This window comes from Anopheles cruzii, chromosome 3 (assembly GCF_943734635.1).
Source record: "Anopheles cruzii chromosome 3, idAnoCruzAS_RS32_06, whole genome shotgun sequence".
Classification (NCBI taxonomy): Eukaryota; Metazoa; Arthropoda; class Insecta; order Diptera; family Culicidae; genus Anopheles; species Anopheles cruzii.
In genome coordinates this window covers 7,488,830-7,560,520 of record NC_069145.1, presented here as the reverse complement: position 1 = coordinate 7,560,520, position 71,691 = coordinate 7,488,830, and the positions used below count along the sequence as shown (strand labels likewise).

The window sequence follows — 71,691 nt, the reverse complement described above, 5'->3', positions numbered from 1 at the left end:
GAGAAAGGGACAAAGAAGAGACGGCGTACGATCGTCGCACCGACACGGACGTCTATTTATAAGTATTGGGAACAAACGTGTAAGAAGAAAAAAGAAATTAAATACCGCTACCGAACAAAAAAAAAAAGGAACAAACACCGAGGAACGGTAGCAAACTAAACAACTAAACCAGTGAAACAAAGCACAAAAACGACAAGACAAGCGTGTTGTGTGCGCCGCACACAAACACGGCGCGCACCGAAGGCATTGACAATCGCAGCGACGCAACAACGCGCGTTGTTGTGGCGGATTTGGCTGCTGGCAGGCGGGTTGGCGGGTAAGGGGGGGTGACCAAGCAAACCGCGACTTGCTTGGGGTCGCGCGAACCCACCGCGCCCGAACCCCGAGGACAAACACAAATCCAATCCTACGCTCCGCGGTGATTGACTGGTTCGGTTGGCGTGTGGTTTTTTGTTGTACACAGCGTCTGTCCTTCAGCTCCGAGCTCCGAAAATATTCCTCAACACACTCCGGTGTCTGTCCGGTGCCAGGTTTTGTGGAGAAGTCGAGAGAGCGCGCTTTCCGGAACATGTTGAAGTAATTAGGCCTTTCAGTGTTGATATGTCGATTTGAATATTTAGAGCAAAGTGTAACGACTCTAAACGCGCTGGTGGCAGTAGAACTCGCATCCTCAGGTCCATGTCTCCCGTTTTAGAGATTACTCTTGACACGAACAACTAGTGGGAATGGATGGTTGAGAAAAGTACACGTTTTATTAACTTACCTTACGAGCTGATTATTCGTTTTTCGTTGTTGTTTCCGATGGTCAAATGTTCCTGTGAACTTTTTTCCGAATTCGTTTCGCGACTGCGATGCGGCAACAATCATCTCGCGATCGATGTTCGATGACCAGCCACATGGTGCTTTATGGCCGGAATTAATGACGTGCGTATATTTAACGCCGACTAGGCAGGGCAATGGATTCGTAACTAACGCCCTTGAATGCCAACGTTAAACGGCAACGGCATGTTAAACGGAGCCCTTAAAGCCAAGCAGAAGCTGCAGGTCGTTGTGAGATGCGAGACAACATAACCAAAGTGTTTGTTTTTCTATTCTCTAGCTGTTTTTTTAACAACGTAATAACATCTTGCTGTCAATAGTTAGGGATCCTACAATGTTGACAATGAAAAAAATGAAGTCCGCACACACCGCAGGTCTTTGCACGGAATAAATATTCGGGCAGTTTGTTTTTTGCCGATGTCCGGTGTGGGGGGCCAACATGGAAGGTCGTGTGGGCATAACCTTTTACCGAGCGAATCGATCTAACAGCAAAAAAGTCCACTTCCACACGGCTCCGTATGCAGTCTCGTGTCTGGTGTCCACACTCTGCCTGCAGTATGCAGCGTTATCGTGCAAATGATTTTCATTCAAACCATTCCAAAAACATTCTCTAAAAACAGCGTTATGAAACGCTTCAAACATTGTCCTGCTCCGATAGTGAATGAAACACAGCGTACTGCTCCTCAGTGGTCGTAAACGGTTCTTGGCGTTCAACCTTGAAAATCGGTCGGTGATTAATAGCAGCCCGCAGGAGCTGCTGCGTAAACAAGCTGATTGAAACATTTTAATGCTTTCGAAAGAAGTATAACCAGTCACGCACACGCACACGTCGTGCGAACTAGCGTCTATTGTCATCTACGCAACACAGACGCTTATGCGCTGTTCCGACGGACGTTAGTTTAATAAACAAACCAGCCAACAGCGCGTTCCCCACGATAAGTGCGCGCAAATTGCGTTTTCCTCTCTTCATTAGCGCTCCTCGCCGGGCCGTCGTGATTTGTCGCCGGAAATAAATTAGACCAATCTGACCGGTGAGCGGTGAACGGCGTGAAGTGACCCGGTAGCGACTTTACACCCGCGTAGGATGCTTGGACGAAAACGATTAGCGGCATAAACATTTCGTGTTGGTGTGTGTCGCGGTCATTAAATAGATTCCTGTAGCGCTCCGAAACGCCAATCCGTCGCGTTCCTCGCCCAGCGCGACCCGCGATCCCAGGACTTCTCCAAGCTGATAAGAGAGCGCAAGAAAACGGAACGAACGGTTGCTCTCTGGTGCGCTAATGGCTTTCGTGACATTGAAATTCCTATTAGCCCCTGCGGCACGTGGGAAGAATGAGTTGCCGGATGCTACACGCCTCTGCAGGAGCTAGATCGGAGCTAGAAAAGTAGACACATTGGCCGGCCGTGTCAACCCCGTTTCTTGCAATTACTCATATCGATGTTTTGAGCCGAAAGCCGAGCCGATTCCTTTCCCTCCCGACTAATCATTTGATAATTTTAGATAGCCGTCGTTGTGGGCACTTTTCGTACGTCACATCAACTGTCACCCGTTGACTGCTGTCAAGTAGCCGCGCGGCGTTCGGTTTCACCTGCCAACGATCTCGCCGAGGCGCGAAGCCGGGGCCCCACACGAACATCATCATAACGGCGGCCGATAGGAAAACCGCACGCAAAATCGCGAACGACCCAAAAATGATCGTCGCGTCAGACAAATGTGTGCGTTGCGTTGATTGGGATTGGAAGCGCAGCGAGAGACTGCCGCTAAATTGCTCAATTTCGCTCGACGCTATTCGAGCACTCGCTCCAATAAAAAAAAACAAACCGGTCCAACGCCTGAAGGAAGGCGTCTTTTGAAGCCTTTTGCCGTCGCACGCGCTGTCACTGAGCGGAGTGTATCGTGACGTACACGTACTATTGTTTTTTCTGCGGTTTCAAGCGTTTGTTTTCTTCTTCTGGCCGGTAGGTCCTTTTTATTCTACCGAAATCGGTTGGTAAAACAATTGTCGTTGGCTCACGCACACACACTTTTTTGCCTCATGTAGACGCAGCTGGAGTCTGCGGAAGCGCCAACGTTGCAACATATCATGCTCTAACGAAATGATAACACAACATAAAGAGCGAGAGAGAAGAGATCGTCTGGAACTCGCCATTATGATTCTCTCTCTTTGGGTATCATAAAATGTTTCGAATTGTCTCGAGCGAAAGTGTCGCTTCTCTCTGCTCCGCACGGCGGCGGCGGCATCGACGAAGCATCGTCGTGGTATGTGTAACGGTAAAAAGGGTGAATGAGGCCACCAGCGCCGCTATGCGCTTTTCTCGCTTTGCTATCGAAAGTGAGAGCTTCCGCTTCTTGAGTCAACTGTTTCCGCTTGTGAACAGAGTCATCACAAAGCAATCATCGTCACTATTCCGAAGGCAAACATTTTCCGTAATGATCGTTAAATTTCGATCGATTCGCGAGAACCGCCCATCAAAATCGCGTTCACCCGACTCGGGGTGCGTGTGTGTGTGTGTCGGTATGCTGCGGCCGCCGATTTGTTTACACCGACGCCGTCGCGCGATGGCGAAACTTATCAGCACGAGAGAGCGAGAGAGAGTGGAACAATTCGGTTGCCAACAACACAAACGCACACCTTGCACCTCGCTGCTCTGATCATTGGCCCGCTGCATTGGTGGTGTAAGTGGCGTGACCGACAAACTATGTATGGCGGTAACTATAGCAACAGCTGATCGAATCCCCGCACCGGCGACCGGCGACACTCACACAGCGAAGCCGTGTTTTGCCGAACGCTCTCTCGTTCTCTCTCGCTCTCGTGAGTGTCGTGTCGAGAGGGTTGGCGGCCGCCGCTAAAAGTGCGATATGAGCCGTGTATATGTTTACCCTTGTGACACGGCACGGTCGCAGAAATCGGGTTCACACACACACGTAATCGGGTGCGGACTCTCACCGTGCACTCCGAGGCACTCATCGACGCGTTGCGTCCGGTGCGCGCTGGTAAACAGAACGAGTTTCACTTCATTTCAGTTTGTACCGTCGGCGCGTACACGGTCGTCTGTGACTGACGACGACGAGACGAGACGAGACGGCATAGTGGGGCACAGTAGGTGTGGACGCGCGGGACCTTCCCCCCCGGAGCAGTTGCTGCGGTCACTGCGCAGCACTACACACCTGGTTTCCTGGGTTAGTTCTGGCCCTTTCGCCGGGGCGTCATCTGTGTGTGTGTGTGGTTGTTGGTGTGTGCTGTATCAGTGATGCTGATGTGGTGTGTGGTTCGAACAAGAACAATCGATAAACGTGTTCAATGACGACGCGACGCGAAGATCTGGCCCCCAGACACTAAGAACGGTGTGGCTGGAGACGGAGGCGGAGACCAACGGAACGCATCGTGCGAACTGTCAGTCCTTTCCCTCTGTGTGTGTGTGTGTGTGCATGTGGGGTTGTGTGTGTGTTTTTATCCATGTTCCCAATCGCGCTCCAGAAAGTCCCTCTTCACACTTTGTGCGTGCGTTGCCACATTCTGTACACTTTCGATGGACGATTTTTCCATCCAAAGTGTGGGGGCTGTGGCAGGCAGCAGGCAAGAGAAGCAGGAAGAAAAAAAAGCAGACTGCGAGAGAGACAGAGAGAGAGGGCATATAAAGTGCGATAGACGAACGCCCAGAGAGCAACACCGCCGAAAAACTGCGTTCCGTACCGAATAGCGCGTCGCGGAAGGAGATCAAGGTGGATCGAAGGAAGCGAGGAAGCGACAGACAGACAGACAGAGAGAGAAGGAAGGAATGGAACGGAAGCACCAACCACACAGATAGTGGTTTATTCGTCGAGTGAAAAGAAATAAATTGCCACATCACACTGGAGGAGTCATACGAGAGAGGTCCAGACACGGAATGTATGTGCGCAACGGAAGATGTAGATTCCCGCAGTGACAGGAACAGAGTATCGCGCATTCGCGGTCAGTGCGAAAAACTCGCCCCGTTCTCGCCTCTGGTCGTCTGGTGTAAATTTTACAATTGTAAATGAGGCAATAGGATGAGGTGTTGCGCATCGTTTTGTGTGCGAATCTTTGTTTCATTTGTCATCGAATCGACACTAAACCGTGTCCCTCCTCTGTCCCCACCCCGGGAAGCAAGTGGACAAAAGGGAAAAGGGTGCTGCGGCCTGCTTGTGCGCCGTGCTGCAAAACCTTGCAAACTATTAGGACCAAAAGGGAAGCCTCAATACACTCGCTGGATCCGCATTGGATCTCGGTGGAAGTGAGAATCAGAGCAAAGGTGACCGAGCGAGAGAGAGAGAGAGCGAACGGTGTAGGAAGTGACACAACTTTGTTGCAAGTTCCCGCTCTCGCTCTCGCTCTCTTTGGTTATTCGCCTTGACAACCGTTCCGTTCTGTGCCGTTTTTTCCTCCTTTCGCGAAGGTCCACAAGAGAGCTCGCGAAGCAACCCATGAAAAAAGGAGAAATTTTCGAGAGCTCGAGAACATCCTTTCCGTGACGTGGTCGGCGGGTGTTCCCTTAGCAACAGAGCTCGGTTTCGGTGTTCCGGTTCCACGCATTTGGTAATCCTTTTTCTTGGGTGCTTTCTTCTCCTTCTGACCGTCTGGACCAGATCCGTGGCCAGCAGCGCAGTTTCTGCGTAACTTTCGCCCCGGCGATGGGTACGTGGTACCAATCCCCCCACCTCCCCTTCACCCATGTTCCGATTACATAGCGCTACTTGTTCGGTTTGGTTCGGTTCGGTTTGTCTCTATTTGTTTGGGCGCGCACACCTTGCATGTGTGTGTGTGTGTTTGGCCGAAATTGTCGGAATGTGCGTCCGCCGCCGCCCCAAGGGCGTGGAACGTAACGTGTGTGTTTGGTGGGATTTGTTTGGCAAATCACGCAGAGAACGACGTCGGTTTGGTTGACTCGCGCAAATGTGTGCGTTGTTGTTTGCGCGAGCTTCGGCTTTGAGTCCCGAGAGACCGGCTGATGCGAGAGCGAGAGAGAGAGGCGAGGTGTGAGATGCTCGCGCGCGCGCCGCGTTTGCGTTGCGCTGCGGCCGTCGTCGTCGCCACAGTAACTGAAGCACCACAGTAACGCGTGGCCGCACGCGCGCCTTCCGCTGAGACCGGAACTTGAAGAAAATTCAGTGCCGTTGGGCACAGTTAACCAATAATCGTTTCGCTTGTGTTTTCTCTCTCCCGGTTTCTCGATACAGCGCCGGTGTGTGTGTGAAGTTCGTGTGCCAAACGCGGAACGGTTTACCGGAAGTGCCACCACCAATAATAATGCAGTCGGCGGCGGCAGCAGTGCCCAGTGAACAATTTTGAGTGCCCGAGCCGAAAATCCACGATGACGTCGACGGTTCGACGGCGCCTCGACATCGCTTCGGCAACGGTCCTATGTATATTTTCTTGAGCAAATTGTTCTAAACCGTTGTTTAGCCGCCGAAGGGCCCAAGGCGCGCGCCGTCGATATAAATTCTCTCGAGCGTTCTCTCTCCCTCTCTTCTATGTGTCCCCTCTCTTCTTTGTATTCCCCCATTTTCTTTCTCTTCTACCCGACCCCAAATAAAATAGTTCGTGTTTGGTCGGTTTCGAATCGGTATATTTTTTCTCTCTTTTCTTTGGATCACTCTCACTGTCACTTTTCACTATCGGTATGATGCGGTGCGGATGATGCTTGATGACGACGCAGACACTTGTTGTTGCATGTTTTGTGTTGGAATCCCATCAATCCATTTAGTCGGGCATCTGAAACGAGCAGAGTGAAAACTTTTGAACACTATTTGAACATTACTGAACACTGTCCAATAAACTTACCTGGATTATTTCTATCAGGATCACACATGATTGAACGAAAAGCACTGAACGAGAACTTGACACTTAGAAATACCAAGTCAGAAGCTTCGCCCCGACACGAAAATTGAACTAAGTCCTAACCGAACAAAATAGAATACTGACTGTCGTCGGTGGTCCCGAACATAGAATTTCTTCGCTACCCTTCCCTACCTACCTCACCATGCACTCGGACTTGTAAAAATTTCCGAATGCCCGGCGACACAGACCCGGCGACTGCCGGGTCTGTGTGTCGCTCTGTCTCTTTTTTTCTATTCCTTTCCCTTTCCCTCGTCCGTTCGTCTTCCACTTGCTCCGTTCGCTTCGTTTCTCGGCCCTTCCTCCCTTCCCTCTCCGGGTAAATGAAACCCACAAGCTCGCGTTCGGCCCGTCTCGGCTCTTTTGCCCTTCCATCTCCAGGTAATTCAAACCCACAAGCTCGCGCGTGGAACTCCCTCCTCTCATGGTTTCCTCCGCTCTTTTCCGCCGCTGCCTACGAGCGGACCCTCACGAGCCCGCCTGCCCGACTTTTCTCTTCCTCGTCGCAGGCAGAGGGGGTTCGGTTTCAGCCTTCCTCATCCCTTCCTCAGGCCGAGGGGTACCTCGGGCACTCAAAATTGTTCACTGGGTGGCAGACATTTTCGATTGTGTTTGAGGACATTCAATCTCCTCCGGACGCTCCGGACGCATCTTTTGCAGCCGCGCAGCGTAAGACAGATCGCCACGTTTCGATCGGCGAGTGGGTGTTTGTGTGTGTATGTGTGTGTGTTTTATGTACCGAAGAGTGTGCCGGACCGGACAGCGCGCGCCGGGGAGTTCGCAAACACACTCTGTAAATTAGTCAAGAAAACAAACGTGGTGCCTTTTTCCTCCTGATCACAAAACAAAACCTGATCCTTCTTGTCGTCGTCGTAATCGGTTTAATGCAAAATTCCCACAACCACCCAAGTTAGAGTTACACTTCAGTGTTGTGTGCGTGCGTACGTGCGAGTGTCTGTGGTTTTCTGTGTACGTATGCCCCTGCGGAGTCGGCCCCAGGCGTCGTCGTCGGGCGTGCTGCGTACGGATGCCCGGCGCACTATTGTTACCCGTGGTGGTGGTGCTGTGCTGGTGGGGTAACACGCCAACCATCTCGTGATAAATGGTTAGTTAATCCTTCTTTCATTTTCTTTCTTTTAGTCAACCGAATAGTCCGTAGAGTTCCGAATATTCACGGGAGTCCTGTAGACCCTTCTTGATTTCAGCAGCAGTAGGCGCTTCTTATAAACTGCGCCGTAACGGAGACGCACTTTGATGATAACCCACCGCACATTCTATTCGTTAACCCGTCGCGAAAAACGGCTCCAGTGTGGTGGTCATCCCACAGTTGGCGGTGTTAATTCAATATGCGCGCCTCCTGTGTTGTGGTTGTGTGCGTACGCGTCGTACGGTTGGCGATAATCGACGCACACACTTTGCCAGCGAAGGATTCTTTCGCACTACACACGCGTGCTTCGCGTTGCAACGCAATTGTTGCAATACCGGCCTTTGCTCCTCACGAATGTGTAAGCACACATCCGCTGTATGTGTGTGTGTGTTGGTATGTAGGCATCGCATTATGCATAAATCTGGCTGCTCGTCTGGTCACTTAACAACTCGCATAAACGTTGGCTCCTTTTTATTCCGCGATGTCGTCGGTTGGTCCCTGCGTGCACCGCGCGCTCTCCTTTGCCCGACAAGATTGCTACGACGAAAACTGTAGGCGCATCACAAATTTATGGAAAAATGGAGTGCGGCGTGACGTAAGCGCGTCTCGATCGGGGCGCGAGCGTCGTGGCAAACGAGAGCGAGAGCGAGAGAGGAAGAGCAAAAACAAACGCCGCTCACGGGCGCGCGCGTTGGTAAACAAAAATTTGTGTCGCTCCTCCGTCCTTAGCGTGTGTGTGTGTGTGTGCAGGAACCGCGCGCCGTACGGGTCGAATTTGAATTTGGTGTGCACATATAACGCTCCTCCGGGCTTCCGGGGACCCCGTGGCTTTACCGTGCGGGGCGTGAGGTCACTTTTCCGATGATGACGTCTTCTGTCAAAACCCTATCGCGCGGAAATGATGTGGTAGGCGTCGGATAAAGTCGCGTTATGCGTCATTTCTCCATCACGAGAGAGCGAGTCATGTGGCTTTGGGTGTTGCAAAAGCAGTAAACTATGAAAACTATGAATGTCCTGCTACCAATAGTGTGTTGTGTTGTAATCAAGCGATCCATTGACGATTGGAAATTTAGCATTTTTCCAGTCTCGTTTATTAGGGAAATCCAAAATGGACGCCCGCTTCTCCACACCCGTCCGGTAGTTGCGGTCTTGTATATGTTAATTTCTATGTTAATCCCGAACAGACTGCTTCGAGTCTCGACCTTGCGATAGCCAGGAAGCCAGGAGCTGACGACACGCACGCTATTACTGTTCCCATACTGAAACGTACTCTTCCAGTGAAGCAAACCACAATTACGAGCACATGACGTGCTGCGTGTGTGCTAAAGAATCGGGAGTGTCCACTCCCGGGGGCCGCGGGTTCCAGAAACGACTCGAACATAGCGATTGCCGTCGCACCGAGCCGCCATTTCATTACGCGCATTTCTGTTTCGTTGTGTCGGTTGCCTGCCCCCATCTCGACTTCAGCAAAACCCGGCCATATGCGCGGGTTTCTTTTTGCTTTTTGCGAATGTGTAACTAAAACATCCATCATACGGAGGCGATACGCGCGCGCGTTGGTTCCAGAAGATGGATGGTGTGTACCACCAAGCGAAAGATAGCGCCATGCTGTGAACCGCTTCCCCAGCGAGAGAGAGAGGGGAGGGTGCATATCATCATCGTAAATCCCAACACTGATAACGCAGCAAAGCGCGCCGTGGCCGTGTGTGAGTAAGTCGACTGTGGGTTCTTCGGTCTCGGCCTCGCAAACAATGCGTCATATTAGAGAGCAATGGAAGTTTCACTTGGGATAAGCTACCTCAGAACTAGCAAGATGCTCAGCCATGAAGGCTGGGTAAACCCCACACCCGGGACACGCATAAATCTCGACTCCCGGGCCGCGACGCGACGCGACGCTTTCAGCGAAACAATAATATCACATCATGATGCGAACCTCTTGCGCGGCGAATGACTCGACGGGATCGTTTACCGAGGAATTTGGTTTGGTTTTATCGCCACCTCTTTTTTTGCGTCAGTTCGCGCGCGCCCTGCTCCGTTGCTACGTACACCATGACCACACGGTCCACCGGTATGGGTGGTACATCATCGTCATCGTCGGAGAAGGTTGTGCCACAGTGACAGCAGTGTCAGTGTGCGTCTGGTAATGGCGTCGGTCGAATTATCATTATCATCGTTAGCAGCGTCATTATTGATAGTGTCGGCGCGCGTCGGGTGCGTGTGTATGTGCGTGGTGATGGCGCAACAATGTCCTTTGTTGTGTTGTTGCTGACTCCGCCGACCTGAGCCCTGTTTTTCGTCACCTCGTTTGAACTATCGAAATCTAGTTAAAACTGGGCCACACTGGGCATGCAGTGGACCTGTGGATTACAACCTCACTGCCTGTCAGTTACACAGTGACTGCACGCCACGTGAGCATTTCTTGTTGTCCAACAGACAAATTCAGTCCACCTTTATGTCAGTTCTGTTAAGTCACCATCACAGTAGCCCACATCCTTCTGGACTGCTATGGCTACTCCTCAGAAAGATCAATTTGTAACAGAGACCAAGACATATCCCAAGTCCACTCCAAGCATCCTAACCAAGAGCATAAACTGTCTCAACTGAGCGTAAATTTCCTCAGAAGATCCGGATTATACACCCAAATACACGCTACAAAGTCTCTATAATAATACAACAACTTTAATTTTTTCGCAAAAACTGGTCAGAGAGTAAGGAAATGGGCTCTTGTTTACGTTTCTTTGCTAGGTTTATTAACTTTTGTTGATGATGATGATGATGAGTTTGTTGTTTAGGCGAAGTAAGGTGGTATTCAGCGGTTTTATTTGGTCCATGTCTATCGAAGGTACATAATGTGATTCATGGAATCTATTCTGACTTTTCTTTAGTTGCTTTATTAGTTCTTTCCCGTATAAAGTTGGGGCTATAAAGATGTAAAAAGTACCGGCAGTTCCATTGTATACAGGAAGAACGCTTCAAATCTTCGATCTCTGGCAAGCGCTTCCTTGTTGGACTGGAAGGGCACGATAATCTTCTCTCATCCTTGCCGACGAAACAGAACCACACAAAAATGGATGTCGTGTATCCTGAAAGCTCTTTTCAAAAATCTTTTGGTTCCTCTTTCTTTTCCGTCGCCACCACATCCGAGAGTGTAATGTCAGGGAAAGTGTCCAAGAAAAAATAAAATGTGCTCTTTACATACTTTCGAGGCACCACCAGCTCATACATGCGCACTTTCAGTTCTCTCTATCTATCTCTCTCTCTAGCTCGCTCGGTTTTATTCGTTGCTGGGTTCTATTGTTTGCCGTTCTTCAATTATTACACTAGACGAGACGGGTCGGCAGCGTGTTCAACACACTCTTCGTTCCCGAAAGATTTCTTTTCCCTTTACAGTCACGCGCGCACATGTCAAACCAATCACCAAAGGGGGCCCCCAGTTGCCCGCGTGTCCTTGTGGCCATCTTTCCCGGTTCGAAACTCGACGTGCGGTTTGGGTGACCTACATTAATGGAGGAAAAGACCGGACCCCCCGGCAAGGAAGAAGCTTACCTTCGAGCAGCTTGGCCGATCCGAGGACATGCGACGAGCGTTTGCTTGACACGCTAATTTTTGTGTAACCACCGGTTTTGCCGAGTGGCGACAAGTCGGAAGGAGACCTAGTGTCCTAGGAGACACACACCCGGTCCCGGTTCGCACCGCTGTCTGCCAATGTCAAACAAGTCCACGGTGTATTTGTCTACATCTTTTTAGCGGTTGCTTGGTCGAACAGGTTGACACATGTTCTAATGGCGTATATTCGCACACGGTTTCTACATTAACGTAAAACTGGCTACGAGCAACAACTCCACCGCGGGTTGTGAGGGGGCCTCTTTCTTCGATTGGCTGCTGACTAAAGTATAACATGACGACTACGTGGCTTCTATCAAGTAGCGCTCGTTTTGGTTATACGACGGTCCGTTAGTGATGCCGGTCCGAATGGTCTTTTTCGAGGGTCAGCAGAGTAACTGTCGCGTTGATCGCGCCCGCTCGAGTTGTCACTAGTCGGACGGACATTCCATCATCACCATGGAGAAGTTGTGTTTGTTGATCTATTTATTGCAGCCTGCTCCGCGTTCGTCCCTATTGACGTACACGCACATCAGGGAACACGGTTGGTCGCGATGACAGTCGCGAGATACGCACATGCTTCCGTTTCCTGTGCCAAACTGCGGTCTGCCGTGTGTTTCATCGCGCCGCACTGGGTCACGACCTGGTCTGTCGGTTGCGGCCGGGCGAGATGATGTAACCTAGCCCCTTTGCCCCCGAACGTTGCTCTCTTACATGGTCTGTGGTGCTGGGCAAAGTTCTTCCTACGGTTCTCCTGTTCCCAGGGAGTGAGGAAGTGTATCGATAGATTCCGAAACAATACCTCCCCGTCGGCCCGAGGTGCGGATGAAGCCGAACTTCCAGGGTGCGTCAAGAACGCGCCAACATCGGCATCATCATCGCGCGCGCAGCACACTCGCACATTCTATTCGTTAACCCGTCGCGAAAAACGGCTCCGGTGTGGTGGTCATCCCACAGTTGGCGGTGTTAATTCAATATGCGCGCCTCCGTGTTGTGACTGTGTGCGTACGCGTCGTACGGTTGGCGATAGTCGACGCACACACCTTGCCAGCGAAGGATTCTTTCGCACTACACACGCGTGCTTCGCGTTGCAACGCAATTGTTGCAATACCGGCCTTCGCTCCTCACGAATGTGTAAGCACACATCCGCTGTATGTGTGTGTGTGTGTGTGTTGGTATGTAGGCATCGCATTATGCATAAATCTGGCTGCTCGTCTGGTCACTTAACAACTCGCATAAACGTTGGCTCCTTCTTATTCCGCGATGTCGCCGGTTGGTCCCTGCGCTCTCCTTTGCCCGACAAGATTGCTACGACGAAAACTGTAGGCGCATCGCAAATTTATGGAAAAATGGAGTGCGGCGTGACGTAAGCGCGTCTCGAGCGGGGCGCGAGCGTCGTGGCAAACGAGAGCGAGAGCGAGAGAGGAAGAGCAAAAACAAACGCCGCTCACGGGGCGCGCGTTGGTAAACAAAAATTTGTGTCGCTCCTCCGTCCTTAGCGTGTGTGTGTGTGCGTGTGCGGGAACCGCGCGCCGCACGGGTCGAATTTGAATTTGGTGTGCACATATAACGCTCCTCCGGGCTTCCGGGGACCCCGTGGCTTTACCGTGCATGACGTGAGGTCACTTTTCCGATGATGACGTTCTGTCAAAACCCTATCGCGCGGAAATGATGTGGTAGGCGTCGGATAAAGTCGCGTTATGCGTCATTTCTCCATCACGAGAGAGCGAGTCATGTGGCTTTGGGTGTTGCAAAAGCAGTAACCTATGAAAACTATGAATGTCCTGCTACCAATAGAGTGTTGTGTTGCAATCAAGCGACCGATTGGCGATTGGAAGATTTGCATTTTTCCTGCCCCGTTTATTGGGGAAATCCAAAATGGACGCCCGCTTCTCCACACCCGTCCGGTAGTTGCGGTCTTGTATATGTTAATTTCTATGTTAATCCCGAACAGACTGCTTCGAGTCTCGACCTTGCGATAGCCAGGAAGCCAGGAGCTGACGACACGCACGCTATTACTGTTCCCATACTGAAACGTACTCTTCCAGTGAAGCAAACCACAATTACGAGCACATGACGTGCTGCGTGTGTGCTAAAGAATCGGGAGTGTCCACTCCCGGGGGCCGCGGGTTCCAGAAACGACTCGAACATAGCGATTGCCGTCGCACCGAGCCGCCATTTCATTACGCGCATTTCTGTTTCGTTGTGTCGGTTGCCTGCCCCCATCTCGACTTCAGCAAAACCCGGCCATATGCGCGGGTTTCTTTTTGCTTTTTGCGAATGTGTAACTAAAACATCCATCATACGGAGGCGATACGCGCGCGCGTTGGTTCCAGAAGATGGATGGTGTGTACCACCAAGCGAAAGATAGCGCCATGCTGTGAACCGCTTACCCAGCGAGAGAGAGAGGGGAGGGTGCATATCATCATCGTAAATCCCAACACTGATAACGCAGCAAAGCGCGCCGTGGCCGTGTGTGAGTAAGTCGACTGTGGGTTCTTCGGTCTCGGCCTCGCAAACAATGCGTCATATTAGAGAGCAATGGAAGTTTCACTTGGGATAAGCTACCTCAGAACTAGCAAGATGCTCAGCCATGAAGGCTGGGTAAACCCCACACCCGGGACACGCATAAATCTCGACTCCCGGGCCGCGACGCGACGCGACGCTTTCAGCGAAACAATAATATCACATCATGATGCGAACCTCTTGCGCGGCGAATGACTCGACGGGATCGTTTACCGAGGAATTTGGTTTGGTTTTATCGCCACCTCTTTTTTTGCGTCAGTTCGCGCGCGCCCTGCTCCGTTGCTACGTACACCATGACCACACGGTCCACCGGTATGGGTGGTACATCATCGTCATCGTCGGAGAAGGTTGTGCCACAGTGACAGCAGTGTCAGTGTGCGTCTGGTAATGGCGTCGGTCGAACTATCATTATCATCGTTAGCAGCGTCATTATTGATAGTGTCGGCGCTCGTCGGGTGCGTGTGTATGTGCGTGGTGATGGCGCAACAATGTCCTTTGTTGTGTTGTTGCTGACTCCGCCGACCTGAGCCCTGTTTTTCGTCACCTCGTTTGAACTATCGAAATCTAGTTAAAACTGGGCCACCCTCGGCATGCAGTGGAGCTGTTGATTACAACCCCACTACTGTCAGTTACACAGTGACTGCACGCCACGTGACCATTTCTTGTTGTCCAATAGACAAATTCAGTTCACCTTTATGTCAGTTCTGTGAAGTCACCAGTAGCCCACATCCTTCTGGACTGCTATGGCTACTCCTCAGAAAGATCAATTTGTAACAGAGACCAAGACATATCCCAAGTCCACTCCAAGCATCCTAACCAAGAGCATAAACTGTCTCAACTGAGCGTAAATTTCCTCAGAAGATCCGGATTATACACCCAAATACACGCTACAAAGTCTCTATAATAATACAACAACTTTAATTTTTTCGCAAAAACTGGTCAGAGAGTAAGGAAATGGGCTCTTGTTTACGTTTCTTTGCTAGGTTTATTAACTTTTGTTGATGATGATGATAATGAGTTTGTTGTTTAGGCGAAGTAAGGTGGTATTCAGCGGTTTTATTTGGTCCATGTCTATCGAAGGTACATAATGTGATTCATGGAATCTATTCTGACTTTTCTTTAGTTGCTTTATTAGTTCTTTCCCGTATAAAGTTGGGGCTATAAAGATGTAAAAAGTACCGGCAGTTCCATTGTATACAGGAAGAACGCTTCAAATCTTCGATCTCTGGCAAGCGCTTCCTTGTTGGACTGGAAGGGCACGATAATCTTCTCTCATCCTTGCCGACGAAACAGAACCACACAAAAATGGATGTCGTGTATCCTGGAAGCTCTTTTCGAAAATCTTTTGGTTCCTCTTTCTTTTCCGTCGCCACCACATCCGAGAGTGTAATGTCAGGGAAAGTGTCCAAGAAAAAATAAAATGTGCTCTTTGCATATTTTCGAGGCACCACCAGCTCATACATGCGCACTTTCAGTTCTCTCTATCTATCTCTCTCTCTAGCTCGCTCGGTTTTATTCGTTGCTGGGTTCTATTGTTTGCCGTTCTTTAATTATTACACTAGACGAGACGGGTCGGCAGCGTGTTCAACACACTCTTCGTTCCCGAAAGATTTCTTTTCCCTTTACAGTCACGCGCGCACATGTCAAACCAATCACCAAAGGGGGCCCCCAGTTGCCCGTGTGTCCTTGTGGCCATCTTTCCCGGTTCGAAACTCGACGTGCGGTTTGGGTGACCTACATAATTGGAGGAAAAGACCGGACCCCCCGGCAAGGAAGAAGCTTACCTTCGAGCAGCTTGGCCGATCCGAGGACATGCGACGAGCGTTTCTTTGACACGCTAATTTTTGTGTAACCACCGGTCTTACCGAGTGGCGGCGAGCCGGGAAGAGACCTAGTGTCCTAGGAGACACACACCCGGTCCCGGTTCGCACCGCTGTCTGCCAATGTCAAACAAGTCTACGGTGAATTTGTCTACATCTTTTTAGCGGTTGCTTGGTCGAACAGGTTGACACATGTTCTAATGGCGGATATTCGCACACGGTTTCTACATTAACGTAAAACTGGATACGAGCAACAACTCCACCGGGTTGTCAGGGGGGCCCGTTCTTCGATTGGTTGCTGACTAAAGTATAACATGACGACTACGTGGCTTCTATCAAGTAGCGCTCGTTTTGGTTATACGACGGTCCGTTGGTGATGCCGGTCCGAATGGTCTTTTTCGAGGGAGTCAGCAGAGCAACTGTCGCGTTGATCGCGCCCGCTCGAGTTGTCACTAGTCGGACGGACATTCCATCATCACCATGGAGAAGTTGTGTTTGTTGATCTATTTATTGCAGCCTGCTCCGCGTTCGTCCCTATTGACGTACACGCACATCAGGGAACACGGTTGGTCGCGATGACAGTCGCGAGATACGCACATGCTTCCGTTTCCTGTGCCAAACTGCGGTCTGCCGTGTGTTTCATCGCGCCGCACTGGGTCACGACCTGGTCTGTCGGTTGCGGCCGGGCGAGATGATGTAACCTAGCCCCTTTGCCCCCGAACGTTGCTCTCTTACATGGTCTGTGGTGCTGGGCAAAGTTCTTCCTACGGTTCTCCTGTTCCCAGGGAGTGAGGAAGTGTATCGATAGATTCCGAAACAATACCTCCCCGTCGGCCCGAGGTGCGGATGAAGCCGAACTTCCAGGGTGCGTCAAGAACGCGCCAACATCGGCATCATCATCGCGCGCGCAGCACACGGGGTCGATTGCATAATCATCATTCTTCCATTTTGAATTCAAATTCTTGCCGTGTGCCTTGCGTTGGTTTGAGACACAGAGAGAGGAGGTACACACAGTACATACGCCTGGTTCCGAGGGCCGTACCAGTTGGTTGTGTCGTCTCCGCCACCGCCAGCACCGGGTTTTCCCCGGTGTGGCGCATTTTATCGCACGGAATAAAACACGCGGTACAGGAAACTTACGCCCTTCTTTTTCTTGGGGTCACTTATACTTTTACATCGCGCCCCCCGTCGATGGTCCCATTTTCGCATTAGAAAATGAATATTTCATGGCCAGTAAAAAATGCTGAAGCAGAGGTACAGCGCGCAATCCAGAATCTACCCCCTTCTGGTGGTTTGTGCAGTCTATTTTGCGTAACCACGCAACTGACGTGGACGCCACGCGTACACAGAACGCGACATGGAGAGAAGAAGCCCCCGATGGCTTCAAGGAGAGCTCCGGGAGTGGTGTGTTCTTTGAGCTTCTAAACTCCTCTCTCACTCTGTGTCAGAATTTACACAGACCCCCAGACGGTAGGCTTCGCTTCTGTGTGCTGGCTTGGCTGATGCTCTATAATTATTTATTTAAGAGCGCCAATAATCAGCTCGAGAGGAGAGCAACAACAGCAAATTGTAGCACATTGTCAAGTGGGAGTTGGTTGCCGCCGCTGTGCTATTTACAGGTCGCAGATTTTATTGATACACTCCACACCGGAGAATCATCGGGGCACACATTATCGCTACTAATCGCAATGCACACACGCGCGCGGCGGCAGTGGTCTCTGGGCTACTTTGTGGTGCGGCCTTAGGCTCTGAGAGTGCACTCCACGACGACGCCCGCCAGAGGGGAGGAAGACACAGGTGTAAAACACGCGCCACCTTCGTCTTCGTCGTGGTCGATGTAGAAACCCATTTTATTGAATGTGCGCCCAATGCAAACAAAGCGTCCCGGGATCCGCAACTTCTTCGGCCGAGAGATTATCAACACAACAACTCACCGCCCGGGCCGGGCCATCGGCGGTTTCGCAACTCTCGCCTCTGATAGATAACCTAACGGGTGGTGGAAAGGCAGGTGTAGGTTGCTGAGAACCCGCCACCTTCCAGGCGCCCCGTTTCGCAGCTCTTGTTGGCTGCTGTGTGTGTCGGTAGTTTGTTTGTGCCCCCCGAAAGCAGCCAATGACGATGATGGCGTCGTGGACTTTTGAGGCGTCTTCGTCTGTGCGCTCCGTCGTGGGTTGCTGGCGGGGTCTTTAAATCCATCCCCACCCCTTACGGTGGGTGGTGGTGGGGTGATGTATGTAAACAAATGCCAAGCGATAACACGTCCCGTCCGGCTTGTTGTGTGGTGGGAGCAGCAGCAGCAGCAACGGTGTGTGTTTCCCAACCACTACACTACACCACCACAGTGCTACTTATCGCGGTTCGCGCACTACTACCACGAGCGGACTGTTGTTTTATGGACCAACACACACACATCACCGAACGCGGACTACTGTTTTTTGTTTGTAGCGATTGAGCGAAAGAGAGAGCCTCCAACGAAAGTGACGCGAGGCGAGAAGCTTTTTTGAAGGACAGCTTTTAGTCGCTTCTTCTTCATTTGCGTCTGTTTTTTTGCGTGCTTCCGACATGACACGCGTCCTCGTGGTGTCCTTTGGCTACAGGGCAGGGGAGGGAAGTTGTAGAGCGCCGTGGTGTGTGGTGGTAACTAGCAGCAGCAGCATCATCCTTGATGTGTGAAGTGCCTTTCGGAGGGCCCGGGCCAGACCGGGGATGCAAGGCGCGCGCCGCTCGGTCGGTTGGCACCGGTAAGGTTTCTCCACCGTTTTTTTTCCTTCGCCAAGGTATGTTTTATTTTCTTCGCGCCTTTCAGTGCACCCGCCGCTGAAAAGCCAAAACTGCTGAGAAGTGCCAGTTCTCCCTCGTGCTGGTCTGGTGTTGGTCGATGGTGCTTAGCGTCAACGACTTCTTCTGTGTGGTGTCTTCTGTCTTCTCTTTAGTTTTCCTTTTTTTTACTGTAACAAACAGTTATGTAACACACTGCAGTGTAATGGAATGGTGTGTAATCCTTCTTGCTGCATGGTTGTGTGTTGACCACTACTTGACGAAACAAGCTTTTCCGATGTCGCCGCCTGGTGCATCCGTACGTGGGTCACTAGATCGATTCTGCATTGCTGCAAAGAACCAAAAAATAAACAAATAGATGTCAAAAACGAAACCTGTCATGATGATCTGGAATTGTGCATGGTTTTAGATGCTTTGTTTTCATCACCAAACTGCTGCGCCCTTACAAGGTCCAAGTTTTGTTTTCAACTCTATCGTGCCACTGTACACTTTGTGTACCTCTGTGCGCTGTGCATGCATGTGTACCACCCAGAACCTTGTATTCTACCCCACGGCCCGTGTATTTACACCCCCATCCGCCCGTCGTGTGATTGTTTTGCCTTTGCGCGAGAGTGTGTTTGCAAAATGGCCACCGTTAGTGTGTTTGGGGCTGTGTGAACGCCAGTGCGCTTCTGCTAACCCTACCTTGTTATGCATATATGAGGGACGGGTTGTGGGGTGTGTGGCCACTATAAATAGCCGCCAGCAATGCGATGGGGGGGCCTGTGCTCTCCTCGAGGCTCCTTCGCGTGCACTACGCGGCGAAACTACCATCAGCACACTACTGCTGCGGCTGCCAATAGAGAGAGCACAACACTATTCTGTGATTCGTATGGAGAAACACACATCACCAGTAGCACAGTCACACGCACACACTAACAGTTTGACGTGGATTTTTTCCTTCGATTGTGGTGCCTCCAGCATGTTGGTCTCGGGTTTTCCTCGTTTTGTTTGGGGGAAAAAATCGTTTTGAATGTGGTTCCATCGAGAAGTGTGACCTTGGACATAAGTCGCGGAAGGCTCGTTCTTCTCCCCATCAATGGGTGGCCGAGATTAACCGTTGCCAGTTATTCAGCAACAGTATGTGACACGTTTCGTTTTCTACAGCTCCATTCAAACGAGTTTTATCAGTCTCGCAAAGGCGTTAGTTTGGTCGTTTCGTCATGCAGATGACCCAAACGACTTTTTTATGATAGGACGTGTGCGTATCGGAAGTTGTGCTTTATCTTCCTTCGGCCCTTGGCGTGTGCCATCACCACTTTCTGGCATAGTAGAAATATAGATTACATATAAACAAATGTTTATTTCTTTTTTTGTTTTGAACTTTGTACCTAACAAAGTAACAAAGCATAAAATTGCAAAGTGAAGCAAATCGTTTCACTTTATCTTAAACGATCGGGCACGACATTCGAAATCTGGTGTAAACTAAATGCTAGACTCTCGGCTAGCTTACTGACTTGTCGAAAAGCGACGTCTGCGGACGTGCTCCAATGCCAATGTTGTTACTGTCAAAATCACAAGCAATTGTCAACAAACCAGAAACGGCCGGACACGATTTGGTCAAAGCAGAGAATTTTGCCGAGAAAAAAGGTTTTTGATACGAAAAAGCAAGCTTGCCCCGTCACTTGCTTTGATCAAATCCTCGTTTGTAGCACGTCGTTCTCGTGGCATCTTCAAAAAGGAATTCAACATCACCTGGTTGCCACCTGGATAAACTTCGATATTGGCAAGCGCTTCCGCGATGAAATTGAAGAATGAAAAAGAAAACAACGACACAACACTTTTAGTGAAGGCCGCAACAACACTAAACAAGTGTGTAAACAAGAGCAACAACAACAACAACAACATACCGACGTCATGGTGGTGTCGAGGCGCCATTCCAATGCGTGTGTGTGGTGAGGTCGTTTTGAGATAAAGATAAGAACCGGAAGAAACCTTCAGCTGCGAAGGAAGAAGCCACAAGCCAGCCACGCAGAGTGGAGAACCGCGTAGCGTGTGTAAACACACGCGCCTTCATCGCTGGAAGCGTCTGTGTATTGGTGTGCTCTACCTGGCACTGAGTGCGTGCGCGGGCGATTAGTATACACAACACGACGCGCGCTGTCACTGGAGTAAACGCGCTTAGATGTCTTACCCACCGGTTCAACGCACACTCTCCGAGTGGCACCGAGTCTCCCAAGAAGTTGCAACGTAGGATCGCGACGACACTGCGTCAGCGATTTTTTCGCACTTCGGTATCGAATCGCTGATCCGAGTGTGTGTGTGTGTGTGCGAGCGCGCGAGATTTCAAGGTTAGATTGCAAGATACGGGTTTTACCTATTTTTTCTCTCACTTGCACCTAACGCTCGCACGCTCGCGTCGCTAATCGCGCGGGCCTCAATCAAAATGGTTTCGTTTGTGGCCCGAATAATTGGACACCACTTTAGATTGGTAATGTAGTGTAAACGCGTTGAAATTGTGTGGCATACCGGGGTAACATGGCGTTCCGACGCCCGGCGTTGTGACACAGGAGATTAATTTGGAGCCATTAGTCATTGATGGCCGTCTGGCGGTCGGGTGAGTCGGTAGGTAGAGTGGTATGTAACGCACTACATAACCCACATCCGTCTATTTTAAGCATTCGACAAAAGCACTGAGGTCAGAGAGCAACATTAGAGCGCTCACGCAACACTGATGTCTGCTGGTGGTGCTCCTCGTGTTCCTGCACTGGATATCTGCTGCTGCTGCGTGTAACGTCTGGCTAACGAGAGCGCGCACGGTGGTCAACACCTTGCTGATGCTGCTGCTGTTGCCATCGACATCGCTAATCGCGGGCACACACCGGTTGTTTATAGCAAGTAGGTCACGAAAGCAGGCGCGTGTTAGTCGCAGACGGGTGCGCGCTGACGTTACGCGTGACAAATGATGGACGCGCTTTGCTCGCGGACCCCACCACGACGCGGCTCCTACTGTCTGGCAAACGTGGTCCGCCGCTTGTCCGTGCAAAAAACCCCACCACCGGGGCAGCTATATGGAGCAGCAAATCATCATCGGCGTGCGTGCGGTGCGAATTCCGTCACAAGCGCGCGCAGGCCGCGTGAGTGAGGGGAGGAAAACGTGGCTGCGAGCGCGAAAGGCGGCGGGCGCGCCTGTAAGAATAGAAAGTGGGTGAGAAGTTTCACTTTTCTCGAAGAAGCGCACCGCGCGCCTACGGACTTTTGTTCGTGATCAATGTGGTTTTGTTGTCACCCGGTGGTCCCACGGCCCAGCAGCCACGCCACGACAAGTCCGGCTCAAGCTTATCAGTGCCTTGGAGAAGTTGTTGTTCTTTTTGTTCGACGTAACAGGCTACATAACTTTGATAAATTAACCACACCCAGCGTGAGAAAGCCCGGCGGCTCCTGTTGAGGCCCATAACCATCTCCCGGGGCGGCGCTGTACGATCACTGTAGAGCGAGAAGAGAGCACAGAGCATTCGATACGGAGCATAAATCATACCATAACCTCTCCTGCCGCTCGGGGGTTTGTTGTGCTGTGTATGCGCAGGTGGGACCAGCCACTTGCAGCAGTGACTTTGTGCGCTGTGTTCCGGTGTTGCTGGGGGTTTATTTGTTTTTCCGTCTCAGGCTCAGGGATTATCCGCCCTCGGTTGGAGTCTGCAGGCGTTCGTAGACACAATTGTACTGTAGTATCGTAGGAACGTTCCGGTTGTTTGTATTGAATAAAATTTTAACGTTCGAAGAACCAAACATGACTGAGAGATTTATTTTAAAGAAATTATCACTAAAGTTACGATTGCACGTCGTCGTACAGTGTGTATGGCTTTATTGTTCTTGCACACATACGGGGCCAAATATCAATCTGAGCATCTTCCTTGACGACACGGCTAAGAAGGTTTTCGTCAGTTTTGGACTGAGTCCATGTCTCAGATGGTTCAAATCGCTAGTTGCCAACCTTTGATCCTGGACAGAAATAACCTGTCGTTGTAAGTAGGGCTGCCGACGGTGGTGTCACCATGAATTTGGTCTTGTTCTCGTTTTTCTGCAGACCGTTCAGGTATCTCCATAGTCGATAGCTCGCGACCGGCTCGCTCCAGCGCCATGCTCCGATCCACTTAATTTCTGAAGCTGTTGATTGTCGTGTCACGGACCAACCGAATTCTTTGACATTTATATTGCAAATGTTACTTGTTACTCAACACAAATACTACACCAGTGAAAGTTTGTAAATTAAAGGCAGCTATTTAAACAGTGGTACTCGTAAAAGCCGTAAAATGGCTTGACTGTTGTATACTGCAAAGTTTTGGAAGCCCCGCGAGGCGCCGAATTCAGCAGAAAGCAGCAAAAAAGTTTATAAAAAGCGAATGCGAGAGTAAACAACCGGGGTGGTGGAAACCGAAAACTTGCACCAAACGTTCTGCGCTCTAACGCCGGCGCTGATGTTTTAATCGCTCCGTGCTGCGGCGGTTCAACCCGATATGATCACATCAGGAATCGATGCAATGCAATAAAACGGCGTTCCGAACGCGGACGTTAACACAAATATTTATTACCACCACCCGGTAAACATATCGACCCCCCGCCACGGCGCTCACCTGCCCCTTTCTAGGGCCACCGGCATCATCATCACCGGCGGACCGATTATTGACGCGGAGAGACACCGCGTGAAATCAGTTTCGATTCGCGGGTTTAATGGCGCGCGCGTTCGATTAGCCTAGCCGCAGGGCGACTATGTTACGTTTCCCCCCACTAAATATTGGCCTGCCGGTACCGGAAAATCGATCGGGAGCTGCCCCGTGTGCTGCTGTACTCCACTGCCATTTTGTGTTCTCTAATGGGATCCGACCAACAGAGAGCGAAAGAGAAGACTCCGCCAGACGTTGCCAGACATGCCGCACCAGGTGATGCGTTGGTGTGCGTTTCTTTTATTTGTTTGCAATGATCATATGTCGGTGTGTGTGGTGCCACGAACATGGACGAGTTGTTGTTTCGAACACGTCAACAACGATTGCGAATGATCCGCGGCGCGGCGTTGGTGGGCCTAATGTCGCCGATCGACATCGCGCCTGGGAGGATCACGACGGCAGCAACAGCGACGGCTGCCGCAATAATGGCTTAGTTTAGTAGGCCCTAGAGGTGTGTAGGTGGTGAATTATTGCTGATCCCGTTCGCATCATCCGCGCGGGCGGCGACGGCGACGGCGAGGTGGCGCAATCGTGTGCACCGCGCGCACCTGTTGCTCATAAATCTGTATCCAGATCTTCGCACAACTCACGCTACAGGCGTCGGCGTGCCCTCGAGAGGAAAGAAAACTGTGCATTGGGAAATGGGAGGAACACGAACGACGTTCGCCCGAAAATCAAACTGGGCCATAGCACCGCGTTGATGCGTTGGCGGCGGCGAACATGGTGAACGCCGGTTTTGTGAGGGCAGCATCAGCGGAGAACAGTGAACATAATGCTGTGTTGTGTGTGCTTCCCTCCCGCTCAACATCGGCTTGTTGTCGCCAATGGTCTTGACTCACGCTCCTGGAGTACGTCCGATGCATCAGCTCACCGGAAATTTAGTGTTCAATGATCACCTCCGACGTGCGTCTAGCCAAGCGTTCGCTCAAAGTTCAACGCGCCCCCACTTGACTTCTTGACCTTTCTGTGGGAGAGATCAACTTATGGACCAACCAAGAGATCCCTTGTGGACTCGTTCGGTAGGATTTTTTTTGGTTCCAAATTTCTGATTACTTCAAACGAAACAAGGGTTTTTTGGGAGGCTCGGTTCAAAGTACGACATTGTCTCGGTTCGCGACTGATTGATTAGGGAGGTTGAACTTTGGTTGAACCGCTAAGGAAAAAGTGCCTTAAGCCTTTACAGCCTCGGGCCGTGGCTTGCTGGCGATGGCGTCATGGTGCTGGAGGGCGCGCTACATAACGCGGGTTCTACGAAAGCTTTTGTGGCGCAAACCGAAAAAATCCACCCGACAACCAGGCCGATAAGATATAGCCCCATTTTTTTCTTTTCTGCGCGTGATTCGGATGAATTCGTAGCGCCGCTGAGCTGGCGGCGATACTGGTTTTAGCCGATTGCGCGGCGCAGTGCCTCCTGCCTTTTTCTAATGCCCACTAATCGATTGCTGTCCTCCGAAGGGCTTTTACCCACTCACGGAGAACAGGTATTGGTTGGTAATTCCGTCCACGGCTGGCGATATCTGACACATCCCTTCCGTGCGGTGGCATGTTGGATTTTGAGTGTGTGTTTGTGTGCCCTTGCCGTATGAAGCGCGGCACTTTCCGAAACCGGCGATGCGCGCCGCGCCGGAACAGGTTATGGATGCGAATCCAATCGCCACCCCCCCAAGGTGGAGGTTTCTAGGATTGGGAGCGACGAGATTGGCGAGCACACGATGATGTTTAATATCGTTACGTCAAGTGCGATTTTAAATCAACTCATTTGGTATTTCCACGCTTTTTAGCACGAGCACACTGTGCAGATCATGGATTATTCCCACCGTTAAGGAATTGGCAGTGAACACGACTCGGATAGAGTGGCTCGAGTTCGAATCCAGAGGAAATCCAGCTTCTCTACTCCAGCCAACATTTCTAGGAAGCGTACTACGCCATCGACGGTTACGTCCTGCTTCATTTTCGAGGAAATGAAATTAGCATTTCGTACAGTTCTAGCTGACGACTCACCACCTTTGGAAATAAGTTTTAAGAATTTTACAACTGGTACTGGTGATGAAAAGAAGAGCTTTTAACTACAAGAATCCTAAACGCAAAAATGCCTGGATACAGCTTGGTGAACCAGGTCCATCCCAACCAAAACGAAATATTCATTGCGCATAGGTTATGTTGTACATATGGTGGGATACGAAAGGTGTGGTGTACTGTGAGCTTTTAAAAGCGAATGAAATTATTGATGGACAATCCCATCGACAACAAGTAATGCGTTTGAAGCAAGCTTTGGCCAAAAAAAGGACCAGAATAAGATAAAAGACATGATAAGCTGATTTTTCAACATGACAACGATCGACCATGTTTGTCCATGTAATATGTTTTGTCATTGTAGTTAGGCGACAAATGTCGAATAAAAACTGCAATAATTAATTTGCACTACCAATACTAATGTTAGTATCAAACAGTAGGCTGTGAACCAGGTTTGGAACAACCAGTTGTTGAGTGAGTTGAGTTGTGAGTAGTTCCTCTCCAGCTCATCTGAGTCGCAGCACACGCACACGATCTAATAATGGCAATCCATATGCCACTGCCACCTGGAATCGCGGGACCTCATTTCTCCGGATCAACCAACGGAGGGCGGATAATCGTGTTTTCCGATAATCAATGAGTCAGTAGCATCCCCACCACAACCGCCTGACGCTCTGAGGGCATAATATTAATTTGCCGATGCTCTGACAAATCGGGTGGCACATCACTACGGAATAGTCAGGTGGCCATGCTCTGACTGAACACGGGCTGGGGGACTCGTAGAACCATGCTTGAAGGTGACATGGCTCTGGCTCCCAACCTCACGTGTGTAGCGTCGATAACGCACAACACGGAGCCACCCCGTGCTCCAGAGCCCACGTGTTGTGGTCTATTTTTTCAGCCCCGTTTATGCTTCGTCGTGCGTAGATCGGTAGCAGGAGGCACCGTCTTCGCGTGTCTCCGGACATACTTGCTTCCCCCCGTTTTTTCGGTCGTTACCGTTTTTCACGACCGTTTGCTGAATGGCTCCCCGTTTGTTTTCCTTTCGCCGTGCTCGCCTGCAAAATGTGTCCGGGCCGGACCGCGGAGCGTGCAACGGTTTTGTTTTCATTTCTGCCACCCGTTGGCGATCCTGACTCTGGGGTGCTGCTGCACTGTGGCTGGTGGTTCCGAGGGGCAGGTTGTTGTGTTTGCTACTGCGCTGCACGTGTAACGAACCTTCCTGTGGCGCAGCGCCCTATCGCAAACCCTCCTGCCGTTCCGTTCGTAAGACTTCTGTGGACGCGCGCCGCAACATTACACGAATCGCATTTGTGTACTGGTATTGGGTCCTACTTCTAGTGCTAGAGGGCTTAAAGACGAAGAAAAAGAAGCCACACCACAAACGAGAGCAGACCAAAGGCAAGCGCCGTGCCGAGCCGATCGCGCTTCTCCTTATCTCTAGTCCCGGTCCCGGTCTCTGCCGTCGTAAACTCGTCAAGTCACGCTGACGAAGATGCGCATCGTCTCTGTGCGCGCGCGCTGATCACAACATGTAATACTTTTTTGACGCATTTTCGGGCGGGACACGCAATTGTTTGTTTGCTTGGTGCAACTCTTCTGTTTCCTGATAAAACGCCGGCCACAATCTTCTGAGCCAGGAGGGGGGACAAAACATTCGGCTCCTCATAGTTGGAAGCTGTGGCGCAATATGGGAGTCATGTTTTTCTTGTTCCACAGACCTTGACGGTTTTGTTGAACTTCGCGAACCGGTCGCTTTTGTCAGACTAGCGGCTCGCGGGGCAATAGTCGGTGAGAAGGTCAAGATTTGGAAGTCGCTGTCGGCAGACAATTTGAAGTGGCATAACTTCTTGCTTTTTGTTGTTGTGGGACGAGCGTCAGCTTCAGAACGTTACTGTAGAAGTCGGCCTGATAGAAAGAAGCAATCGCTGGGGTGTGTCTTCGTAGCATTATCACCACCGAAAAAAAGGTTGTATGGTTTCGTAATACTATCACGGTCCACAATAATTCTCTGCAAGCAAAAGCCAGCAGAGAATATTCTGTACCTTTCACCGTCAATACAGAGGAACTCTACAGTCTTACAAGCAAGCGAGGCATGTTGGTCTCGGCCCCCGGGGGGACACATCGCCTATCGACTATTTCTGGACCCCGACTCATTAATACGGAATTGATTTACGTCCACTCAAAGCCCACCTTCCCGGCGTATTCCGAAGGGACCACCGACCACCGCCGACGACCCAATGGAAACACAACAGTGTGTAACAATCAATTAATCAGAAGCTAATAGGCTGTGTGTGTGTGCGGCTTGCCCTTTGTTTGGCCCTGTGGGCAATCAGACGTCCACCATGACAACAAAGCACGGTGCGAAAAAATACTTGAAACTGTGAAGATGTGCAGCAGCGTGCAGGTCTTCAAAGGCAGAGAAGTGGGCTGGACCCACCTTTATCCAGGAGGGTTCTCTACTAGACCACCCTCAGGAAACTAATCCTCGTTTGGGTCACCTAACCTTTAATGGCGCGGGAGCACTGCCTTTGATGGTGGAGGACTGCATTCTATCGCGTCGCGTCGGCGTGGACAACACGCTTCGGTGTATCGCAGGACACCGTTGTGTGTCTGTCACAGTGTGCGGTGGTTGCCATCGACAACGACGCAGGAAAAACAGTGTCAAACAAAAGCGGGCCACACCACCAGGCAAACCATCACCATCCTTCACACCACAATCAGGCCATCTTAGAGGCAGGGGGGGGGCGAACCTCCTTGAGTGGTGCGACGGACTCTGCAGTAGCCCCACCAGGAGTCTCTTCGACGACAGAAAGGGCCAACAACAGCAGAAGGTTCCAAATTCCTCCACTATCTCTTTTTCTAGCTCGGCGTTGTACCAATACCAGGACTAAATCCTTAAAGGACGTTGGAGCGCGTGTGTGTGTGTGTGTGGCGTGCTCCATTCGGTCGCTGGGTGGAAACTATGGAAACTGTTGTGGCCCACAGCGCGGCGCCGCGCACCGAAACCGATGGCTCTCGGTTCCATTTGCCCAGCTGTCACTTACCCTGCGACCTTGACCTTTTTTTTTTCTCCCGCCCCCCGCCGTTTCTTACACGCTACGATGTCCTGTGTGCGCTTGTCAACACCTCACAGGACGAAGCACTACTACCAACAGTGGTGGTGGTGGTGGTGGTGGTGGTAGTGCACAGTCTGTGTGTGTGTGGATGCGAATCACACGGCGATAAGGCACGCTGTGTGTGTGGTTGTGCTCGCGGAAAAGCGTTTTCCTTTCCCGTGAGTCTCGTGGGATTTTATCATTTGCTCGAGATGTGTGTGTAACCTACTGCCGCTTCGCGTTGGTGTGGGTGTGCGAAAATGCTGCTCTCTGCACCAAACGCGTCGTCGCGTTGTTTACTACGATGTGGTGTCACACGTTTGACACGCGCGCAAGGACTCGGCCCGACTGTCTCTTTCGTTCGTTCGTTTAGAGGGAGGTTCCCCACCAACACCAGGAAGCGTCGAATTTTGTTTACGTTGGCAACCAAACAACGGACGACGGATCGTGTGTTGGACAGGACGACGGTTTGTTTATGCCCCCACATTCCCACCCCTTCCGAAGTGCACACCAGCAACGGGTAACCTTCTTTTTCCATGAAGGAGTCCGAAAGGAGTCCAATGAAGCGAAGCCGCCCCTCCAACCGTTGCAGTGTATTGGTGGCACGCTGCAAAATGACACTTGAAACGAGCGAATGTCACGTCAGCAGCCACTTTTTGGGGTCAGGATTATTCACTGCACAAAACCTCGTTTCGCCAATAAATCGGAACGGCCTTTCGGTTTCGGTGAGGCGCAAGCGAACGAAAGGTTTTTGGAGCATCCGTTCACCACTACTACTGCAAGCGAGCATATATTATGCATCTTCCTGGTGTTTCGTACTCATATGTCTAGAGCTAATTCTCTTTACCTTTTGGCTGTGTGGGCTCGCGGAGTCAACCTTTTCTTTTTCGGATCGTTTTCGGTGGTTCGATTGCAAATCGAAGTTCGAAATCTCGTTCCATTTGACTTTTTCTCTCTCCTTCTCTCTTCCTTGTGAGAATGGAGCTGTAAACGGCTGAGCTCTGTGCATAAGCAATAAGTGGCCCCAAAAACGTAAAGGTGTCACGTTCGTACATATCCCCCCCGCCTTAACCAATTGGCTGCCACTGGTTTGAGCTGTTTTTTCTTCTCTCCTCTCGATTGGTTTTATTTGTTTGGATGTTTCACCTTTCGCGGTGGCCGGGTGACCACCGGCAAAAGCAGTTGTGTAGCGCACGGCCAAGATCAGAGCCCCCGGGGGGGGCGAGTTGTCAGCAGGTCCTGTTTTGTGTGATTGGCATGTAAAGGAAATCTCTATGTCTCGAAAGTACCTTTCTCTCGGTGATAATGGGCGGCCGGCCCGCGTGTTGGCCTGGAAACAATCAAGTTAATCGGTTCAGGTTTTAGTTTTGTTGCTTATGTGGATGCTTCGCCAACGGTTTCACCTTTCGCGGCCCCCATCCTCGTTCTTACGGCTCTCGGGGGCCGAAAACCAGTTCGCTTCCACTTGCTTGCTGTGTGACTCAATTTATAAACTACATTCCTTATTTGCATCGCGCTTTTCGGGGGCCTCTCTTCAAGCACGGTGCAAAGTACGCGCGGGGGCAACTAGAATACAAACGCAACCTCTGGCGGCGCAACCGGACCAACATGGAATTAGTATTTGTACACAGGGGGGCTAATCGCCGCGGGGTATGATGTTGTGGCGAGAGAAGTGCCTGCCACAACACCCCACCAATCGCAGGCGCCGCTCTAGTGACCCGTGCTCCGTTTCCGGCGAACCCCCCCAAAAGCCTGCTGCTGGAAGTCCGGCGTCGGAACTCTATGGACTCTCGGCCCATCCGTCAATTGTTTGTGCCTACCTGTCGAAGTGTGGTTTCTTTGGCAACTGGAAAACTCCACCCGACGAGTCCCCAGCGCCCGCGTCTGTGTGCGTTTCCCTGTATTTTTTCGCTTCATATTAAGTACACGGAATCCATCCTTCCTGGACTGGACACACACTGTGTGTGTTTGTCCTTCAAAAATCCCCGTCAACAGTGATGACATAACTGGAAAACTGTGTCCCTACCTCCGGCTTCCTCGTGTTGTGCACCCGGGGAGTGGTCGCGTTTGCTTTTCCAGCTTTCGTGGGAATTCGTCGTCGAGGGGAAAATGTAACCGTTTCAAATTAAATAAAACAAGCCTCGTCTCGTCGAAGCGCGGTCGCGTTGACGGTGTGTTACTTGTTGGACTGGCTTTGTGTTTGGTTTAACAAAAACTTACCATTCCTGCCGATTCCGCAAGCATGCGGATTACATGACTTCAGGTCAGGTTCTTTCGCTCCGCCCCTAAGTTGCAACCGCCTGTGCGACGGATGGCATGTTCTCAGAGCTTTGCGGAACAAACTTATTGACAACTCGCATTTTGTGTTCATTCTCAGGACTTGCTCCTGGAGAAGGTGGACAGAGCTTGTCGATCCGTTCAGTGGACGCCCTTTTTCGTTCGTACCCTAAAAAGAATCTCTGCCCAGTGATGGCGACCTATGAACGATAATCGATTCGGATGGCAGAGCGCGTTAATCTACATTTCGACTTCCGCTACTGGAATGGTTGGAACCTTTACTTTTAGAGAGCCTATGCATGAAGCAAAAAAAGCAGATAAATGCAATAAAAACGGGAACACTCCTTTCGGTGAACCCCGTTCCGAACAGCAACTGGGTCAACAACAGATTACTGGGAGAATTCCCCAGAAACCCCGCAGCTAGCAACGGTGATGGAAAAGGATACCCTTTTTTACCTCACCTTTCTCTCACAGATCATACCACTTCTTGGGATTGTAATGGGGTTGTTCGGGTGATAAAAATTAGTTCCTGCCCATTTGGCCCATTGATTTCATTTTCCTACAGACTTTCGCGGCCAAACTTTATTCTGTTGAGGATTTAATTGAAAAGGGTGTAAAAACAATATGAAATGACCTTCAGATCAATGATGTCTGTTCGCCGAACGTCCCTCGAAGGACCTCTGCACTGTGGATCTCTACACACAGATCTTGGACCCTTGGCGTCGACACGGGTCCTTCCTCCGGTGCTGGTTACTATTGTTACACTGCGCCACAAACATCCTCCGATGCGCGACAACAAAACAAGGTGGTGAAAGAGAGCATCGTCCCAGCAGGTAGCTGCTGCTGCTGGTCACGGATTGTGTGGTGCGGGGCGCTGGGTCTCCGAGGACGACGGAACCCAGTAGTTAGTCACCACCAACCCCCGGGGGGAACGGGCGGCGCTCTGCACAATTATAGTTTGCACTCACACACACACACAAACATGCAAACCGGCCACCGTCGTCGCCGTCGCCGCCTTGTCTTAGGCCGGGTCAGACGCACGGGGAGCGTTCTGGTCGGAATTCGGTTGGGGTTTATTAAATCGATTTGGATTTACCCGTCCTAGAAATCCGTGTCCGCTGCTGGAGCGCTCGCGTCCGGACCCGATGATCCGGTTGGAAACAACCGCGCGCCGCCGGACACACGGCCGGGTGTGGTACATTTATATAGGTTTTGTTTTTCTTCGGTCCGCGCGGATAGTTTCTATGGTGCTTTGGGCGGCGAGTTTAGTAAAAGAAACAAACCACCCCGGGCCCCGGGCTGCGGCAACTAGCTTTTCCGCTAGCTTTTCTCGCGGCCTCCGGGTGGGCCAATGGTTTATTCATTCGAAAATGGTGTCCCGTCGCAGGAGAACGTTCCGCTCGGTGCTACGGTCCCGAAAGGTTGGGGACTTTTAGTAAGTTGCTCTCCGTTCGATTAAACCTCTGATAGGATGTAGGAACTCCCTGACTCCGATGTTGATGATTATTTAAAGCAAACGACCCTTTCTAATTCATGCACTTTCTCGTTTGTTTTCGTTTCCTACCGACAGAATGTCCTCGGAAAGAACACTTTCACCTGACGAGGACGAAAGTAGTAGCGACACCGGACACAGTAGTGACCACTTGATCGAGGACGAAACGGCTCTGGGAGAGCAGCTCGGAGCAGTAGGAACCGGCAGTAGTAGTAGCAGCAACAACGGCGTCAGCGCTGAAACAATCATCGGAGGTCACGTCACGGTGGAAACATCCTCGCCCATCGGCAGTCCGGCCCCGGCAGAACTAGAATCAGGGAACCCCGGAAGCCCCATGACCGAGGGCACCGGCCGGGGGACCAAAGTAGCGCCACGACAGCAGCCCCTTCCGACGGTCGCCGGAAGCGGCCTGGCCGGCCATTCGAACCAGGGCGGCAAACCGTACGGCTCCAGCATGGTGCTATCGACGATACCATTGGACACCGTGACCAGCAGCAGCAGCCATCAACTGATTCTGCAGCCCCACACGGGCAGCAACATTTTCCACCAGTCACCCCAGCAGCAGCAGCAGCAGCAACCTTCGCAAACGCTCAACAACAACAACACGAGCTTTAAAAATCACAACAACAGCAGCAACAGCGGCGTCGGCGTCGGGAGCAAAAACATCCTCATCAACACCGGCAACGGCCATCATCATCCGCAGCTCCTTCCTCCGCATCAGCACACGACGTACACCATCAATCTCGCCAACAACACCGTGGTCAGTAGCAGCAGCAGCAGCACCAGTTGCCATCAGCAGCAGCAGCAGCATAGTGCCACCATCACCACCACAACCGCCTCCGGCGCCAGTATGGCAACCATGTCCGGCGGCGCCACCGCCATCCTATCCTCCAGCATAGTGCCATCTCCGGCCTCCCCGGGCACCAGTGGTGGTGGCAGTGGCGGGCTAGTGGTGTTAGAAAGGAGAGCGCTCGGAGCCGGCGGCCCAACAATGACCGGGGCGCCACCGTCGAACGGCACCGCCATTCCACCGCCCGGTTCGAAGCTGGTCCTACTGCACACCGGCGGTGGCCGGGAGGATTATATAAGTAAGTGTGCCGACGGACGGACCGGGGGCACTCTTGGGGCTCTGGGCGCGTGAGTTGCATATGCGAAGGAGACCGAACCGAAGGAGTTGCGCTGCCTTCGGTCTTGTGGTTTTTATTGTGTCGGACCCCAGGACTCGACGCAACGTGTAACGACGATGATGGGTGGCACGGTGGGTTGTTGCGTGTGCATAGTTTAGCGCGTTAGGGAGGAAGTTAGTCCGGGGACCGAAGGGGGGTCAGAATAACTGGTTGAATAATGAAATGTGGCACGTAAATTGACCACCCCAGCGGCGACACTGGACGACGAGCCTCTGTTAGCACTTTTCTTTCCATCCGCACTGTATGTGCCCTAGTTACGGAGCAACAATGGCTTGCAGCAAGGGGCTTATTGATTCCGGTGTGTTCTATTCCGTTGGCCTGACACTGACAATCAATGTGTCAATGACTCATTGAGTAGTTTTCGGTTGGAAAGGAAGAAGGTGCGTGTTGAAGGGTGCGAATAGGGTTCTAAAGCGTGTACTAATTTCTTCCGCCTCCAACATACCTGAAACGGCCAGTCCACTGTTTACCTAGGACTCATGGACTTTGTCTTTCTCTCTTTCTCTCGTACCCACGAGCAGCAGCGACGGCGGATGCGATCGGTGGCGTCGGCAACATTGTGCTGCTGGCGACCGAGCAGATGGATATGGCGGAGCATGACATTATCAACAACAATGTCATCATCAGTGCGAGCGGTGTCGTCGCGAACGGTAGCAGCAGCACCACGCCGCGAACCATCGCCACGGTCAGTTCGCACCAACTGCATCCGACATCGGCAAGCGGCGGCGGCGGCGGCGTTGCTGGCACCACCACCACAGGAGCCCCGGTGGCGGCGGCCGCTGCACACGGCGACGAGGAACTCACATCACTGACCTGGCTGCAGGACGAGAATCTGCTTAAAGGTTAGCATTTTGTGCCCGGTGCTGTCGCCTAGACACTGCACTTCGCTTCGCCGCCGAAGAATGCTTCATCATTCCGACACGCCCGACGCACCGCGGCGCAGTGTGCACAATGCGACAAAGACAATTTTAGTCACCTCGGAACTACTCATGGGCGAGCAGGGACGCAGGGAAAGGGTCGTGTGCGAGAGTGCATCAAAAGTAGTGTGTTACGCCGAATGCCATGCCATGCCGTAAAATGGTGGTCGGGCGCGCGGACCCCCGACGCGCTGAGGTTAGGGATGCGAAACCGTCGTCGGCGTCGTGCACCCATCCGTTACTGAGAGCGAACGCGGCAGTCAACCGGCCAACATTCCGGAATCTAGACCAGGCCAACAACTAGATCGAACTATGCGCTAGATCGCTGCCGGTTTTGTTTTCGGCTACCGAGATTTGAGAGCTCACAGGGGCCGGCTTCGAGAATGACAATGCATCGCTCGTAGATTATTTACGATCGAACCGAAGGCCCTTTGCCCCGGGCCACTATCCGACTCCGACTCGATGTTTTCTAATGTTAAAATCTGCAGTATGGCTGCGCTACTTGAGAGCAATCGAAACAGCTTTCCGAACCGCGCCGCTTGTTATGATGGCGATCGCGAATTTTTGCCATTCCTTCGCTGCGGCGAACAGAGGTCAATGACGTGTATGGACGCACGGAAATGCTTGCCACACGGAGCGGACATGTTTCGTGAAATCCGCCCAAAAGGAGATGGGTGTGTGGTAGCGCAGGCAGCACTACTTGGTGTGGTGTGGCCCCTTTTTCGCGGGGGCATTGACTCGTGGAAAGCGGCGCACTTTTTGCGTCTTTATTTGGCACCAAACAAACGCCTTGGCCTGGGTGGTGATCGCAAAATAAAACGAATCCACCACCGGCCAGGCGTGATGATGCTCGCGCGCGCTGTTCGTCCAATTCTTTGGGCGAACTAGTGTGATCGCCGCGCGATGGTTCGGTTACGTTCTTGCGGCCGGCTATCTAGTGGCGACTCATCCGTGCTTCGGCTTGGGGGTGCGTTCGGGTGAAGCAAAATGGCCGTAGAAATGTGGCTGTGCTTTTTAAGATATCGAATAATCATTGAACATCGTTAACGTAACCATTAAGAATACATGTGAATATTGTTACTTATTCGTGTATTAAATTTCTTTCTATCTCCCTCGTGTATCACCCGCAGGTATCAATCTCTCCAAAGTGCCAGTATCTTCCCCGGACAGCCCGAGACAGGTCGGTGGCGTTGCAACCGGTACCGTTGGTGGTGGTGTCGCCAGCGGGCGTCTCTCCCCGACCAGCGATTTCATCGAAGACTCGTCGAGCATCTCAGAGGACAACACGTCATCGGCGAACTCGTCCTCCGAGCACGGCAATAGCACCGGAACTTACCACTCGGAAACGACCAGCACCACAACCGTGCTGGCAACGCCGGAGCAGCAGCAGCGCACCACCTCCCAGCACACATTTCAGCTCGGAGCGGCGGCCGGGCAGGCGAAGACTATTACGGCCATCAACGGAGAAACCATCATCGAGTATCCGGTGATCGCGCTGAACCATCACCATCCGGTTGGCGCCAGCAATGGCCACGCACCGCAGCAGCAGCAGGTCGTTATCGATGGCAGCAAAACGATGAAAATGACGCTGGTGACAGCCACATCGTCGGGCATCGATGGTGGCACATCGACGACGGTGCCATATACCGTGTCTTCTTCCTCCATGATGGCGAGTGGCGGCAGCGGTGGTGCCATCTCGTACGTGGTCACCTCGCCGGCCAATTCCTCCAGCAGTGCCGTCCCGATCGCTTCCTCAACGCCAGTCAGCAGTAGCGGCAACAGCAACGGCAACAGTAAAAGTAATTCCAGCAGCACCAACGTTACACCGCATCAGCACTTCCACAAGAAGTATCTGCGCGAAGAGCTGGTCAAGCAGCAGCAACAGGAGCAGCAGCAACAACAGCAACAGCAACAGGTTTATCAACCGAAGCACAGCATGGGCGGATCGATAACGACGATCGCGAACGGTGTTGTTGCCGGTGGCGCTGGCAGTGTCAACAACGTTTTCCTTACGCCACTGAAACAGCAGATCAACAGGTAACATCACCGGGAAAATGTTTGATTAAAAACAAGGTTGGCTAACGAATGTTTCGATTATATTTTAGTGCACTGAAATATGAAGACGGCTTTGAGAACGGTGAGGATCGATCGTACCATCATCTACCTCCGGCGGCGCCCATGAAAAATGGGAGCACCAGCTATGGCGGTAGCAGCAGCACCATGAGCTCACCAAATGTGAGCGGCGAAGAGTACGGCGGAACGACGGTCACGACCGTTTACGGTGGCCTGAACCTGGTGAAACAGTCGCCGGCGGTGTCACCTTCTCACAATGGCAGTGCCAGCAATGGCGCGGTGGCGATAATGATGAACGGTGCTGGCAACCAGCACCACCACCACCAGGTTCAGCATCTCCATCCCACTCAGCATCACCATCACCAGCAGCAGCAGCAGCAGCATCATCTCCAGCATCAGCCACAGCTACAGCACGCATCACCGTCCGTTGCCGTTCAGCTTCCGCCGTCCTCGTCGTCCTCTGCCCTGTCGATGCCATCGTCTCCGCAGGGCGGCGGTAGCAGCAATTCCGCGGTCAGCCCCTCGAAGCTTCCGCCGCCGAAAGCGAAGCATCCGACCAACGTGCCATACGATCCGCTGGTCCACGTCAACAACAAGCCTCCGTTCAGCTTCAGGTATGTGGCGCGTTTCCCGCGTTGCCCTAATCCAGTCTGCCTCTAACTGGCTATTTTTATTTCCGTTCAGTTCGCTCATCTTTATGGCCATCGAAAACTCACAACAGAAGGCGCTACCGGTGAAGGAAATTTACGCGTGGATCGTGCACCACTTCCCGTACTTCAAGACGGCGCCGACCGGCTGGAAGAACAGCGTACGCCACAATCTTTCGCTCAACAAGTGTTTCCAAAAGGTGGAAAAAGCAGCGGTAAGTATTGAGGAGATATTGAGTTCTGTTTGACCATCTACTAATTTTGACTTGTTTTTCTCGTGTTCTATTCTAGAACCTCGGCAAAGGTTCGCTGTGGATGGTGGAGCCACAGTTCAGACCAAATCTTATCCAGGCCCTGTCACGCTCTCCGTTCCACGCCGGGTCCGGTATCGATAAGGCCACGTACAAAAGCATGCAGCAGCAGCAGCGTTCGACCAACGCGAGCCCCACGGGCAACAACGGAGCGCAGTATTCGAAGGTGAGTTTCCGGGGGTGGGCGCTGCCAAAAAAGATTGGCTCCATTCATCTGACGATCGACGCTGTCCTTCTCAGCAGGACAACTTTCCACAGCTCGCCAGCCGCTTAGCACCGTCGGATGCACAAAACGGGCTGCATGACGATCCGGATGATTTGAGCCGCTCGTCGACACCGATCGACTACGATGGCGGTGGTAGCGACCTGTCGGCTCCCGTCGGGTCACAGCACCACACAGCCCACTACCCACAGCATCACCACACGCAACAACCGCCACAGCAGCAGTCCGTGCATCATGGGCTTGGCATCATCCCACAGCAACATTCTACGGTGCGCGGTGGACTGCTGGTTACGGAATCGGCGAATGTGTCCGGTGACAGCTATCGTCTTTCGTCTGACGGTACGATATCGGAAGGCGGCATCGTGCAGTGTGCTACGGGATTGGTGTACGTCAACGGTTCCGGCGGTGCTTCCGGTCTGCCCAAGGAGATTGTCGGGCGCGAGTGGAGCGCAGACACGATAGAGGACGTTAACGCGGCCACGGCAATGCTTGCCCTCAAGCACGGACCTAAGATATTCATCGAAAGCACGTTTCGCAATGGGTACGTCCGTAACACCGTTCAAAAGAGATGTTTTTTTTTATTAATTTATTTTGTTTTTGTTTTGTAGCAATCCACCCGTGATTACGACCTCACCGAGTGAGGACCACACGTATTCTGCTGGCGGCGCCAGCGGTGCTACCGGGTTGCCGGAACAGTCGACGGCGGCCCCCTCAACGAACGGTTCACCGTTGTTGGTCGGTAATGGCAGCAGTTGTTGCTCGTCGTCCGACGAGCGGTACGAGCACAGCCGACCCCACCTTCTGCGCCATCCGCCGCTCCTGTCTCACCTTCCACAGCATCACGCGAGTCAACATCACAGTGATAACATCAGCAACGGCACCTCTTCCGATGCTGCCTACGAGAGCAGTGAAGAAAGGTAACAGCCACATCGTCAGCCCAGGCTTCTGATATGGCAGGAATACTAATGATCTTCGTTTTTGCTCATTCTCGACCGATTGGAACACAGCCATCCGCACCATGCGTCCGCCGCAGACATGGAAGAACGGCGCCGCCAGGAGAGTGTGTACGCGCTGCTCAACCTAGCCCAGATGACCTACTCTTCGTCGCCGTCCTCGTCGATGTCGTCCTCAACGTCCACGCTCTCCTCGCCCGCCTCGTCCACTGGTTCGCTGAAGCGTTCCGCGCCGAACGATTCGTACACCTCTGGAACCGGGGTCCATAATAGCTACCACCACCATCAACGGTCGCAGCTTGTAGCCTCACCGGACGACCGGATGCGAATAGGTAACGCTGCTTCACCACTTCATCCCCATCATGGTCACGTCGTTGAGCTGACCGGCGCCGGAGGAGGACCATCAGTGACTACGTACTACGGTGGTGTCCAGCATCTTCACGCTGCCAATGGCAGCAGTGCCAATAAGGTGTCATCGGACGATCTCAGTCAGCGTTACACGTCGCCGCCGCCGGCAAAGAAATCCAAAGCCCGCACCGCGCTCAAGAAGCTGAAGAAGAAATCGTGGGCACGGTAATGTCACCCAGTGCTGGTAAGCGTGAAGTGGTCCGGTAAACGTAAAACCCTCCACCGTCTTCTCTGTTGATATAGAGAGAGAGAGAGATAGGTAGAGAGATAGAGAGAACTATTTTGTGAAACCAAAAACAAAACCCTGTAAACAGTGCTGCTCCAAGGCAAATATCATAATGCAATATGACATGGACAACCTACACACACACACACACACACACATACGAATCATCTACCTTCACGGGGAACACTTGTGACCCCTTCGCTGCACCCGCGGAGCGCAAGTAGCAGCAGCAACACACGGTGTACCTTCGTTAAATTTAGGAAAAAAGAAAACTGGAAAATTGTTACAATTCTGCTCTTAGGGCTATTACACTACTACTATTACTACTAGCGATACTATTACTACTATTACTACTGTTTCACTGCGTACATTTTAAGCAAATCAACCTCCAAGTTTAGAGCAACCAAAATGAATCGTCGACCATTTCGCGTGTGAATGCAACAGAAACACAAAAACCTATTGCCTTATGAAGCCGCAGGGGATGAGAAAGACTAGAGGAAGACGTGAGTGACGAAGATGAGTTGATTTTAAAACATAATTTCGAGCGGAACAAGTGATAAATGCCAACGGTGACCAAGAGCGCCCGTGTATCCCTGTGGCCTGGCTCCCAGTGTCGCAGGCTGCGCACACACACTCACCCACTGAAACATTCATCATCGTACCATAATAGAGTGGCGCTCTTTCTACGGTGACAATCCCAAAGGATACTTTTGACCCCTCCCGATCCCAACATGCGGCGGGGTCACTTTTACGTTGGTCCATGCTGAGGAAATTTCAATGTTAGTTGCTAGATATTAATGTGTTTTTCCTTTTTTAGTTTACGTTCTCGATATCCCAGGTAGCTGATAGGTAGTAAGAAAGCAAAGAGAAACAGAGAAAGAGAGAAAGAGATATTGATGAAAAAGAAGATGAGAGAGAAAAAATCACCGGAAAGAGCAATCAAATGTTTCTGAGAGTGGTGATAGATAAGTGATTGTTTCGCTTGGTGCATCGTTTCATGCTGATTTTTATGATACCGCGAGTTATGGCCCGGCTTGCCTGCCAACAAGCGGTGTCCGTAACAAACGTTGTTCTTTCACGTTTTTTTTCAATTTGTTGTACTTTATTTGGTCCAAGATTCGGTGCACCGGCGAGTGCACTTGACGCACTCGTATTGTTGATGCTGAATACAGTTTCATATGTAGTTAAAATATATGCGCACTTCTATGTTACAAGCAGAGCTTGTTCACCTACGATCGGCTTCGGCAATCAGTCTTAGTACCCCACTTCACACCAACTTATCAGAGTAGGTCTTGTCGATTACCAGTTAGCAGGAGTAGTTGGTGCTATTGTTTCTCCTTCTGCGTATGCGATGTAGCCACTTCGCGCGCGTGCGCAGGCCTCCCTGACATGGCACAAAACAATAGAAAATTTTCCAGTTTACATATTCAACGACGTGCAACTAGTAGCACGTTAATGGTTAATATTATTAGGTATTGTTTCTTGGATGTAAGTTGCTTTAGCTTAAATATTTCGCTAACACTAGTTTAGTAGAGACACGGAAAACCTAGTTTTTTTCCGATCTTGATCGCTTCAACGCTGCAAACCAATCAGAAGAGGAGAGTGAAGTTATACGTTACTGTAGGATAATGTAATAGAGACAAAGAGGTATAGGACACAAAGAGGAAAACGGAAAACTCTAATCGTAGTCAAAATGTCGCCAAAATTGCATTTTTTGTTTTACAATTACATACAGTTGCTTTGTTTCGTTTTAGTTTTGTTTTCGTTTGATTTATCATGTAGATAAGAAAGAGAGAGAGAGAGAGATAGTGCCGAATGTGGTCGAGAGTGGGTAATGGAAAAATATAAAAAATGAATTTATAAAATTAGCGCACTATAGAATATGCTTTAGAGAGACTCGACGGCGAAGGATGGTGGTGTTTTCGCGCAGAAAACCAAGATCAAACTGATAACAATGAACTTATCTACTCGCGCCTTCTACAATTTATTCATGTTTCTTACTATTGTTTCTAGTACCATTGTGTAATTTGCTGCAAGCAAAAAGCCAACTGTTGAAAAATAGCCTCTAAGAAAGATCACGACAGATCACGTGTGCTGCGTGCGAAAAGGTAGTGGGATAAATTCTGAGAGAAAACAGTACTTTTGATCATTAGCGATGGACTGGATTTTACCTGACGGGGCATGGACATGCGTCAACGCTAACGGTATGATAAAATCTTAAAAAATCGAAAAAAACCCAAACATTATGTAAGAACAAATAACATTTTCAACAAACAAACGAAAAAAACAACATTCTCCGAATAGTTTCTATACGCGCTAGCAACAAGGTGGGATTCTATTCAACGTGCTGTACGTTAACAATAATGCTGAAACCGCCATCTCCCTGTTCCTGTAAATGAAGTATAGCAACAACAAGGCGCTATGTGAGTAGGGTGACTCATGTATGTTGCGAATAGTGCGTTCATGATGCCATTGACACACACCACACACGTTTAGGTAACCGATTGACCTTTGAGTTCGTTTGATTCCCACTGGCGCCGCTGGTATAAGAGTGTGTAGCAAACCAAACCTGCACTCGAAAGTTATCGTTGTGGGCGTGTTACTAAAATGTTACTAAAGGATTTCAGTACAGTTACGTTTAAGCGTAAAAGAAAAACGCAAAGAAATCTGCTACGCGCTTTAGATATTTCGTGTTTAAGTTTGCTAACTGTTCTTCTAGTGGTAATTTGACACATTTAGGTGGTATGCCAACGGATAGAGGAAAGAGGGAGGAAAGAAAGTTTCACCATCTTATCGGTAGAGGCGGATCATCGCGAGCCGTGTGGCGAAATTAAAGCAATCATAAGAACCACCACCACGCTCGACGGAGCAGTAGTGCCCAAGCGCCCCGGCCACAGCAGTGGGGACCGCGCGTGCGTTGAAAAAAAAAACATGAAAACTAATCTTACACAGTGAAACACTGAAAAGTAAAAAAAGTATGCAACCTAGCCTTGTAGAAGTGGAACTTAAAACTGTTTACGTAAACTCTTACCTTTACACTCTAGCCTTTATTCACCAGCTGACAACCCGTTAATAGTACGTTTTTAACCATTGTTTCTCGGCTTTGTTCGCTCGCTGAGAGGATTGTGTGCAGCGACACAAAATTAAATCAAAACCATATGAGTAAGACGTTTGTTTAGGATAGTGATTCTATCCAAATTGGCAACCAATTAGTAAGCGACGAAAAAATGTTCTAGGCTCGTTAATCTTTTCGTTCTATTATTCTACTTTAACTTTTGTTTGTGGTGTTTATGAATAAGCAAGTACGCTACTAGTGGTTAGCGGGTGGTGACACAAGTTTGTAAGCTCTATCCTATTATCTTAGGTTCGTTGCCGACAAGGCAAACAGTAATTTGTAATGTGAAACTTATTCTAACGATATTTAATAGCAAAAATTCATTTCTGCAATATGAACATGTTTTGTGTTGTTTTTATTTTCCTTTTTTTCTATTTATTACTTTCTTTACACAATAGTTTTTTTCGGTTTTCTTTCTTTTCGTTTTGTTCTAGATCTTGCATCGTTTACCCAAACAATCACTTTTAAGCCTCATGTAAGTAGCCTGTTGGAAGGTTTGCGAAGACGCTTCTGATTCGACCAAAGTGTAAAGTTAAGTAATAATATTATATGTGTTGCCGCGCCGAAGATTTCCTCTAAATTACCAGTACGACGTGTGTAAACAGCAGTAGACGATTTACGGCCGAGATTCAGTCACATTCGGTTGCCCGATCCCCCTGACGAAAGGCCTACATATGAACGTATATTTTACGCGCTGAACAATCATACCATGTTGAAACAAAATGTGTGACGCTCTTCATTCTAAGCATAAACCACAAAATTAGTTCGAGCACCGTATGGGGAATGGCCGGAATGCTTAGAAACATAATGTGCTAAGGAAGATGTGAACACATAAAGCAGGTGCAGTTGGGCGATCTTTTGAATGTTAAAATCTGTGTTTTTTCAGACCATTACTTTTGTTTTCTCATTCGACCACAGCTCCCACGTTTCACGTATAGATTGGTAATATAGCCTTATATAGGAGTAGATGTTTTGATTATATAGAGCAGAGACCGGATTGCACATGAATCCTTTTGAATGGGCAATGTAAAATTAATGGCAACAATGAAGCATTACCATGGTAAATGTGTGCCAAACCTGAGAAAACAAATTATCGAAAGCGGGACAACAGCGTCATGGAAGTGGAAATGATCAAAGCACATTTAAATGCAAACCTACATGCGTGTATAGCTTGGAGTGTCCTTCGTGCGTATCCTTAATCGTATAGTGTTTGCACTCACTACCGCTATTACTGCTACGATGCGATCGCAATAGCTGCACACGATCACCAGTCTCTTCATGATAAGTATCAAATCCTGCTTGAGGGACTAGCACAGCACGAAAACTATCCGACAGAACGATAGTCATACCAGTAGTTTAGATAGTAGCCCATAGTCACAATGAATTAATAGTTAACGATCGCCTTCTCTATCGTTTTGGAATAAGCTGTTTAAAGTTTGAAGATCTACCTGTTTTTTTGTTTTCTTTCCTACTCTGTTGGCTGTTTACCAATACAGCATAAGCAGTACTATTTGAATAGAAACCGACTACTCAAAGCTAGTAGCGAGTACAAGGCTAGAGGGTATTACAGTAAAAAACAATTAAATAGTACCGTGTAGAAGGTTCCACTGTGGAAGTAAGAAAGTGCACGAGGGTAACGAAGATGTGAGACAAAATCATCTACTAATAGTCTTCCAGATGTATATTTACACCTTTTAAGGGACAGGGGGGGGTTCGGGTGCGGGTTGGATAGCCAATCACGAATCTCTTCAATTCGATCACTATGTTTCATTCTCTATTGCTTTCGTTCCTCACGAATTTAATGTTACCTAACGTGATGTTTAATGATCTACCATGTAAAACATACAATTTCATCATGAAAACAAAATGCCTTCAGTTTATTGAACCCATCAACTCAATCCTATCTAGTCCGGTTATCAAAGATTGCATTGGAGAAAAATCCATTCTTCGAATAATTTCTTTCCGCAACAACATCTTCATATCGTTTTAGCAAGCTTGATGGATCCGATCTATTCGGATGTTAAACTTACCTAAGCCTGGCAATTATTTAGTACGTAGCAACCGATCAAGGCGACACTCAAACAAATCACCCGCACATATTGTACTTATAATATACATTGTTACAAAACTATCGTTTAACAAACGTAATAGACTGCACTCGGAAGTAAACTTACACTCATACAGTTAGCAATTATATAAAAAGAACGGTGAGAAACAATGGTATGCACTGGCATGAAAAAGGAGTAAAAAGAGAGATCCGTGGAGGTGCTTTTAATTAAATCATAAATGGCTGACGAAACAAAACATTAAAACAAACGCTGCAAGTGACTACATTCTAGATGTAAACGTAAACGAAAGGTAAATAACTTAATGATCCTAGAAACAGCAACTACTGCAAAAGCAATAATCATTTTCAATCCCTTACACTTTACACTGTGGCTGAATGAAAAGGATATGTAGGAAAATGAAACCAAAAACAAACGAGGGAGCAAAACCTGAAGGATCTGCAAAAGCAGACATACTGGCACATTGGACGGTAGGACGTAAACTGTAATGCAAAAGAAAATCGATGGAACTAACAAAACTATCTGCCTGCTCTAAAACTTCACTTAAACACCACGGTTTTTACACAACAAACAAGCATATACAAAAAAATGCAAAGCAAAAAATCTGTTTATACAAACATATAAAAATGATAAATATATATCACTAGTAGCGTGCGGCACTTCTCGCGCGCTGGTTAAAGAAAGGAAGCCGACCACGCGTACGCTTTCACACAACGGTGTACTCGATACCTGCGTGAAGGGAGAAACCAGCAAAGATAAATACAAAAGTAAAGAATACACAATTAGAAAACACATCGCTCACGAGTACAACGCCCCCATGCACGCCGAGCCGAAGGAGCTACGGGTTCTTACAGAACAGAATCTGACCAATGTCATGGGGTGGGTCTAAATAAAGGAACAAACAAATTCCACAAGATAAAGAACATAGCACTAAAGTAAAAAAGAAAAACTAATGTAACCACTTGATGACACACCCTAAGACACACGATTTGCTAACGATAAAAAGTAGCGCATACGCATGCATACATGGAGAGTAAAAGAGAAAACAGCGAAACATGTTAAGGAGAAGCAATCAATTTAGAGTACTGTTGAACCTGGTAAGAGAAAATGAACCAAAAAGTAGAACAGATTACACGAACGTCGGTGGAGGAATGTTGAAAAATAATAAAACTCGTCAAAAGCAACAAAAGCGTTTTCTGTAGTTATGCGAGTTATGCGATCCGAAGTACTAATCTCCATTCGATTTAAGTTAGTTTTCTATGCTATAATACCCCTTTTTTCTTTTCTTTCAGGCCAACAACGTTTTAGTTACGAAATACGTTGGATTTTCTGTTTCCACCTGGACCCATTTGATGGTTACGTTATTTATTTGATGTCATACTTTCGGTCTGCTACACGCACAGTGAGATCTGAAATACATCCTGCCCGTCCAGCCGGATATGAATTTAGCCTGCGCATATCTGCGGATAGCAAGCCAATTTAATTGGCCAGAGCCAAGTAGGACTAAGTCTACGCAAGCGTATACGAAAATCGGGAGTGAAGTGGGAACCCTCTGTCGGACACACTGCGTGGAGTGCGCCATCTGCCAGGGTTTATATCTATAGAGCCCAGCCCATCATCTACACAAATTGCCCTTACCCAAACCCCAAGGGTTCGTTTCAATCCCAAATACTTGTTAAATTGTTGCCAAATTTTCCAATTATTGCCAATGCACCGAGCCGTCACCACTAGGTGGTTCGCTTGGGATTTCCGGAAAGAAATCTATACCAAGTAGTTGGCCTCGTTGGCATCAAAAAGGATGTGCTTCAACCCTCCGTCGCTCAGGTGCATATTTTCCCGACGATAGTGATACGGCGGAATGGCCACAGCGTTGGCCGTCTTGCTGCAAACGGCACCATCGTGGGCGGCTGCCAGTGGTACGTTGGCCACAGGGCAAGGGATGGCCACGATCGCGACTTCGCGCAACTTGGTCATGTGTACGAGATTCTTGTAGAACAACCGGATGATCAGCCAAACGACGATGTTGAACGCGGTCGACACGGCACAGAATGCCCCTGTTGGTAAGAGAGAATTATTTTACCCCATTCGCTTTGAGCTTACAATCACCTGTTTTGCGTACAGTATTGCCATTTGGCGACGAAGCAGAAGGCCGATTTGTTGTAGGCCACTGCCAGCATGATGGAGGCCGACACGAGCGTACCGAAGAAATCCACCACCATCCAGGGGATGAAAAACTCGTGCCGATTGCGCAGGGTTCCGATCAGCAATCCCAGACAGCTCAGCACGTAGATGGTAGCCATGGTGGTCGCGATGTACAGCATGCACAGCGTTACTGGCCAGGGGGAACGGGCATTGATTTCGGTTATGCTTGACACAAAGAAAAGCGGGAAGACTTACCGGAAGCAAGCTTTTCGGCGGACTTGAAGCGCCACTCGTTGATCGATTCCTCCTGCTCGCTGGTGGTCCAGATGTACTCGCTGTCCTTCTGGTCGGCGATACTCATCTGCAGGATGGTGCTCATCTCTTCGGCGTGCGCTAGACCGAGCAGCGTCACAAACAGCAGAACGTGTGCCACAAGCTGAATCACGAACCAATGAGGAGACATGGGGAGAAGAAGGCAGCAGTTACGAAACACGCTCCTTCATCGGCACCGGAAGCGCGTCGAATCTTTGAGGATCAAGGGCATGCCCTGTTACGGTTTGTTCCACTTACCACCTTGTAGATTGCGATAAGGATGGCCGACACCCGAAGATACTTCGGAGAGATCGGAGTGCTCACAATCTCCCGGATTCGGTTAACGTAATACATTTTGCGGCAAAATCGATGACGGTCTCTGAAAGACAAGAACACAAAACTCAATACACTGAGCACGGTAACTGCTCTTCTAGGCAAGTCCTTCAGCTCTTTGTCTGGCTGAGACGAGTTTTTTTCTTCTCTGTCTGCGTCACCTGCAGGATCCCTGCAAATGGCGCAAGGGTTTCCTACCCTTGTCTATGCTGTGTAATGTCTTGGATTATGTTTTTCATGCCCCCGCTTTCGCGATTATACGTACACGTTTCGTAGCGAGTGGTAACTGAGTTTTCCTTCACAATTGATTTTTCACACAACGGGAAACTGGATACAGGGCATGCAACCTTACATCGTGTCTGCTAGGTGAGCGACTGGCAAAAATCGAAACTTTTCCCTCCTTTCGCGAATCCTTTCACTTGCTGGCGGAACCAGGGTGGGCCGGTGAGAGGTCCTTGTTTTTAAATATTGGACATGCGCACGTCCAATGTCGCATGTCCAGCGTATGTAAACAACAGACGGGTAGGCTAAAGCAAGTTTCGGTCTCGAGACTAACAATGCACCGTTAGCTAACATTGCCACGGGCTATTAGTTGCAAATGAATCGATTTTGATTTCAACAGATTTAGCGAATTGTACTTAGAATAATTTCTTTGTATCGTCGTCGTAGCTCAGGTTTTATTTTAAAACATTAATTTGTTCAACCAAATCGAACGGAGTATCGCGTTCTAAAAACTCCGGACATGTTTATTTATCAATTGAAAGTAAAATAAGCAGTTTCATTGTTTTCCCGCCAGTCGTTTGAATTTTATAGCAAATGGAGTGCAAAACGGTTTGGGTATCTGGGTAGCGCGTTTGACAGCTGATTTGCGTAGTTTTCGACTTGCTATAAACTCACAGTCGATCGTAAACACCGGGAGCAGCGAACTATGGGCAAACGGTGCTCAAAAATCTACTTTAAACTATTTTAGTTATATTTTCCTAAAATAGATAAGTTAGCTATGAGCGTAAGTTAGCTACTTTTAATTCTTCACGTTGCGTAAATTCCGAGAATTCAACTGACAAAGTCGAAAAAGTTATAAAAATTACCCTTTTGAAAACAAATTTTTATCAGCTACTTTAACGCAACCGTTCTTGCATCGATTATATACCTATATTATAAATCATTAGAAAGGTAATGGATCCTTCTTTGATATGAAAAAATCAAATATTCATGTATGGCATTTCTTGTACATTTTTATCGGGAACGATAAATCATCACTATCATCATCATCATCTAGAACCAATAACGATAGTATACTACAATAGGTTATTTATAATACTTGAATTCGTGTATTACAAGTAAAATGTTGAATTTAATCAAAACACATGCAACGAAACCAAAAACCTTGAAAAAAGTCCGCAGATACTTCTTAACGAAATATGTCCGATTTGGTTTACAAAATTTCCCATAGTTCTCCGCTGTCAAATCTCGTTGGTCCGTGCGTCAGTGTGAGTGCTGCACCGACCGATCGTTCATCTCGCTCTAGCGTCACATGCTCTCTCTTTCCCGTTCGTTAGAGACGGGGAACGCAGCAAAATAGAGAGAGCGCAGAGAAACGAGAGAGCAAACGTAACTTCGGGATTTTGGTTTGAATCGGGTTTTGTCGTCGTCAGTTGGACGTGTTGGAAAATAGAACAGTTTGAAAGTTATACAGATTGATTTCGGTTCGGTTCGGCCGGGATTCAGAAGAATTCGTAATTTCGATTCGTAATTCAGTGGAAGTCCTTTCGAGGCTGAGTTTGTGTAGCATTCGTAAAACTAACTGTTTCAAACTTGACTTATTCCGAAGCTCCAACAAAACGCCACGCGCGAGGTAATACGGTTTTTAGTTCAACAGTTTCAAATACAGTTCGTTGGCTGCGTCGCGCGGTGTGTCATTTGTTTGTGCGCGTATATTGTTTGAGTGCGTCACGGCACGGTGACGAAATAGGTGATCGGTTTGTTTGCGGTTGTGGGCCCCGCGCGCACATGACAAGTGCGACGTCTAGTATGTTGCAATCGAAATATGAATGAAGAATAAACGAAACGAATACACGGTGTGCGTTTTTGAGCAATCGCGGCATTTGCGATCATCTTCTGTCAACACACCAACACACCCAAGCGCAAACAAACTGCATGCAGCGCTGCTACGGGAAGCTGTGTTCTGAGTCAAGCATTGGCAACATAATTCTTTCAGCGATCGCCAGGTAGGTGGCACACCATTTTAGGCTAACAGGGGACAGGTTCCAAAAACCCTGCTGTAAATATCAATCGTAGTGAACTCACGCGCTTCGAGAAGCGTCCGCGGATGCGATCAAACGATCTTAAGGTTCCCGAATGATTTCTTGAACGTGGGCATGCATGTGTGTTTGTGTGCTGCACTGTGGAATGTTGTCGCACGCACTGTCTGCGCGAGAGTGTGCGTGGGATCGCCGTGTTGGTTGGTTGAGTGTTGTTGACGGCGGCACGATCGTCGCTGGTGGTGCTGGGCTGGCCACCCGCCACCGGTCGTCGCCAGCGAATCATCTGGGAAAAGGAAAAGAGCGCAAAAAACCTTTCTTTGCCTTCCTTTGCCTTGCTGTGTGTGCTTTCAGGTCTCGTTTCTGAAGACCCCTGATCGGCGAGAAGATCGGCAGAAAGAGGACATCGAAAAAAGCTGATGATGCTGGCCGCTGCGAGAATGCGGTGATCGAAAGAGGCACCAAAGGAGAAGGCATATTCTTTTCACTTCGCCTCGCCGTCGACTTTCCTCTTCGGCCATGCTGCACGATCCGGTTCCCTGGGCGGCTTCACGGTTGCAACGAATTTCGTGTATCGCTATAATGGGCCATTGGGAGGTAGAAAGCGATCCGGCCGATAGATTGTGGAATCGCGGGGCCAACCAGAACGCGCTGTCGAAACGAACAGAGAGAGAGAGTGAGAAAGAGCGGCCATAAACCCCGAGCCCTTGAAGCATGCGCCTCCCGTGAACGAAAGAAGATAATCGAACGGCCAGGGCGCGCGTACTCTGCTGCGATCAAGTACAATATCAATCGATGGAGGATCGAATTGGATCTACAATTGGCTGCGGTTCGCGGCAATGGAGAGGAAATTTCAGTAACGTCTTCCGCCGGTGAACGGTTGCTGTGGGTTGAATTCTGGAAGGCGCCGTAATATTACCGAAGCGCAACATTAGAGTTCCTTCCCAAGTTCCAATTGCCACGGAGAAAATATGAACCACAAATTCTAAGCATTGTGTTGCGCTCTCAGCATAAAAGCCGATTGTCCCTGTTTTCAGACAGATTATGAAATGCTTCCAAATATTGCACCATCAAAGTTCGATCGTATATCGGTTCGGTAACACTTTCTTCCCGACTCGTTCCCATAATCGATCAGTTCCACGTCGGAGGATCAACATCGATGACACGCCACATTTTTGGGTAGCTACCCTGACGCACACACACACACACACACACCGTGGTCGTCGTAAATTATCCTTCAGCACCGACACCGACCCCCGGCCCGCACTGCAGGGCTCCAATGTTTCTGTTCTCGGCAATGCCCTTTCGCCGTCGCCGTCTGTCCGGTCGGCTGCTTTTGATACTGTTGGTCCTTCCCGGTCCGCAGCTCGCAGCTCGGGCCCTGCCATGTACCAACAAAGCCCAGCATGATTTTCAGTAAAGGTTCGTTATCCTTGTTTTCGCGTCTGCGTCCCAGCGGCGACACACACACGGCGAGAGAGTGGCAGCGGCAATGCGAAACCGAGAAGGAAACCGAGAGATGGAGATGGAAAAAGATCGAGAAACGAAAAGACAGTGCTGCTGCCGAACCTGGAACCTGCCGGCCAGAAAGCACTGGTTGCGCCGGCATCGGCAAGAACGGCGAGAACTGGTTCCCCTCGTAGCAGCCACCGGGTCGGTGTGGCGTGCTCTGCGTCATGCTGGGGTCCTAGTTGGCAACGTCGGTTTGTGTGCTATTTAACTAAGGTTAGAACCTTGGTCTTACAACTAAAAATATCGATTTTTTCGACCATTGTAACGCCCAAAACTCGTACCATTACGAGAAAACAATTGATAATGTTTCGCGCCAGACGATGCTAAAAATAAAGGGACCCGGTTCGGTCGGTTCAGTTCAGGTTCCTCTTTTTGCCTCCGTTCCTTTGCCGTGCCCACTTGCAGCAGCACCAGCACCAAGCGCCCAGCTCGTGCTCATTATCGGGTTCGTTTTCTGTTGCCGGGTGTGTCTTTCGTTTTTTGGGATTCCTTTGGCAAAACGGCCACTGTGTGTGTGTGCGTTTTTATCCCGTTCTCCGCGTTTCCTGTCTGAGGTGCAATTTTTGTCTCCCGTTTCGTTGATTCGGACTGCTTTTATGGTTCGTTTCGCCGAACGAGATCTCGGTGTGTTTCATGCATCACCCCAAAAACGAACGAACAAAAAAAGGAACCGCGTGCGTGCCTAGCGTGTATTTATTTGAGAGGTAGCCCCCCCGGGGGTCCTCGGTAGACGGGTTCGCCACAAACCGTGCCGGATTGCAAGGATCTCGGTTGTTTATATTTATTTACTACAGTTCTCCCATTAGAGTCCGACGAGCTGATGAAAGGATTCGCGGAGTGCAATCGCGAATCCGGCACTCGGCGGATTCGGGAAAGCAAAGCCGACAATTACCGACACCCGTGTCGACCGATATCCTGGGCCCCGCGCAATAGGCACGCTAGGCGCGATTGCTTCTTGGCACGATCGAAACATTATGCGGCCCGGGTCGCCCGGCTAATGAGTAGGATGACCACCGAAAGTGGCGAATCCAGCTGCACTCTCCCGGTAACCATCCATCCTACGACGTGCGCTGGGTCAATGGCATCGCCTGGTCGGCGGTCCGTCGTTATGCTGAGCAAAAACGGTCCGAGCGGCGGCCCCCATCCGGTCTTCGCCGACCACGAGCAACTCTGCGCCCGATGCCGCCCTTCAAACGGGAGTTACGGCTTTCGGGAGCCGAGCCAGGAAGGACGCGCCGCGTTTCGGTTTCCCACTCTCGGCCCCATGATTGACAGCCTGATTGGGTGCTGCTTATTATTAAGTATTATCATTTCGTGCAGCCTTTCGGGGCACGCCACGCTTGTTGCGCGCCGGCCGACCGCAGTCCGACGATGATGAGGTGCGAGCACCCGCTTCCCACCCCTTGCGACTCGAATTTGCCAGAGCGGTTTGGGGTTTTGCCGGTGCTGATGCGCCGGCCGGCTGTCACCTTTTTTGGGAGGCCAACACTGCAACTCTAATTCACGGGGGCTCAGGGCATTTGATACAGGGATTGTCCTGCCGGCCGGACGGATCGATCGACGGAGGTCTTTCGGTGCTTCTCCGGACGCTTGTGGGCCGTAATTTTACCCCGGACCACCCCACCTGGGGAACGACCCTATTCATTAGCGCTTGTTGCCCCGAGAGAGGCCCGCGGTTGTAAGGGGTTTTCGGCGTGCTTTCGTAAACTATTTCGTCTCGTTTATGTGTCTCCCTTCAGGGTTGCATGATTATGCTCGTCGAGAGCGGTTTAAGTGCAAAACAAATCAACCATCACGGCCACCCCCGGGCGAGAAGCGGCCGTCAGGCGGTGCATTGCAAGTCCTGCATCCTCCGGACGGAAGTCGTTTCGAGTGGCTCCAATTCTCCCCAGCGGCACTCTTATTGGCCCCATCGGTCCGAACGGAGTGCGAACAGAGAGCAGAGCGCGCGAATGGTAATGCTAAGGGCGTAAAACGAATGTTGGTGCTTTGGCTAAACTTTTCCTCGACACTCGGCGTCGGTCGGTCGGAACCGCACACTCAGACACTAAACTCTCGCCGCGGAGCACCGAGCACCGGGACATGGGAAATTCGGGTTTAAACTGGGAAAAACTTATCCACAGCACAGCACCCTAAAAGGTTTGTCTTCATCTTGAGAAGCTGCAAGTCACACCGCCACACCGAGTTCCGAGCTGTGTCGAAGTGTGGAAGAAGATTGATTCGGGCGCGTTCTGTGGTTCAGGGTGTTTCCTTTCACCTATCGGGGTCGCGGGGATGAGTTGGGGAATCGATTTTCTTTCCCGCGGTCCCGGTGGCCGAGCGGTGGAAAATGGAGCTCTTAGGGAGCTGGAGTTTGGTGCGAATGTTTATGTTCGTGTGTGAAGCGCGTTTCGCATCGCATCAATCGGCATTTCGACACTTCGGGCGCGCGCACGAGATGATCACTCGGATGGACGAGCGGCGCGCTGTCCGTGACCACTTGATCACGTACGGCGGACCAAAACACCCACACGGCGGCGGCGGCGGACGCAAAAAAGCGTCCGCCACCTCTCATATTTCGCTACACACAACGTCCGTGGTTTGTTGTTTTGTTGCACTCGAAATCTCGAGAGCGGCGAACGGGCACGATCAGCACAACGACTTCTTGGCCACAGCAACCATAACCGGAGTAGTGTGGTGTGGAATTACGGATTAATAATCGATTTGGAAGCGGGTTTTTTGGAAGAAACGGACCAAATTGCCCCGTCTCGAAGAGTACTCACGAAGCTTTCGGCGGGAGTGCCTTCCCCGGTGTCGGGGATTACTTGAAGCGCGCGCTGACGAACATTGGAACTTCATCGCCTAGCACTAGCATTTCGGGTTGAAGTCAAACACTTGTTGGTGAGAAGGATTTTCAATTTACGTTATAATGCTCGGAGTGGAGCAGAATGTTTTTACGAAATCAATTTGACGACTTCTGTGAGCGATACTCAACCGATCCTTAGAACGGTGCTGTAGGCGAGTTTCACTTACATCTTGTTCAAAGTTAATTAAATTGTCTCCTCGATAATCGATCACAATTTAGAGTTGCATTATTCGTGGAGCGAGCCTTCCACGGGTTTGTTCCCAATCATATTTTCTTTTATCTTGATCATTACGGAAGGACGGTTTTATTAGTTTTTTTGCATGTTCGCAGGAATTAATAAATGTCGGTAAAAGGCTATTCAGCTTCGTAGAAAAGTTATAATTTGTGATAAGATTTTAGAAGGACTGTGATTTACCGACGGCTCCCCGAGTCATCCAAAAATTGTGAACCGAACCGAGTGGCCAGTTTTTGGCCAAGCGTGTTTCGTGCTGTTTTTCGGATCCCCGTCGAATGTGCGGCCCGTGGGAAGCGTAACATGATGAGGTGGTTGATTCCAAGAATCCCAGAAGTGCATTAAAATGCATCGGGAAATTAATGAACGTCGCTTTTCGGTTTATTGTCGGTGACGTTTTCGTTTTGTAGCACCCGACCCTCGGTGGACACTCAATTGTGGCCCAAATTTCGCGCCGTTGTTTATGGATTCTGGCTACCATCAATTTTATTTCACAGTAATTATTCAAACTCTGCTCTCATTATCATGGGGCGCGCGCCGTTGCTACGGACCACAGAACGGTACCGATTGGCGGGTTTTAAGGCATCCCGTTAAACCATCGTGGACCATCATGATTTATGTTCTCGTCCCGGAAGAAGATCCCTTCACCGGTGACATTCGTACGTTGAGGGCAATAAAGTTTGGTGGCCTTTCTGTTTTGGCGACAAAAAGGTTCTACCAGATCGTGTGGTAGAACCTTCTACTACCTAATCCATCTCCCCGGGGGTCGAGAAGTTTACTCCGGCCGCCGGTCTTTTGTGCTGTGATAGTTACAGCGGTGGAAAACGTGAAAAAAGTTCGAATCCAATCGGAAAATCCGAATGAAAGCGCCATTGCACGGAACACGGAAAATCGAACCCGGTTTCGATCGGAGCACGATTGGAATTGGCTGTTTGCGATGTTGCCGGCCCTTGTTTGCGGTGGCCGCGAAAGCCCGACGAAACTTCGTTTCGAAATTTCCAAAACCGGAAATGAAAAACGAGAACGAGATGTGCCGCCGAGAATGGGACGAGAACTCGCGGCCGCAACGATGGAGGACCACGAGGACCATTTTATTGGCCAAAGTTAACAAACACATTTACCATCACGACATTAGCCAACAAGCGCCCCAAAAATGGCGCGCAACATTCCCGTCTGTTGGGGCGTTTGGCGCAGTTTTCGGTATTTTTACCCAAACCAAAGCCCCCGGTGTTTGATCTTTCGCCAACCGCAAACAAAATGTTGTGGACCTCCCCGCCCGATTTTTTTGCCGTTGTTGTTGTGGATGTTATTGCCGTTGTTGACGGGGCGAGACACAGTGACGGGGACCCCGCGAAATAAACACACATTTTCGCCGCCATGTTTTGCGGTGATTGACCGATGCATCCGACCCCCCTTTAGCCGGCGGACTGCAGTGTCGTTTCGGTGTGGGTTTCGGTTTTTTTTTCTTCAATATCTTTAACCGAAAAAAAGGTCACCCCGAGGGGGGTCCGCTGTCGGAACCCCGGGACCGGGTGCATCATCGAGTAGCGGAAGTTTGGGCACGCTTTGCGAGGTTTTATCTGTGGGACTTTTAATTATTAATCATTTTCCTGCGGCGGTGTGTAGTTGTAGTGGATTACAATTTAAATTGGCTATGCTAATGTTTGGAATATTTTAAGGCATTTATGGTGACCCGCCGATGGGAGCCCCTCTTTAAGGTGTGCTTTCGGAGTGGTCCCGCATTTTTGTAGTTTTGTTCGAAGCGAAGAAAAATAAAAGAGAAGCTTCAGAGTGCAACGCGAAGCTTCGCTTGTTTACGTGGTGCTTGGAGCCTGTGCGTCCAAAGTGCATTCGAGAGGCCACGACCACATTTGGAGTTTTATGGGTCTGGGGTCTGATGGGGAACCAACGATTGAATCAAAATGTTGCCGAGCTCATCATTGCGCGGGGTGGCTCTCGGTGCCCATCCGTCAGAATCGACTGACGCGTTGCAGCGTCGACTTAAAAAGGGTCCCGAACCGGGCTGTCGGCGTTTGCCCAGATGCAGCCCTTTTTTCGTCAGCCCCCGACGACACCCGACATCGTCTTCTTTTCTGCTTCTTCAGGTTGGCAATCCGGCAGCGATACGGGGGTGCCAGCATCGTCATCGCCGTCGTCATCGCGCCATTGTCGTCAGCTCGTTCGGCTATGCTACGTGCACGAAGGCACGTCGCTTGGCCCCTCCCGTCTGATCGCTTCCGACCGGCCATATCTTTCTCGGGCGGGCGGGCGCCGTGTGACGAGGGCTGCCCCCGTTTTTTTTGTGACGGTGGTGCAGTTTGCAGTTTGCAAACGGCACGGCCACTGATAACGGGCCGAACCCGGTCCGCGACCTCCTAAGCAAAATCCGCGCGCGACGGTGGCTGCATGATTCGATTCCGATGCATCGCGCCGTGGATCCGATTTCTCTGCCGGTCAGCGTGGCGTCTCAGCGTGAGGCGCGGATCAGCAAAAAAACCCGAATCCGTCCGGCGCAAGCGGGGGAAAAAATTAAACATAGAACATCGCGTGCTGGTCAAAAGGAACGGTGGGAACCACCTTCAAGTCGGCCGGCTGAACGGGTAAACATCATTAGCACACCGGGCACGTGACGCCTTCGCGCGGTGGGAAAAGGATTTCCCCCCAGGCCCACACTTTTCTAGGTTTTCCACTTTTTTCCTCCGTACTCCATTTGCACTTGATCATCCTCCCCGGTGCACGTTGTCCGTGGCTTGCGGCCGGTTTGTCGTGCTTCGTGTTTACTCGACTGATTGGAGCCCTGTGTGTCCCTTCGTTGTGCTTCCGTTTTTCGGGGCCCGATAATGATGCCGTGCCGTGCCTGTGCCATTTGTCGGTTTTGCAGTCGGGCGACCAATTCGGGGGTCCTCGCCATCGTAGCCTCCGAATGACCGCTTCCGATGAGCGTGTCGCCGGAATTGAGTTTCCATTAGAGGCTGAACGCACTGAGCCCTCGCCTCTAATTGGATCAGGCGCGCTCTCCCGCCAAGGGCACGGTGTAACTTTTTAAGGACTCGCGAATCAAAACGCGAAAGGACCCGCGAAAGGTGAGCAAAAGTTCAAACGACGGTCGGCCACTCTGGGGACCGTTTGTTTGAGCTTCCGCCGGAATCAAGGAGTAATTTGGTTGCGCACGGATACGGTTGATTGCTGGGTAGTGTTTATTTGCACTTCAGTCAGGAGTGCTTTGGAGCCTTTTTTCTGATAAAAATTTAAACATGTGTTCGTTAAGTTCGGAGACTTGAGTTCGTAGCTTTACAAGCCATTTAGTATCGACGCGTCACAGTATTTTTTACAACGAAAAAAATCGTGCAGTGAGCAGAATTTTTATTTTTGGAAGGTTTGCAAAGGGAAGGAAAGCAAAGAACATTTTTGAACGATTGTTGAAAGTGTATAAGGACTCTTCGTCTTTAATTAGTACATTAAAAGGGGTGTTTCTGAATTTAAACGTGGTCGTACAAGCCGAGAAGACGATCCATGTCAAAGACGTCCAAGACGCAATCGTACAATAAATTTATTGGGATTGGAAAAGCATGGAAAGGCTGAAAGAGATTTAGTACAAGGCTGAGTAATAAAGTGTGCTGAATAATAAAGTGTATTTCAAACCATGAAAATGTGTTTTTCTTATCGAGGATCTGAATTTATTGTACACCTCAGTATGTAGCGACCGTGCCTCCCGTACCTATTTATACACCTTGGGAGGCTCCTACTCAGCATTTAAAACTACGCGTCTCGAAAAGTGAGCACAGATCTCGGTAGGCCTTGTTTAATCCTGAAAGTCTGGATCGTAGCAAGCTTCGTAGCTCTGTTGTTAAACAATAAATTCTCAAACTTTTCCGGTGCTACAATTTATGTTGAAATTTATGTTTGAAATTTTAAAGGGACTTCTTTTAGAATTTTTATTACATTTTTATGTCACAAAACCTTCTTGGTTGGTGCTTTTATGCTGTCCTCCCTACCATAATCATAGCCGTCGTAGTATGGTCGTAGTTTACACTTCAAATTAATAATTTTTAACTATTGATCGATTGTGGGTTTCTTAATTGGTGTTTTTATTTGTAGCTTTTCCCAGCGAGAGCTCGTGGATCGCTGTGCCCTATAAAAAGCCCTTTCCATGACGCGCAGCATAAAGCAAACAGCACCTGCTGCGGCAACATTATCGGCGAACCCCTCGCAGAGGCTCGAAGCCGCGCTCGGCCTTCGGACCAAAACGGTCGCATATCAAAGATTAAAAAAAGTGGAAGAAGAAGCAACATATTATTCATCACACACACACAAACACACACAGAGGACCGAAGATAAACGCAAAACCAGCAAACGAGGTTGGGTCGAGCAAAAATGGTGCCAAGTTTCTGTAGCGTGGTGGTTATGTATGTTTACCATTTGGCTATTTCTGTCGAACGGTCGCACCAAATCAGCGATGATGAATGATCATCGACTCTCGCGGTCACGAGCCACCCGATCCTCGGTGCGTTATCGCGATGTTTACACACACTCACACCCTTACAGCGGCTACACAACAATGGTCAACTTCGAGTGAGGAAGGATTAAATTTAGGGAAACCGGGTGGCCAACGAGGAGTCACTCATTCATGCCAACGAACCACACACCGGATGGGGAAAGTGGGACCAACCACCCCCCGGGTGGAAAGGTTGATTAGTGGGAGGGTCGGCGTGTCGATGGATTAATGCTGCTGCTGTGGGGCGAACGTAAGTGAGCCAAGGTTTGCGCCGTGCGTGTGTGCCAGTGTCTGTGAAGAGCATAATCAGCGGCGCGTCGTTTGTTTTTGGCTGGCCGGCCGATCGATGATGAGGACGAAACGCTGACGACCAGAGATTGGATCGGACCCGTTGTTTCGGATTTGATGACTGTCGGGTTTTATCAACGTGATGGTTATCTCGACAGGGATTGTAGCGTTTGTTTTCCCCACTTTTTTTGTGTTAATTTTCTCTCATACGCACACAGACAGAGGCGGCCAAAAGAGCTGGTTGTCGAAATTATCTATTTTAAGAGATCACATCACGGATCACGGGAGACGATGGGGCTCTCATGTTTTGTGCGTGTCTTTAATGTTCATTCAAACCGTTCGAAGTTTGATGTTGAGCGAAGCTCAAAATAACGAATCACACACACACACACTCGCTCTGGCATGGGGACGAAAGTTAATTTTTAAAATAACGAGAACGCGACACGGAATGGTCTTCGGGGAGTGACATCCATCTCTCTCTCTCTCTCGCCTGATTATGCTCGTTGCACGTTGCCACGTTGGTGAATGGTTTCACTTTTTATGCTCCACGTACCGCCACCGTAATGGCCCCTAAATGGTACCGCCCAGAGTTGGCGGAATGTCCCTCAGATTTCGTTTCCTTGTCGATAATTCGATTTTCCGCACGCGGGATGCTAGCGACGGAAGCGATTTGTTGGCGGATTTTTCGGCATTGTCAGCATAATCCGTAGCAAAGAGGAGGAACCGACCGCTACTTTATCGCTCCCAGGACTTTTCCGGCCTCCGGGAGGCGCTGTCCTGTGGTGTGAATGTTTGTTTGTGGCGCTTGCAGTTTCGATGGCTCGACGTAACGCGCCTTCTTCTTATGCTTTTAATGCTCTTGCCGACGTTGATGCTTCTTGCGACGTAGCCGTCCTGCCGTGCCAGCCCCCGGATCGATGTGTGTCAAGTGATTTATATTTGAACTCATTAGCGGTAACGACGCACAGTGTTCGCCGATGAAAGAGACGCGGATCTCAATCACCTTCTGTTTTCGCATCGGCAAGCGCAGTTTTTTTTTCGTTCGTTCGTTTTCGTGAAAGTTTTTCTAGCAGTGGCCACCTAATGAGGGGCGGCTAGCGTGCGCACCGTATCGAGCAGCGAGGGCCGAGAGATCAAAGATCAAAACTGAGCGGAGACTGAGGTGTCTTACGTGGGACCTAGAGCTGCCGTTACTACACTTCACTGATGATGCTGATGGTGATGCAGAGTGCCGAGATGCTGACGAAGCCGGGGCGGCCGTTGAGAAGCAAGTCGGGGGCGCGGTATCGATGAGCAGACCGCTGATCATGGGGAAAGACATAAAAAAATCGGATAGCACCGGACCCCATAAGAGTGATCGAGAGAGAGAGCCAGCCAGCCACTGATTGCCGTCGGCGTTGTTGGGCTAAGGTTGGGCGACGACCGTGCACGGTGATGATTGAAATATTGTTTACTCGCCCCACTTTGACGGGCCGGTTGGTGAAGTGACACCGGCAGGACCGGATGATGCAAATCGAACCCACCGCTGGTGGGTCCTTTTCGGTGGTCTCGGCGCGCGGCGACATGTTACGCAGCATCCCCAAACCACGTTATGGCGAGGATCAATATACCGATAGATGTGCGTATGTTTGTTTGCGCTCTAGCGCCGGCCGCCGGGTGTTAGGTGAACGGAGTGGTCGTCCCGCGTTGATTGATACGGTCCGGAAATAACGGCCCCCCGACCGGAAATGGTTTTCGACACCAACAAGAGTGTATTGAGATATTAGAGATTTGGTCCGGAAAGCCGCGATGCGAGCAGGATAATCATTGAAACATAAACACTGCGATTGGAACTGTGTTGGATTTGGGGCTCTTACTAGGTCTATACGTTGAGATGTGAACTGTTCAAAAGATGGCTGTACCTGCCGATTGAGACTTCCCAGTTTTGCTGTTCATTCATCATTACCTTGTTTTGACATCAGGTAAATGATTTCAGGTCGAAACAAAAATTATTTCGGTGTGCAACCCATCAATAAAAGGGTTAAACTATGTCCACTTTTGTGCCTGAAAATGACGTTTTGCGGGGATTATAATTTTTCTGCTCCTCTTGAAGAAAGCTGCTTCGGAATCGCACCAAATGCTTGTCGGGACTTGTGTTTGGAAGATCGCAGTGCTTTAAGTGGTTTAAAAAATTTCAAAATGGCGATTTTGACTTTACAAAAAAGAAGCGTCCAAGGACTTCAAAAAACGGTTTTTCTGATGGGACAGAAAGGTGTGGTGTTTCACAAGCTCCCAAAACCTTATGCAAACGTTAGTTCCGATCGCTACTGATAACAAATGCCCTATTTGAACCATGCATTGATCGAAAAACGACTAAAAAGCCAATTTGTTATCAACAATGGAGGCGCCTAGTAGGCCGTGGAATCAAGCACCAGGCGCCTAAAAAAGCAAAAATGTTTCAGGATACTTTCAAATCACTTGGATGGAAGCTGCTATTCCTCCCCGCGTTATTCACCAGACTTGGCTCTTTCCGAATATCATTCATTTTCATCGATGGGACACGTATTGGCTGAGCAGCCCTTCGTTTTTCTACGAGGAAGTCGAAATGGGATGACTAATTAGTTTACTCAAAAAGTCGAAGAATTCTTTCCTCTGGAAATCCATGATTTAGCAGAGAGATAGGAGAAATGTATAGCTAGCAATGGCACATACTTTGAATAAAATAGAAAATCGCATACAAATTTTATAAACATTTTTTGTGTGTTAAAAACAGTTCACTTCTCAACGTATAGACCTAGTAAAGGGCTGCCCTCGACACTTCAAGGGGCAAACCATGTCCCGAAATATGAAATTCCGCTCTCCAATGTTTATCGATTGCCCAACCCCCATCGACCCGGGTGACCCATCCGTCCATTAATCTGAATGAACGATGACCAGCCGTTGCCGACCTGACCCTGACGGGCCGGAATTCATTCATGGCGGGCACACCTGAGAGGCCCCAGGCGGCACCACACGTAACACGGCATTCCGCCGGCCATAAACTTCGGCTCACGACGGCAGAAGGCTCAGAGGCATGAGAACTTCCGGATCGAATTACGTCATAAAGATGTGGCTGGCTCCGGAGCCGTGGCAGCATTCCATCCCGTCCCGTCGCTCGGTGGTTCACACCCTAATCTCCGGCCCGGGCCGGGGATTCGGTGTTGTAGGAGTGTCAGCTCATTTGTATGCCCTCCCGGGCGCGGAAACCCTATCCCCCCGCTGGTGGAGATCGTTTGTTAGCGGAGTTTACGATGCCGCCGTCGCCGTAAGGAAATCAGTTTTCTGGCTGGCCGGCCGGCCCCGGAAAGAGAAAAACCAAATTAGTGAGCCACCCTGACCCGGACACTCTGACCGCGGTGGAATGTGTAGAAAGACGCGTAGCAATTAACAAGTCTTCACATGTCTTACCTCAGCTCTAGCTCGCGCGGCAGTTCCTAATGTCTCGTCGCGCTTCTCCAGGCAGGGCCTCAGGGGGATGGTCGGGTCGGGTTGGTGTTTATTTAGAACTGGTTCACGCACACGCTCGGGAGACGCCGGGGCGGGCTTTCGTGTCCATGGGAATCTTGTCTTGGGCATGTCCGTGTGTGTCTGCGACGACCTTCTGGCTTCTGGGATGCGGCTGTCAGTTTTCGACAAGTGGTAGACTTTATACACTGGCTTCCCCCCTCGTCGGAGGCTGTACCTGTTGTCGAGTCGGGTCGGGCGCTATTCCAGTTCCGACTAATCCGGTTCCAGCTCCAGCTCCCAGCAGACCCGAGGCTGGGCCCGTCAGCTTGTTTTCCTTCCTCGCCGTGCTGACGAGACATGCGTACGAGAAATGAAGAGGAAGCTGCACGAATCGGTAGTTGGGATCAGTAAACAACCTCGGTAGGGAAGTCAGTTGACGTTGTTTTTATCTTCTGTTGGGTCTTAAAACGTTCCAATATCGATTTTGGAAGCATCACATCAACGGACTGGCGGACTGGCTCGAAACACCACACAGGGCATGAAGCGAAAACAAACAACCTCGGTATGCACCTCGGGAGTCAAAAGACGAGCGATAGTTTCATTTGACAAGTGAAACGAAACTTGAACCGCATGGCGTAGATACCTTGTAGTTCTTGGATTGAGTACTCAGATGCAGACGTTTATAGTTTAACCTTTTAAATTGCATTATTGTGATGTGATCTTCATTTATTACTCAAGAAGTTTGATATATTATTCCAATATTGTTAAATGAGTGTCTAAAAACTAAAAGATCTCTTGAGTGTGTTAACCAAATAGAAGATTTAGAGAAGAATAATTTATCGAGAAAGAACCAACTGTTCCCTAGTAGAGTTTAATTCTTCAAAGTAACTCTAAAAACCTACCCAACTTTAGTTCCTAATAGATGATTTCCTTAATGGAAAACTCACGATGAATCTGTTGAGGACAAGTCCTAAATAGATCCGGTTTGGGAAAGTCATTTAAAACACTTCATCTACTTTCCTCTTACTCGAATCGTGTGGATAACATACTCTGGCCCAAATGTTGTGACCAGGGAGTTGTGTGCCTTAAAATCAACATAAAACACGCGTGGTGCAGGAACGTAAGGAGAATCCACCGAAAATCCGACAACCTGAGTGAAAAGCTGGGTTGAGCTTGGGATTAAGACCCCCTGATGCAGGCTCAGAAGTCCGCTCGGTAGTCCGCAACTCTCGGAGTTACACAAGAATTAGTGGAGGCAAAAAGGCGCGGAAGAAGCAAAACGAATCGCGGTTGACACACGGACGGTTCCGATATTGATTCCCCAAATCGAAACGCCGAGGTGCGACACCAATGCGACACCAGCAACCCCCGCCCGGTCGGACGAAGAAAGTTAAGTAACCGAACTTCCTATCGCTCAAGTCGGACTCGAAGTTGAAGTCGGGAGAAAAGAAGTTGGCCCCACACGGTTCCGGGGTGTAGCGGGGCAAGTAGTTTATCAAATAGTTTCGAGCGATCCACCGGCCCGGGCGGCCCGGGTCTCCGGGTTCCAGGTCTTCCGCTGCCGATGCTCCATTTTACGGGGGACCCACGGCGAAAGGTTTGTTGTTTCGGGGGCGGGGTGAGCGAAGTAGTGCAAGGCGAACCCCAAGAAGAAAAAGAACCCCGGAAAGATAAATATAAAAATGATTGATGGTTCAAAGTTTTTTTTTGAAGCACAGCAGAGGAACATACAAATCGAACGAAGAACCTAGCAGCATAGCAGAACGAGGCACCCCACCGGCAGAGGAGGTCCTGTGCATGGTGGGAACGGGCTTGTTAGACAAACAGGTGCTTTTCGTTGCTGGCCCGCGTCGACCACCCTCTCCTCGTCGTTGTTGGGTTCTTGGGTTGGGACCCAAGGAACAACCACAATGCGAACCTGAACGTGTTGTTTGTCAAAAGTACCATAAATGGGTGGTGTTTTATGAACACGTCGGTCGCGCGCGGCCTTTGATGGATGGTCCGCAGGTAGCGATCGGCGAAATAACGATCAAACGATGTAATCGATGTTGTGTCGGCATTTTTTCCGTTATTTCAAATCGGGGGGCGAAATGGGATTCGGGTCCCCTGGGACGATGAATAATGAGGGTCGCCTTTAGCTACATATTTTAGTTTTCCCCGCCATATGCCGCGTGAACCTTTTATACTAATTATGTTTCACCTTCGCACAATGTTTCTCCGTTTTTTTTTCCAGTCATCTCTGACTCATCACGATCGGCAAAAGTAATCTAGTGTGTGTGTGTGTGTGTCTGCTGCCGTAGGTCCCAGCGGTCTGTGGAACTAACTCCTGTTGGACGGGGTAAGTGTGTTGATTTGCATATACGAGACGTTTGGATGGGTTAGAAACAAAAGAGAGAAAGAGTGAAAAAAAAAAAATTGGCCACACCACACCCTTCTGCGTCTTTAGTGTGCGGGTGAGTTCCGGGTTTTTTGTTTTCGCTTTTTTCCGCGTTGGGACGACAGTTCGCAACAACGGCAACGGCTGGGGCTGCCGAAATTGTGCGTCATCGGCTGGTGTGTGGTGGCCACTCGTCAGAAGGATTGTCAGACAGTTCTGACATCGCCCATGTTGAGCGGGCACAGGCAGGAGGGTTCAGTGAACTGGCCGCAAGCCGGTTTTTTTTCGGGGGCCCAGGGAGCTTATGTTTATTCACAAGCAGAAAGAGGGAATTCATTAGTGGCCGCCAGTGTGTTCTAGTATTTGACATTTAACCAGACTCAGTTTAGCAGTTTTTTTTCCCTGTATTAAATTTAGTGGTTAGGGTCACATATTTAGTAGCAAATTAAATCAGTTTCTAATTAACTTTGTGATCTGCTTTAGGTTTAAAGTTAGTGCTCTTGAGGTTAATGATTCCAAATCCTAGAACATCTATATGTTTCCAAGAGTACTTGATCGATACCTCGAAAAGTGCGTAGTTGTGAGACGTCACAGCGTCCTATGTTAAAGCTGAACAGTTTCCAATGTTGCCATTTTCGGTGTTCACTCTTCACAGAAGCTTCGGAAATAGATTGAGTGTAGGATTAGAGATTACGGTTACTGATTCGGTTGAGAATGTTCAGCACAGTCGTAGTCGTCAGCATGGATTTGAAAAGAAAGTAATTATTTTCGAATCTCTATCATCTTTACATTAGTTGGCGTATTATTTAAAACTTAGAAGCTGCCTTGGCCATACTATACAGATTGATAGAAGCTCCACCCGAAATTGGAAACAAATTAATTCTTCGTTAATTCTCTATTTTCCAAGTTGGTGCTGCTGTCCCAAGTTCCCATCTGAATCCCAATTGACAGGAAACGTGAGTTGTGCGTGCCCAACGGCCTCTATCTCTTGGGTTGCAACTTTAACTTCGATACTCGACACTGTGTTAGTCGAAAAACTCGGAGTCTAACAATAGACTGTTCTTGGCCGCGCACCGTCTTGGCCGTTCCGCCAACGGGGCCGGTTTGACGTCTTCTGAGCTTCCGCCGCGAGGTGTCGCTTTGAACGAAATTAGTGTTTACACTAGTAACCCCGATGAGGTCCGACTGTGTAGAGTATGCTCACCGGTCGGTGGCCGCTGCCCTTAGCATAGTGACTCGAAATCGAGTAGTTCAAAGCACTTACGGTCAAAACAAACATTTAATTAATGAGATTAGCGGCCCCACACAGAAGCCGTGCGGCTGCTGCGAGCCGTGCCATGATCGTGAAATATCCGCCACTCGCGCCTTGGATCTTCAAACCCTACCCGGCAGAGGTAGTGGTCGGTCTTCCCAGTCAATGGTCCGTACTTTCGCGGCGTTTTTTTTTTCTCTTCTTGCCACTGAAATTTGTTGATAAATAGCACAGTTGAGTGGCGATTGTGTGAGGAAAAACTCTCAAGTGAGGCCAAGAATTCAAACAACAATTTATGACCGCACGTCGATCGAAAAAAATGGCGCACACGGCACCCGTCGTGGCCTCATTTCGGTGCCCTCGGCCCTTGTTTTTAGCCCCCCGGTTGATGGAGATGGCGGCGGCTAGTGCACGGCTAATTACTTCTCGGTTTTTGGGGCGCGCGCGAGAGTGAATTAAGAACTTCATTCGCCGCGGAGGGCAACAGCAACAATGTGCAACTTTTTATCGATCGCCGCCTTGACGTTGGAAGGAATTGTTTGGAGCGAACTACTTGGGCCATAAATCGGGCCCGCAAAAAGCAGCACGCGCGGCGCGGCACACTCTGAGTACGGTGGGCGGTTTTTGTCATCCGCATTCAGGTTATAACAAATTTATGGCGCTCGCTCCAAGGAGGAGGAACCTCGCTACACCTGCCGCCGCGGATGATGGTGCCGTGGGCAGAGGAGGGACGTGCCATAAAACCGTGAACGGCCGGCGCGCATCGAAGCGGTTAGTTTTATTGATTCATTTGTGTTGTAATTTGGCGAACATATTTGCGGTGGATCCGGATCGTCGGTGGAATGTATGGAGCAGCACCTTCGGCCCACGTGCTTCGACGGACAAACGAGACCCCCTTCGCGCCATACAAGCGCCGCCGACCGGAGTTTTTATTGACCAAATAGCTGCGCACCGATAAGCGCGTTGGGAAATGTCATGTCTATTAGCAAGTCGCGAACCTAGACTCTCGATAGTAGTTGGTGGTTAGCAGCTCTTCTTTACGTACCGCCGTACGGGGTGAGCTTTATTTAGAGCAAGAGCCATAAATTGCTGGAATGTTACCAGATTTTACTGTCGTGGCCACGGAGCAATGGCCTACACGGGCGTTTCTTCGTTTGTCTTCGGGGTTGGTTGGCCAATAAATTCTGGCCCCCTTTGTTAGTGTTCTCTTCGGGATCATAAATGTTTGATGTTTGCTTGACTTTAGAAAAAAACTTGTTTTACTTCGGTCATGACAAAACAGTCATTATATGAAGTAGGAGAAATGACCCTCTTTTGCGGCAGGGAAATGCCGTGGAACTCGCAGGTTTTCCATCATCCAGAAATGATCCACCGGGCCGTGCACCGGCTTCGAGATCGAGCTCGGACACAATCAGCAGTAAGGATCGGTTCGGTCCTGCTGCCGTTCTCGGCTACCTGCTCGGCCCGTTCCATTCTACCCTTTGAACGTGTTTTTGATGTCTTCGTTTTCGGCTCAACATGACGCTTCCGTTCGGGCCGCCGAAAGGTCGATCTTTCGAACGTTATCATCTGATTTATGACGCCATTCACTTCGCACAGCCCGGAGAGTCCGGTACCTTTCACCGGGAATCCCGAAAAGGGACCCGGCCAGAAAAGGTTCCATGTCCTGTGGACCACCGAAAAAAGGGGCAACCGTTCGGACAAGGGCTACCACACCAACTAACCGGCTCGGTAGGGTGTCCGGAATGTGTGCGGTGTTTATACGCCAGCCGCCAGAAAAATCACCCCACCAGGATACCAGGAAACCAGCGGTCATTCCCGATTCGAGTTTTTAGTCACCCCCGGGGCGGCTGCAGCTGCGTTAATGGTAGCACACCGGCGTCCTGTGCCTGTGATGTCTGGCAGGGTCCTGTGATCGGAATGTTTCGAAACAAACGGTTCGTTTTGGTCGTTAAAATGGGAGCGTGCAAATGCAGGCCTCGCTCGATCGCCGCCCGTTTTGGTCCTTGCTTTGGTCCGAGGGAACAAGAGGAAAGCCCAACCCCAGACTTTGCGTGAGACTTGGACTTGTTGAATGCCCTCGAGGAGAGCAGGATGTGGCCACACACACACACGCACGGATACACGACTACACAATAGACTGTTGAGGAGTGCCAACGTATGACACGAGTGACGTGTTGACAGAGTCCGACTCCAGCAATCTCGTTCAGCTCGCCCTGAACTCCGGGTCTGGGCGGTTACGTGGGAACGTAAATTCAACGCCGTCGGGTCGGGTCGGTGGTGGCAGTGGACCTGTAGGAGTCCTGTAGAAATGTATGGTTCCACGCGCGGCGTGCTGGACGTTCGCGTCCGCGGATTGTGGACCACCGCAGCAACGACCAGCTCAGGAATGCAGTCCGATTAATCTCCCTCCTTTTGTGTCCTCTGTATTTACACGATCACTGCCTCCGGTTCAGTTTTTCGTTTTCGTTTCCAGACCCCGGTTCCTCCCCCGGGTAGGCTTCCGTGCGTTTCCTTCGTTCCTGTCTTCGGCGCGCCGGGCGATTTCGTTATAGTTCTCCGTTGGACCGGAATGAAGTGTGTTGCTTAAGTCACGACGACGCGGACGGCGGTGACTGTCACACCGGACCGAGGACCGAGGCTTGGATTGCGCTTTGCTCTCCATTTTGGCCCCTTATTTCTTGTTTGCTCTTCTCGCTGTTCTTGCCCGAGATGTCAGAGAACAAGAAGTGTGGGCTCCCGCATCTTTCTGCAGTCGTCGCGTCTCGTGTTTCGAGGCCACCGAGGCCACCACTCGTGGTCGTGGAATTCTTGCCGCGGCTCATCCCCGCAGCTTTTGTAGGATTTGCATCTGTGCCAGGTGATGGTGAAGAGGAGGGTCACTCGAGGCAGAAGCGCGGCGCGGGATTAACGTTTACATTGTCCGGCAGGTCCGCCGTGGGGGGGAACAGTGCGACAGGAAGACAAGTGGATGTTATCTGCGCAAGCAAAACCATCGGATATCGTCGTCGGGCAGGCGCGTGGAGATCTCTCGAGGGTCACAGCGAATGGTTAATATGGCGGATAAACGGGGCCTGACGAACGGTTATTGCCGGGATTGCTAGGAATTGTCAGTAGGAAGTGGATTCTCAAAAGTGTGCCCATCACATCATAAATCAGCATATCGTTTCGTGATTGATAGAAGTGTTCGGGGGCTGAGACTGCCAAAGTGTCTACTGCCTAAATCCCTTTTTTTTTTTTTTGGTAACACTAAATCTTCCTCAGTTCGGTTGATAAGGTTTTAAACTTATCCACCTATTCCACGACGGGCGTCTAATATTAGACACATTTGTCCATATCTGGCGCACGCCAAGAGCGCCCGGGCTATAGAAGTGTCATAAATGCGCTGCTTAGACGGAGAAATACGGTCGCCCATTGACCGTCGGCGATAGCCAAAAAATACGCCAGACACCACGCTTCTTGTGCGCGCGAGATAAATGAAGATGAGAAGGCCTACGCGCGACGCCCGAAAGGAAATCGCTGTCGAAGAAGTTATCCACTGTTTGCGGTGGCGTACCCGGCGTGGCGTTTGATGTGTGGTTGGTCGTGAAAAGAAAGGAAAGCGTGGACTTCTATCACCGCCCCACCGTGGGAGGAACTGGATGGAAGGAACGTCCGTTCGGTCGCCACAGGCTATGCGGCGCAGACGGTGACCAGTTTGCGCAACAACATCCCAGTCCGATGTCGGAGGAAGTTTACAATTTTGGTTCCGCGCTTTTGACGTTGACAGATAATTACCTAATACACAGCACGCGTGGCCGCACGCGGACGTAGAAGATGTATGGTGGACGACGAAACGCGAAACAACATCATCGACCGCCGCACAGTGTCACAACGATCACAACCTCTTAATCTTGGTGTATTTATCATTCGTGGAGCCCCTTAAGCGATATGGTTATGCGTTTAACCGTTTGTTTACTTGAGTGACATTTTCGGACACACGTCTTTTTGCGCGTCTTATGTAGAGCGCCTCCAAGTTCCGAGGAATTCACGGAATCTTCCCTGCGGCTACCTGCGGAGAGTAAATTGGGAATGCAGCCGTGAATGGTGGTGCGGTCGCGTCGATGCGGGGCCTTTCCATGTCGCGACATCCGGCCCAGTCCGGAGTAGGTGTGACACTAATGGCACCTCCGACGCTGATAATGGATGGTCTTCCAGGAGTGGGTCCGAGTCCGCACGATCGCCTGGTGTGGTACTCGCAGACCGTCGCCGCGGTGCATGCTTACATCATGTGGCTGGAAATAGATGACCGCCGCCGTTAGTTTAACCTACAGCCGTCGATCTTAGTCGAGGTGAAGTAGTGTCTATCGGATGGTTAGGTAAGCCAACTATTTTTGCCTTTGCCTTTAACTTGGTATAGTTTGTGCAACAGCTGCTTGGATAGCTTTTTAAACAATATTGTAAACATCCCAAAGTAACGAGAAACATTTGATCTTACATACTTTGCATACGTTTGGAATCATCCGATGACGAGAAGTTGCGTCCAGAAGTCTAACCTGATTGGTTGTGGACTTGTTTCAGGTGTCAGGTAGTATTTTCAGATTGCATTCTTTAAAAACTACATTGAGAGTCCAAATTATGACAGCATCTCACTGGCTTCATCGTTCATTTTTTTTGTATCAGTAGAGGCAGAGAATTGACCAATAAGTATCTGATAAAATGGAGGTCTAGTACTGACCACTCCAGGTTTAAGCTATGTTGACTCCTGACCTACAGACTCCCGACAATTTATTGCGCTTCAGTGTGATGTGATTCGGTTTTTGCTACATCCATGTGCCGCAAAATCATTACATTGTGGCGGTGTTTACAATTTGATAAAAGACTCGTGGCTTCGGTTCTTGATATCATGGACCTGTTCAGTCCACACGGTTAACTGTACCACCTTCACGAGTGGCCAGCTCTAGCACTTTGCAAACCTTCCGGGCGGAATGCAAATCCCGTTTTCGAATCACCTTCGCAGATTTCGCCAGTTGCTGCGGCGTGTTCTTCATCATGCTTCGGCCGACGGCTTTGGATTGCCGCTACAAAAATCGCTGGCCCCTTTGGAAGTAGGCACCCCTTGCCTCCCTTGGGAGCTCCTAGAGACTTGTCGAACGCGCCGGTCCGGGCCGCGGGACCATTAAAATATTTATGTTGACCGCGGTCGCGAAAAGCCGAGCACCAGCCGAGTGCGATTAATTAATCACCGGGCCACTGGCGGGCGAGTTTCACCTGTCGCACGCGGAATGGACGGTGGTCACGGTGTTCGCGTGTTCTTCGGGTGGGGAGCCGAGGGCGACGGGTAGCTATCGGGTCCCGGGCGGTTCAGATGGACTACCCTGGATCTCGTTCCCGAAAGCCACGCGGTTGGCATTTTTTCCTTCTCCAGCTGTCACCGTGAATGTTGGAACCGTTAGGAGACCAAGTTAATGGTTTTCAAAGCTCTAGTTATCAAAGTGTGACTTTTGGAGTGTGCAGGATTCCAGGAACCGCACCGTCTTCCAGACCTTAAGTATGGGGTCGGGGGGCCGTAAATGTCCCATTGTCTTTCGGGCAACCCGTTCTTAAAATTCAGCAAAACCTGTCGATGTCGCATGCGTCTTGATGCATCTGCCTGTCAGAGCGCCCCGAACGCGAGCCCGCTTCCGTAATTATTTATTTCGTCGAGGTATTTGACGTCTCGTCGTCGTCTTCGACATCTTCGTCGAGCCCTTCGCGAGGAATCTGGTCTGCCGTCTGCACGGGAACCGGAATATCGCCAATCAGAACCGTTTGACGCGTACTTATTTCGTCGCCCGTTCGGTGGACCCAAGACCAGACCAACCAGAACTTCGGAACACACCTTTGGTTCGAATGGCGGAATGGCGCTGGCTGGCTGGCTGTACTCGAAAAGCATTCCCTT

The 71,691-nt window shown here is 50.0% G+C and overlaps 2 protein-coding genes across 2 annotated transcripts; one reads left to right on the top strand and one right to left on the bottom strand.

Annotated features, from left to right (window-relative positions):
* The first annotated feature begins 32,210 nt into the window (after positions 1-32,210).
* On the top strand, positions 32,211-40,021 carry LOC128275723 (mucin-19). Its single transcript, XM_053014321.1, is given in 9 exon segments — positions 32,211-33,219; positions 33,837-34,178; positions 35,366-36,272; positions 36,341-36,922; positions 36,993-37,170; positions 37,247-37,432; positions 37,507-38,030; positions 38,098-38,406; positions 38,497-40,021. Coding segments are annotated over 9 exon segments (4,560 nt in total). The 3' UTR covers positions 39,020-40,021.
* Positions 40,022-45,604: 5,583 nt separating this feature from the next.
* LOC128272988 (uncharacterized) lies at positions 45,605-47,452 on the bottom strand. Its single transcript, XM_053010889.1, has 5 exons — positions 47,310-47,452; positions 46,970-47,090; positions 46,655-46,835; positions 46,377-46,589; positions 45,605-46,311 (listed from the first exon to the last, which is right to left on the bottom strand). The coding sequence occupies exons 2-5, from the start codon at positions 47,063-47,065 to the stop codon at positions 46,019-46,021; spliced, it is 783 nt and encodes a 260-aa protein (XP_052866849.1). The 5' UTR covers positions 47,066-47,090; positions 47,310-47,452; the 3' UTR covers positions 45,605-46,018.
* Positions 47,453-71,691: the final 24,239 nt, after the last annotated feature.

What these genes read in the sequence shown, in the direction of transcription:
- LOC128272988 (XM_053010889.1), bottom strand. Translation starts at nt 47,065, where the DNA reads ATGTATTACGTTAACCGAATCCGGGAGATTGTGAGCACTCCGATCTCT. An exon ending in TTATCGCAATCTACAAGGTG is followed by an intron (nt 46,836 to 46,969) that starts GTAAGTGGAACA and finishes TTCGTGATTCAG; the next exon opens with CTTGTGGCACACGTTCTGCT. An exon ending in CGCCGAAAAGCTTGCTTCCG is followed by an intron (nt 46,590 to 46,654) that starts GTAAGTCTTCCC and finishes CCCCCTGGCCAG; the next exon opens with TAACGCTGTGCATGCTGTAC.